A 66,818-nucleotide genomic window follows, 5' to 3' on the forward strand; every position below is an offset into this window, starting at 1 on the left:
TGCGATTCCGCCCCTGCACATTCCTGCCCGGAGGTTCTCGCCACCTTGCCGCCCGCCCACCTTGGTCTTTCCGAACAGCCATTAGAATACCCAGACCGTACCCTGTTCCGTGGATGGGAGTTCTGTCTTAACCCCCGATGGCCGCTGGCAGGCAGCCTACGCTGTCGTAACAGCAACCCAGACGGTCGAAACCAGGCCCTTGCCTTTAGGCACCACCTCCCAGAAGGCTGAACTCACTGCCCTTACTTGTGCCCTACTCCTCTCTGAAGGGCAGAGGGTTAATATCTACACAGACTCTAAATATGCCTACCTTATTGCACATACCCACTCCCTTCTCTGGCAAGAGCGTGGGTTCCTTACCACCAAAGGGACGCTAGTAGTCAATGGACCACTTATAAAGAGGCTGCTTGATGCTCTCCAGGCCCCCAAGGAGGTAGCCATCATCCACTGTAAAAGCCACCAGCATTCTAAGGACCCTGTGTCACAGGGTAACAACCTAGATGATTCCACCGCACAGGCCACCGCCCTCACTTCTTCCCCTACCCCAGCGCCTTTACTCTTTCTTTCCCCCACATATTCCCCCAACTACTCTCCCCAGGAACTTCAAACCCTGATGGCCCACCCCAGTGCTACCCAGAGCGAGGATGGGTGGGTGTTCATTGACAGCTGAGTAGCGCTCCCTCAGACTCAGGCAGTGCATATATTGACCGACATACACCGCTCTCTCCACATAGGGCCTAAGGCTATGTATAACTTCCTGGAACCCATCCTTCACCTCCCCTCACTGCATGCCCAAATTAGGAAGGTACATCAGCAATGTGCCACCTGTTCGGCCGTTAACCCTCAAGGTAGGCTCAGGCACCCAGGGCCCACTCATCAGCTAAGGGGCCACCAGCCAGGGGAAGATTGGCAACTTGATTTTACCCACATGCCCCGCCATAAAAAATCCCGCTACCTGCTGACCCTGGTTGACACCTTCTCAGGATGGATCGAGGCTTTCCCAACCACCTGAGAAACTGCAGAGGTCGTGGCAACCACTCTCCTAGAGCACATCATCCCCAGGTTTGGTCTCCCCCGAACCATCCAATCAGACAATGGTCCGGCCTTCATTTCTAAACTCACCCAGCAGGTGGTGGTTGCACTCCAGATTACCTGGAAGCTCCACATTCCCTACCATCCACAGTCGTCTGGAAAGGTAGAACACGCAAACGGCCTCCTTAAACTGCATCTAACCAAGCTCACTCTAGAAACCTGCCTCTCGTGGGTGACTCTCCTTCCCTTGGCTCTCACTCGTCTTAGGGCAGCTCTGCGGGCCCCCACAGGGCTCAGCCCTTTTGAGCTGCTGTACGGATGCCCATTCCTCTTCCAGGAGCTGCCAGCCCTCTCCCCTCCCTTAGGCTCCTACCTCCCTTACTTAACCCTCCTTCGCGAGCTTCTGAGAAAACACGTGGACTGGTGTCTCCCTGCACCCGCTTTCCCAACCCTTCAGAATCCCGCCGTCATAGCACCTGGAGACCTGCTCCTGGTCAAGCAGCTGCAACCCCGAGCCTTATCTCCATGGTGGGAAGGACCATACACCGTAATCCTCACCACTCCCACTGCTGCCAAGCTCCTTGGTCTTCCCTCCTGGTATCACCTGTCCCAGCTGAAAAAGGCACCCACCCAACATGATTCCAATTGGACCACTCAGGTTGTTACCCCTACCAAGTTACAACTCATGCACGCAGGTAACGACCCTCTGCCTAACCTTCCTCGGCCACCTAGTCCTCCCGAGTCTAGGTGAGACTTCTGCCCAAACTCCCCCCACTAATCCATTCTGGTGGAGGTTCTACCTTTCCGAGACCTGGACCCAGGGAAATCACATGAGCTCCTTCACCATAGCCACAGTAGACTGCCAACCCCTGGGGTGCCAAAGCCAAGTAACCTTTAATTTCTCCTCCTTCAACAGTGTGCCCCGTACGTGGCGGCATCTGGCCATTTGTTTCACATATGATCAGACATACGATGCCTGTCAATCTACTTGGGTTGAAACCAATGGAGGCTGCCCTTACTACTAATGCAACATTCACTTGGCCATACAGGACACCAAAGAAACCCTCTGGCAGCAGCCCACTTCCTCCATGTGGCTGACTACGAACCTCAAGTCTACCTTTTTCCTCATCATCCCTGACCCTTGGGACTCGAGGTGGGCATCGGGTTGAGGCCTGCCTTTACCGAGGGCACGGTGAGTCTTATCCCATGGCCCGACTCAGGATCTTTAAGGCCTACATCAGGGTCGTAAGCAGCCTTGTCAGTCTGGCTTCTGACATCAGACAACAGGAGGAAGCCATCTCAGCTCTAGCTGATCCAGACAGCAAGCCCCAGGACAGCAGCAACCCTTTTTCCTGGCTAACCTTAGTCAGAGAAGGGGCTCAAGTGGTACACATGGCCGGGGTACACAACATTTCTCGCTGTTTCCTGTGTGCAGCCTTGAATAAGCCCCCACTGGTTGCGGTACCCTTACCCAGCCCTTTTAACTCTAATCTAACCCTCTCCTCCCCTCTCCACGGCCGGACCCCAGGAGAAGTCCCCTTGTTTCAAGACCCGCTTAGGCAACAATTCCCCTTTTGCTACTCCACACCCAATGCTTCCTGGTGCAACCAGACAGGATCTGCACCTCTAAATCTAACCACCCCTCCAGGTGGGTATTTTTGGTGCAATTCCACCCTGTCAAAAACCCTCCACGCCCCCAACACTGCCCTACGCGTTCCCATCTCCCTAGTCCCCAGCCTCACCCTGTACAGTGAGGCAGAGCTAACCTCCCTCCTGCCCTCTGCCCTCCCCCACCAGGCAAGGGCAGTATTCCTTCCATTGATGATCGGGGTCTCTTTAGCCTCATCCCTTATAGCCTCCGGCCTAGGAACTGGAGCCCTAACTCATTCTGTCCAGGCCTCTCAGGACCTTTCAGCCCGATTACAGGTAGCAATCAAAGTTTCTGCAGAGTCCTTGGCTTCCCTCCAATGGCAGATCACCTCAGTCGCTCAGGTGGCAGCCCAGAACCGTCAGGCACTTGACCTCTTTACAGCCGATAAGGGCGGCACCTGCATGTTCTCAATGAAGAATGTTGCTACTACATCAATGAATCAGGACTAGTAGAAACCAATCTCCTCACTCTAGAAAAGATTCGGGAAGGGCTCCACCAGAGAAACCTCAGATTGGGGCCCTCATTTGGGTGGTGGCAGTTGTCGATAGCCGTTTGCGTCCTACTCTTTCTTTCTTTTTTTTTTTTTTTTTTGAGACGGAGTCTTGCTCTGTCGCCCAGGCTGGAGTGCAGTGGCCGGATCTCAGCTCACTGCAAGCTCCGCCTCCCGGGTTTACGCCAGAGTAGCTGGGACCACAGGCGCCCGCCACCTCGCCCCGCTAGTTTTTTGTATTTTTAGTAGAGATGGGGTGTCACCATGTTAGCCAGGATGGTCTCGATCTCCTGACCTCGTGATCCGCCCGTCTCGGCCTCCCAAAGTGCTGGGATTACAGGCTTGAGCCACCACGCCCGGCCTGGTCCTATCCTTTCTAAGCCCCTTACTAATCATTGGCTTCTTGCTACTCATAGCTCCCTGTATCCTCCGCTTTGTCCAGGACCGCATAAAGGAAGTCTCCCGGGTCACTGTCAATCAGATGCTACTCCACCCCTATACCTGAGTTCCGACCCCCGAAGAACCCCACAATGACCTATACCAGCAGGAAGCAGCCAGATAAACACGTCGCCCCTTTTTCTTATTAGAAAGAGGTCGGAATGTTAGGTAGGGACCTAGACCCAACATGGTGGTACCACCTGATGTGGCGGGCCCCTTGTCGGGACTTTACCTGCTCGGACTTCTTGCTAGGACTTTTCAGCGCGCGAAAAGCACCCTGAGCCCGCCAAAACTCCCCGCTCTGCGCAAACTCCTGGACACCTCATTCCTCAGAAACCGAAACCTACAGACCCCGCCTACCTCGCCCTATAAAAGGCTCCGATACCTGCCCTGCGCGCGATTTCCTCAGCCCTCCTCCTAGGGGACCAGTGAACCTCGCCCGCGAGCCAATAAAGGCTACCTCTGTTCTCATCTGCCTAGTATCTTCTTGCTTGGCTCCCCATTACATTACACTATATAGAATGGTTTTATGTCCCCAGTTCACTGACATCAGGTTTGGCTATGTGGCTTGCTTTAGATCATGAACTTTGAGTGGAAATGACATGTGCCACTTCCACCAGGAAGCTTTAAGAGCTGTCATGGGGTCTGCTACCTTTCCTCTCTTCTGTGTCTGGAGATGAAAAGTTTCAGCTTGAGGCTTTACCTTCAGACTGGGCTCTGGAATGAACATAGCATAGAACAGAGCGGTCCCATGGAGGACATGGATGTGAGTGAGAAATCAACGTGGTGTTGTGAGTCCCTGAGAGGTGGAGGTTGCTGTTACTGCAGCCTAACTGGATCCCAGCTGATAGATGCAGCCTCCCTGTGGGTTGCGGATGCTCCTCTGTTCAGGTATCCTTTCCCATCACCATGACAACTGACACACCATAATGAGCTATGCTGATGTTAGGAAGTCTCCGCCTTTGCCCCTCTTCAGAGTTCTTCACCCTCAGGTCCTAACCAGTGAGCCTATTTTTTTTTTGAGGTGGAGTCTTGTTCTGTCGCCAGGCTGGAGGGCAGTAGTACGATCTCGGCTCACTGCAACCTCTGCCTCCTGGGTTTAAGCAAATATCATGCTTCAGCCTCCTGAGAAGGTCTCGAACTCCTCACCTCTGGCCATCCTCCTGCTTTGGCCTCCTAAAGTGCTGGGATTACAGGCATGAACCACCACACCCAGCGAAGCTGAGTCTTCTTGATTCTTGCTGGCATTTGGCAACTAGTAGCAGCTGCTCACAGGAATTGTAAAAACATCTGGTGGCGCCCAGACCTTCTAGCATCAACATGGTGCCTAGTAAATATCAGTCTCACATGCATCCTGAGATGCATTAAAAAGAAGCTGTCAAGGCAGGGCGTGGTGGCTCACGCCTGTAATCCCAGCACTTTGGGAGGCCAAGGGGGCAGATCACCTGAGGTTAGGAGTTTGAGACCAGCCTAGTCAACATGGTGGAACCCCATCTCTACTTAAAAAAAAAAAAAAAAGGCCAGGCACGGTGGCTCACGCCTGTAATCCCAGCACTTTGGGAGGCTGAGGCGGGAGAATCACAAGGTCAGGAGATCGAGACCATCCTGGCTAACATGGTGAAACCCCATCTCTACTAAAAAATACAAAAAATTAGTCGAGTGCGGTGGTGGGTGCCTGTAGTCCCAGCTACCCAGGAGGCTGAGGCAGGAGAATGGTGTGAACCCGGGAGGTGGAGCTTGCTGTGAGCCGAGATCACGCCACTGCACTCCAGCCTGGGCCGCAGAGCCAGACTCCATCTCAAAAAAAAAAAAAAAAAAAATTAGCCAGGAGTGACGGTGTACGCCTGAAATCCCAGCTACTTGGGAGGCTGAGGCAAGAGAATTGCTTGAACCCTGGAAGCAGAGGTTGCAGTGAACTGAGATCATGTCACTGCACTCCAGCCTGGGCGACAAGGGTGAAACTCCATCTCAAACACAAAACAAAACAAAAAGAATCATAATAGTAAGTGAAAATTCTAAATTAGTTTGTGTATGTGTATTGCTGCATATAACAGAGACCCAAATTAACTGTGACTTAAATAGAAATATATATTTTTTGAGATGGAGTCTCGCTCTATCACCCAGGCTGGAGTGCAGTGGTGTGATCTTGGTTCATCGCAAGCTCCGCCTCCCGGGTTCATGCCATTCTCCTGCCTCAGCCTCCTGAGTAGCTGGGACCACAGGTGCCTGCCATCATGCCCGACTAGTTTTTTTATATTTTTAGTAGAGATGGGGTTTCACCGTGTTAGCCAGGATGGTCTCCATCTCCTGACCTCGTGATCCACTCGCCTGGGCCTCCCAAAGTGCTGGATTATAAGTGTGAGCCACCACACCTGGCCTGAAGACATATTTTCTATAAGGAAATGGGTAGATTTTAATGAACAATACCCCTTTTGTGGGCAGATTCCTAAGTCCCAGGCTCTCACAAGGGGTCAGTGGGCCTGGAGATGCCAGCTCCTGACTGCCAGAGGCACTGCTCCTCCAGGGCCACCTCAGCCCACTTTTGATCACTAAGAATCCCAAGAAGGGCACAGGGAATTTCCTTTCTTACTGCCCATGGAACCTGTTGTCACTAGACATCCTGAAACATACTTTGGGAAACTGTGTCCAAAGACCCTTCTAGTTTCAAATCTGTGGATCCAGGGGTCTCCGCTGAACCTTATCTGATGCCCAAACTCCCACCCATTCACTCCTAACCAGAACACAGAAGACGACCTGGTGCCAAAATGAAAGCTTTAATGAGTGTTACTCCTAGACAGTCACGTCTCAGCTGCTGCCAGCCTCCATTGTCCCAGCTCTCTTAGCTGGGCGACAAGTTAGCTAGTTGCTGAGGGGTAGGGATCTGGAGTCTAAAGAGCAGAGCCAGGCAAAAGGAGGTACAGGAAGCCCTCGATGGGGGCTGGGCTCCCGGAGTGTGGTGCTGGGGGTCAAGGGTTTCAGGCCGGCCCCTCTTCAGGTATTCCTAGCAAAGCCGCCAGGGGCTCCAGGGGTGTGGGGGTCCCCATGGGCACAGGGTGGGTACGTTCGTGCTTGCGCAGGTCGCTGGCACTCAAGAAGGCCTTGGGACAATGGGGGCAGGTGTAAGGGCGCACTGAGCTATGAGTGCGGCTGTGTTTCCGCAGCCCAGCTCGGTCAGAGAAGCTCTTGCCGCACTGGGTGCAGGGGAAGGGCCGGAGCTCCGGGTGTGAGCGCTCGTGCCGACGCAGCAGTGTCATTGTGGAAAAGGTCTCCTTGCACTCTCGGCACACAAACTGGGGGGGCTTCTCATCAGCCTCCTCACCCCCCACCTCGCCTGCCCCTTCCAGGGGACCAGGAGCCTCCCGGACGCCGGCATCTTGGCATTCTACATGCTCCACCGTCATGCCCACCACCTGCCACTGTGTGGCCATCACACCACCTGACTCCGGGGGCAGCCCTAGCAGCCCTGCTGGAGGGTCCCCTAGCCCCGCCCCTGCTGCTGGGGTGGCTGAACCCTCGCCTGCCACACCCACAGGCAGCGCCAACCCCACCACCAGCTCCTGTGCAGGGGGCGCCCCCGCGGCCTCATTGCTTCGATGGGTCCGCTCGTGCTTCCTCAGGCTCGATGACACCACAAAGGACTTTCCGCACGCGTTACAGTGGAAGGGGCGCTCCCCCGAGTGCACCCGGCTGTGCTTCGTGAGGCTGGCACGCTCGGCAAAGGCTCGCCCGCACTCCTCGCAGCGGAAGGGCCGCTGGCCAGAGTGCACCAGCGCGTGCCGCTTGAGATCCCAGGACGCCACGAACGTCTTGTCACACTGCAGGCACTTGAATGGCCGGTCGCCCGTGTGCACGCGCCGGTGCATGGCCAGGTCAGCCGGCTGCCGGAAGTCCTTGCCGCACTTCTCGCAGTGGTATGGCTTCACCCCCTCATGCGCGCGCTGGTGGCGCCGGAAGCTCGAGGGGTCGGAGAACATGCGGCCGCAGCGCGGGCACAGGAAGGGCTTCTCCCCCGAGTGTGTGCGCTCATGGCTCTGGTAGGAACTGAGCTGCGTGAAGCCCTTGCCGCAGGCCGGGCAGCGGTAGGGCTTCTGTGCTGCATGGATGCGCTGGTGGCACGTGAGAGAGGATGAGCGGGAGAAGCTCTTCCCGCACTCAGAGCAGAGGAAGGGGCGCTCGCCGGTGTGGGACCTGCAAGTGGAGAACTTGGCATGAAGGCGACAGACCCCATAACCTGACCCCACTGCCTGTCTGGGCTGTACTTTAGGGGTTCCCCAACCATCCGTGGGGGCCTAGGCTTAATCCCCTAAGAGCCACATTGCTGCACCCCAGAGAAAGAAGCCTTCAGGCTGGCTGGGTGTCTATTCCAAAGACCCGTCTCTGCACATTAAAGACCAAGATATGGGCCGGGCACGGTGGCTCATGCCTGTAATTCCAGCACTTTGGGAGGCTGAGGCCGGCGGATCACGAGGTCAGGAGATCGAGACCATCCTGGCTAACATGGTGAAATCCAGTCTCTACTAAAAATACAAAAAATTAGTCGGCCGTGGTGGCGGGAGCCTGTAGTCCCAGTTACTCGAGAGGCTGAGGCAGGAGAATGGCGTGAACCCGGAAGGCGGAGCTTGCAGTGAACCAAGATCCTGCTACTACACTCCAGCCTGGACCGCAGAGCAAGACTCCGTCTCAAGAAAAAAAAAAAAAAAAGACCAAGATAATGGCCAGGTGCGGTGGCTCACGCCCCTAATCCCAGCACTGTGGGAGGCCGAGACAGGCGGATCACCTGAGGTCGGGAGTTCAAGACCAGCCTGACCAACATGGAGAAACCCCATCTTTACTAAAAATACAAAATTAGCCGGGCATGGTGGCGCATGCCGGTAATTCCAGCTACTCTGGAGGCCGAGGCAGGAGAATCGCTTGAATCCGTGAGGCAGAGGTTGCGTTGCGCCAAGATCACACCATTGCACTCCAGCCTGGGCAACAAGAGCGAGACTCCGTCTCAAAAAACAAACAAACAAAGAAAACCCCTCAAAAACCAAGATATGCGTCCCCTGCCGTTTTTTTTTTTTTTTCTTCCTGTTCCCCAGGCTGGAATAGAGTGGCCTGATCATGGCTCACTGCAGCCTCGACCTCCTGGGCTCAGGCCATCGTCCCACCTTAGCCTCCCAAGTACCCGGGACTAGAAGTGTACATCCCCACGCTCGGGTAATTTTTTTTATTTTTATAGAGACAAGGCTTGCTATGTTGCCCAGGCTGGTCTTGAACTCTTAGGCTCAAGCGATCCTCCTGCCTCAGCCTCCCAAAGGGTTGGAATTATAGGCGTGAGCTATTGTACCCAGCCAAGAAACGTGTCATTAATGTAGAGGCTGAGAAAAAAAAAAATGACCTAGACAAACCCAGCCCCACTCACACCTCCTGGTCTCCACCAAAGACCCTCAGAACTGCCCAACTCCAAACCCCACCCTTTCCAGCTGGCCTGGAACGGAGGCCAATCTGACCCAATCCCATTATCAGGGCTCCACCTCAAGGCGGTCGCCACCTCTGCCCAATCAAGGGCATCAATTTCTCCCACATGCCTAGCCCCTCCCCTTGGATCTGCCCCACCCACCTTCCCATTGGCTCACTTTACCCTGAGACTCAACCCCAGGCCCCATTGGCTGCAGCAACGCTGTCGCCCCGCCCTGGAAGGCACCCTCACCGCTCATGGTTGCGGAGGTCTTTTAGCTCAGCGTAGGCTTTGCCGCAACGCTCACAGCTGTAGGGCCGCAGGCCAGCGTGAGTACGCCGGTGCTTGCGGAACACTGAAGGGTCAGCAAAGCTCTTGCCGCAGTCAGCGCAGGCATAGGGCCGCTCGCCCGTGTGGCCACGCTGGTGGATCTTGAGCTTGGAGAGTGCGCCATAGGCCTTGGGGCAGTGCGCACAGCGGAAGGGCAGTTCGCCAGCGTGGGAGGCCAGGTGCACACGCAGGCACACAGGCTGCATGAAGCGGCGGCCGCACTCGGGGCACGGAAAGGGCTTCTCTCCCGTGTGGCTGCGCCCGTGGCTGCGCAGCTCGGGTGCCGTCTTGTAGGCCTTGGGGCACAGCGGACACGCATAGGGCCTAGGCTTAGCCGCAGAGCCTGCCACCTTGTCCCCACTGGCTTCCTCTGCCTTAGCTTCTGTCTCCGGCTTTGGCTTCAGCTCAGCCACCTCCTCAGAGCAGTCTGCTGGCCCGTGTGTGGCAGCGTGGCGCGCTGCCCTGGGTGCATTTGGAAATGTCTTGGTACAGGACAGGCACTTATAGCGGCGGCCAGAGCGCTTGTAGCCGGGGGCTGGGGACCGGGCCTCTGCAGCCTCCACTTCCATGGCCTTGGTGAATGGAGTTTCCCTGCAAGAGAAGCAAAGTTAGACCAAAGCCACATACCCTCGCCACTCTTCAAGGCCTCAGAGAGAACCCTATCTCATCTGCATTTCTCACCTCGGAACCCCCACATCCTTCCTGCCCAGCATTCCTGGCTCTGACACCCTGTGTTCCTTTCCTCCCTGAACTGCTCATTGAAGAAAGGAGTTGGACCAAGTGACCGTAGAGCCACTAAGAAAGGAGGCTGGGGGTCACAAAAGATTCACCTATACTTCCCTCCTCAACCTCCAGGCTTTTCCAAACACTGTGGCATTCCCAGAGGTCCAGGTTCCATCCGTCTCACCATCTTCCTTCTTCAGATCAGTGTCCAAGAACTATGCCAGGATGAAGAGTGTACCCAGACGTGGGCCTGGCCTGAAGGTCTCCAAGCGCCCAGAAAAGACAGACCTGGGACCAGAAAAGCCAATGGGCTAAATCTAGTAGCTGGCACTGTCTGGAAGTGACAGGTCCCCAGCATCTGTGTTTTCTTTCCTCCTCTGAATGGTTAGCCCCACAGAGACAGCAACTGTTCACACAGAATGCTGCCCTTGCACAGCTGTATGGGCCTCCGCCCCAGACTGGAATCTGTCCACCCTCTGCTCTGGAATCCCTGTTGGCCTGTTCCCACAACTCTGGTAATGGAGAATCACTCTCAAGGCAGCCTGAGCCATTGCTAGCAGCTAGAAGCCTGTTTCTGAGTCATAACTGATGTACCTGATCTAACGTGGCCTCCGGGCATACCAGCTCTAGCTGAGATCCCTACTTTCTGGTCCAGAACCCAGACGCCCTCCACCCAGCTGCTCCTGGGGATCATGGCTGGGAGGAAACAGGATTAACGGCTGTATTAGTCTTAACACCAGCTCATCCTCCCTGGGGGATGAAGGGAAGAGGATTAGGGCAGATCCACTTAAGGAGTGCTCAGCAGCTGCTGCTGGGGGAAGGGGTCTGAGGAGTGGGGGCTGCAGGGAGCCAGGTGTGCCCAGAGGCTAGGAGGCCTACGTTCTACTTCCAGCCCTGTGGATTACTATGAGACCTCAGTGAAATGAGTGTTGTTTATAGGCCTATTTCCTCATCTGGACACCTTAGAGGTTGGTGGCTTCTAAGTTATGACACTGGGGTTGAGGAGGAGGAGGAAACTGAGCTGAGCCACGAGGGTGCTAGGGGAAATACAGAGACTCAGGGCCCCTTATGGCAGGAAAAGGTGGGAGAAACAGCTTACCTGGTTGACCCAGGGAGGACACAGGAGCCCCTGAGGCATGGCAAGGGCCACATCCTTAGAGTCAGTACCCTTCTGCCTGAAGTCCCGGCCTCAGGCCTGCACGCTGCCCTCCCTCCCCAACCCCATGTAGCCGGTCTTCTCCCAGAAGTACTGTATGATGTTTCCTGTTCCCTGCTCAAGAACTTTCCATGGCTTCCACCATACCATGCAAATCCCCAGGTCCTTCCTGCTTGTTCCAAATCTGACAAGTCCTTCACTGGAGCCCCCTTCCACCAGGAGGCTCCTCAAGCATCTCCCCTTTGGGTTTGGCCCCAATCCCACAAAACTCTGTTCTATTCTCACTTGGTTATTTCACTTTTCCCGCTAAATCCTGGGGCTTAGCCAGGTGTGGTGGCATGCGCCTGAAGTCCCAGCTACATGGGAGGCTGAGGCAGGAGGATCCCTTGAGCCCAGGAGTTCGAGGCTGCAGTGAACTATGATCGTACCACTGCACGCTAGCCTGGGCAACCTGGCGAGACCCCATCTCTACTAAAAATAAAAATTAGCCAGGTGCGGTGGCATGCGCCTATAGTCCTGCCTACTTGAGAGGCTGGGGTGGGAGGACTGCTTGAGCCCAGAAGTTCAAGACTGCACCACTACACTCCAGCCTAGGAGACGGGGCAAGACACTGAATCAATCAATCAATTAATCAATCAATCAATCAATCCTGGGGCTTGAAGATGAGTTAAAGGGATTGAATTCTAACCTTCCTGATGACTTGAATTCTTCCTACAGTTTCCAAAGGATCCCTCCCTATTTCTGGATGAGGTACTCACTACCTCTCTTCCAGATGGTTTCTGGAGAGTCTGCCTGATAAAGTTCCTCCTTAATAAAAATGATAGCTCGGGCCAGGTTCAGTGGCTCACACCTGTAATCCTAGCACTTTGGGAGACCAAGGCGGGTGGATTGCTTGAGCCCAGGAGTTCAAGACAACGCAGGTGGATCCCTTGAGCCCAGGAGTTCAAGACCAGCCTGGGCGATATAGCAAAATCCCATTTCTACAAAAAATACAAAAATTAGCCAGGCATGGTGGTGCATGCCTGTACTCCCAGCTACTCAGAAGGCTAAGGTAGGAGGAATGCTTGAGCCCAAACAGATAGAGGTTGCAGTAAGCCAAGATCGTGCCACTGCACTCCAGCCTGGCAACAGAGTGAGACTCCATCTCAAAAAATAAAAATAAAAAAATAAAAAAATAAAAAAGATAGCGCACATTTACTGAGCACTTGCCAAATACCAGGCAGTATCCTAAACTCCTTATGTGTATTAGCTCGCTTACCCTTCATGGCAACCCCATGAGGAAAGTTCTATTACTCCATTTTCACAGATAAGGGAACCGAGGTCCAAAGAAATGGTTCAGTATATTGTTAAGTGCCCAGTCCCTGAAGCCAAACTGTCTGGCTTCAAATACTGCCTCCATCACTTCCCAGCTGATGTGACCTTGTGTAATGTACTGCATGTCTCAGAACCTCAGTTTTCTAATCTGAAAAATGGAGGTAATGATAGTACTTACCTGACAGGGTTGCGTGAGGAATGAATGAGTCAAGAATAATTACTGTCCTCAATTATCAGAGAGTCTTCTCAGAGCCAGACACATTGCTGGGTGTGCTAGTTTATTTAATTTAATGTCTTATAGCTTCCTGAGATAGGAATTTTTGTCCCTACTTTACAGAGGAATAAATTGAGGTTCCAAGCGTTAAGTGACTTGCCCATGGTCCCTCAATGGGTAACCTAAGCAGCTGGGACTTCAGTCCAGGTGTTTAATTTGCCTTAAGTTGCTGGGGTCTTGCTCAGTGGTCTGGGGCCTCTTAGGCTTGTCTGCTGCCTTGGCCAGCCCCACAGTGACCAGAACCCTGGGCTCAGGTCATACCTGTGTCTTCTCTCATCCTTGCAGAACTGCCTTGAGACCCTGTCCGGCACCCTTTATGTCTCTGCTTCCCTCTCAGAGGGCTTGACCCAGTAGTTCTGAGCTCTGGCCCTTCTACTGCCTCTTGCCAGCTCTGGGTCTCAGCCTCCCTATCTGTGAGTCAGACACCAGGTAGTTGGAGGGGCAAATCCCTTCTGCCACAGCACTTCCCAGGGGAAAAGGTAGGGGAGTGCCAGGTTGGTCTCAGCATGTGCCCAGCTACACAAAGAGGCCAGGTAGGTTTCTGTCTAACATCCCACCATTGAACATATGTGTGTGTGTGTGTGTGTGTATCTATCTATCTATCTATTTTTAAAGAGCTTGAGGTAGGCCTCAGGAATCTGTATTTTAAATACACTCTGGATCATTCCAGCCAATACTTTCGTTTGTTTGGTTTTGAAACATGGTCTCACTCTGTCGCTCAGGCTGGAGTGCAGTAGTGCAATCATGGCTCACTGCAGCCTTGACTTCCCAGACTCAAGCAATCCTCCCATTTCAGCCTCCCAAGTAGCTGGGACTACAGGCATGCACCACCATGCCTGGCTAATTTTTATTTTATTTTTAGTAGAGATGAAGTCTTGCTATGTTGCCTGGGCTGGTCTAGAACTCCTGGGTTCAAGTGATCCTCCCACCTCAGCCTCCCAAAGCGCTGGGATTATAGGTGTGAGCCACCGTGCCTGGCCCAACCAATACTTAAGAACCAAACACACATCCTTAGGTCTCCACAAGCTCTTAGGAGAGGAGCATTTTAAATGTTCACTACACCTCTTTTTCAGATATTGAGATTAAGGCCCCCACAAAGGAAAAAACATACACAAGGACATACAGCTGGTCAAGGAGCCAGACTCAAACCCAAGTCTCCAGGTTCCTGGGCAGGACTCTCAACCACTCTCCATTCTCTCCCCCAGGTTGAATCATGAGACTTCCCACTGCTCCCAGGAAAAAGACCAGTATCTTTTCCATGGCCAGCATAGCCCCAAACCATCTAAATCCTGCCTACCCGGGCAGATCACTTGAGGCCAGGAGTTTGAGATCAGCCTGGCCAACATGGCGAAACCCCATCTCTACTAAAAATACACACACACACACACAAAACCCTGCCTACCTCACCTCCCACTCCTCTCCCTGGCCCACTGGGCTCTACCCACAGAGGCCCCCTTTCTTCTCCTCAAAGAGCTAAATTCCTTCCCACCTCAGGGCCGTGGTGCTAGCAGTTCCCTCTGTCTGAGCCACTCTTCTCCCAGGATCTTTGTGTAGCTGTCTTTTTGGTTTTATTTGGATCTCAGCTCCCAGTCACCTCCTCAAAAAGAGCTTTCTTGACCACCTTTCCTTCCCCCCCCTTTAATATTTCTAATTTTTTCCTTTTTTAACCAACCAAGGAGCATTGAATGACTACCTTTCCCAATGCTATCTTTACCCTGATAATCGCCTTCTGTCTACTCCTCTTTTTTTTTTTTGACAGAATTTCACGATTATCTATCAAGCAATTCTCCTGCCTCAGCCTCCTAAGTAGCTGGGACTACAGGTGTCCACCACCACGCCTGGCTAATTCTTGTATTTTTAGTAGAGATGGAGTTTCACCATGTTGGCCAGGATGGTCTTGATCGATTGACCTCATGATCCGCCTACCTTGGCCTCCCAGAATGCTGGGATTACAGGTGTGAGCCACCGCGCCTGGCCCTTTTTTTTTTTTGAGATGGAGTCTCACTCTGTCACCCAGGCTTGAGCGCAATGGTGCAATATCTGCTTACTGCGACCTCTGCCTCCTGGGTTCAAACGATTCTCCTGCCTCAGCCTCCCGAGTAGCTGGGATTTATAGGCACCTGCCACTACATCTGGCTCATTTTTGTATTTTTAGTAGAGACAGGATTTCACCATGTTGGCCAGGCTGGTCTTGAACTCCTGACCTCAAGTGATCCACCCACCTTGGCCTCCCAAAGTGCTGGGATTACAGGCATGAGCCACCGCGCCCGGCCCTCTTTCCTTTTTAAAAATTGTTATTTTAATTAATTAATTTATTTATTTTTGAGACAGAGTTTCGCTCTTGTTGCCGAGGCTGGAGTGCAATGGCACGATCTCTGCTCACTGCAACCTCTGCCTCCCTGGTTCACAAGATTCTCCTGCCTCGGCCTCCCGAGTAGCTGGAATTACAGGCGTCCACCACCATGCCCAGCTAATTTTTTGTATTTTTAGTAGAGATGGGGTTTCACCATGTTGGCCAGGCTGGTCTCGAACTCCTGACCTCCACTGATCCACGGCCTTCGCTTCCCACAGTGCTGGGATTACAGGCATGAGTCACTGTACCTGGCTTATTTTTATTTATTTTATTTTATTATTTATTATTATTATTTTTTGAGACAGAGTCTCACTCTGTTGCCCAGGCTGAAGTGCAATGGCACCATGTCGGCTCACTGCAACCTCTGCCTCCCGGGTTCAAGCAATTCTCCTGCCTCAGTCTTCCAAGTATTTGGGATTACAGGCGCCCGCCACCTAAGTCAGCTAATTTTTTGTATTTTTAGTAGAGATGGGGTTTCGCCATGTTGGCCAGGCTGGTCTGGAACTCCTGACCCCAGGTGATTCACCCGCCTTGGCCTCCCAAAAAGATGGGATTACAGGTTTGAGCCACCATGCCCCACCTATTTATTTTAATTTATTTATTTTCTTTGAGAGAAAGTCTTTGTTACCTAGGCTGGAATGCAGTGGCTGGATCTCAGTTCACTGCAACCTCCACCTCCTGGATTCAAGTGATTCTCCAGCCTCAGCTGCCCGAGTAGCTGGGATTACGGGCGAAAGCCATCACACCTGGCAAACTTGTGTATTTTTAGTAGAGACAGGGTGTCACCATGTTGGCCAGGCTGGTCTCGAACTCCTGGCCTCAAGTGATCTGCCCGCCTTGGCCTCCCAAAGTGCTGGGATTACAGGTGTGAGACACCATCCTGGTCTTTATTTTTATTTAGAGATCAGGTCTCACTCTGTCACCCTGGAGTGCAGTGGCTCAATCATAGCTCACTTCAGCCTGGAACTCCTGCACTCAAGCAATCCTCCTGAGTAGCTAGGACTATAGGCACCCACCACCACACCTGGCTAATTTATTAAAAATTCTTTGTATGTAGAGATAGAGGTCTCACTATGCCGCCTACACTGGTCTCAAGAACTCCTGGCTTCAGGTGCTCCTCCACTTCGGCTTCCTAAAGTGCTGTGATTACAGGCATGAGCCACAGCGACCAGCCCCCTCCTCTCTAATTTCCTTTATGGTGTCATCTGGACAATACTCCTTGCAAGCTTACCATGGACAAGGTATCATTCTAAGCAGTTTGTGCATAATACTCAACTACTCAAGCCAATTCCACAGCTGCCTAGAAGTTCGTTAGGAGTGAATGTTTGTGTTCCCTGTCCGTTCATATATTCAAATTCTAACTCTCATTGTGATTGTATTTGGAGATAAGGCCTTTATGGAATTAAAGTGGAATGACATCATAAGGGTGTGACCCTGGTCCAACAGGATTAGTGTTCTTATGAGAAGTGACACCACAAAGAAACAAGCTAACTAGTCACGGTCCCAGCCAGTGTTCAAATCCCAGACACCTGCTCTGTGAGCCCTGACTATTGCTTTGCTAGCATTACACATCTTATGGTTTGGCTGTTAATTCTCCATTCCCAGCACCAGAGTCCAGGCTGGCAAAGAGCTAGGAAACTGATTATCTGCATCGTCTACACCCAGAACCGTGTGTGGTGACCCAAAACAAATGGAAGGAATCAACCTCAGATGAAATTTGAACCCAGGTCTGTAGCCTCTGCCTCCTGCACAGTAGGAGTTTGTGAGAATGTCCACCAATAACTGTTTATTAACTGAATTCTTCCACCTTTCCAAGTCCACAAGGCCCAACTATTGCCCCAATATCCCACAGTGGGCTCCCTGTCGTGGCGATGAAGCCTTGCTTTGCCTCACTACTGGCTTAGGAACCGGATGAAGTTCTATTGTCTCACTAGGCAAGCAGAGATTCAATTTCCAAAAATCCTAGGCTAGGACCCTGGGGCAGGGATGAGGAGAAAAAGGAGGTACCTCAATCCTCCCATCTCTAAACAAGCAGTCACCACACAGGCCTCACGGCCAGGAGTGATCTAGTGAGCAGATGAACCCTGCAGAAATGAGCGCTAATCATCTCCTAGGCCGCCAACCCGGCCAGTTCACAACCTGATCCCAACCTACTTTTCCAGCCTCAGCTCCAGCGACAGAGTCCTCCTCCCGGCAGCGACCGAACCTCCAGCCACAATTCTCAACCCTCCGCCTCTAGATGCAGTTTTCTGGGCTTGGGAGCCCTTGCCTGCCTTCTCCAACGGGAAAGCCCCTTTACATTCTTCAAGAACCCCCTTCCCCAGTGCCCTCAGGAATACTTAATGGCAGTAGAGAGATAAGGGCCCCACGCCGCTCTGGGCCTCAGTTTCCTCATCAGTAAAATGGGGTCCCTGATGTTTGTGGGAGTTTGAAGGGCGGTGGGGCCTACGAAGCGCGCCGAGGAGCCGAGAGTTGCAGAAACCCGGAGCTCCTCGCTCCTCGCAACCGCCTGTACGCGGCGCCCCCGCCAGCCAGGCAGTCCCTGGAGGGCAGGACCCTGGGTTGACTTGTGTCGTTTTGAGCCTCGGAAAACGTGGCCTCGGAGGACGTGGCAACCAGGACTGCACGAAGGATGAGGGGATGAACAAATGAATGGACGGAGGGCCGAATGCGGGACAAAGGCTTGCAAGATGGCGTTCTCTAGGACCGCGAGAGTGGTGGCCCGGCCTCGGCCAGGGAGGGGGCCGCCGGCGCCGGGGATCTTGCAGCGCGGGCCGCGCGGCCGGGACAAAAGCCCGCAACATGGCGGGCTCTAGGACCCCCGGGCCCGCACCGCGCCGGGACGACAGCTGCGCGGGCCGAGCCTGGGTGTCCGCAGCCCAGAACCGCGGAGACAGTCGGCGGGTTCTAGGACCTGCTGGGCCCGCAATGCGCCCAGGGCCGCTCACCGCCCGCCCCGCCCGCGCTGCTCGCGCTGGACCAACCCAGCCCGCCCTCGGCGCCCGCAGGGAAACTGAGGCCAGCTCGGATTGCGGCCGCGTGGGGTCTGCCCGGGGCCCTCGCGGCTTCCTGCCGGCGTTTCCTACCTGATGAGACTTGGGCTGACTCCGTGCTGTCGGCGTCGGCTCCTCGCACTGACGGAGCCCGGATCCTGCCAAAGAGGGGCCGGCGCTAGGACCCAGCGGGGGGCGGGGAGGCGGGACCGGTGGCCCGGCGAGCGGAAGTGAGGGACCTTCCTCAGCTAGGAAGGAAGGGAAAGTTCCCGGGGAACCTCCAGCCTATGGCGGCAGAGAAGCATCTTGCAAGAGGTCTCTGTGGGTGCTGAGGCAAGGGGACGCAGGGTAGGCTGACGGTATACGCCGGCCTCGTGTTAGTCTGGGGCCAGGTCACCGGCAATGTCTTCAAGAACCAGAAGGTGGGAGGACAAAAAGGCCATGCTCAAGCTCTGCAGAACCTAAGTCCGCTTATATTCCACAACATTTCCTTTAATAGCAACCAGTGGATTTCACGAAGTTTTCTCCATCTGCCTTAGGAAAAGTCTTCCAGGGAGCCCCACGAAAAGTGTCACCAAAGTACTGTGGCCAGGGCTGCAGAATCTTTTTCTCTCTCTTCTGCGCCTATTCAATATGCACCGGAACGATTCTAGCTGCTCTTGCCGGAAGTGTGGCTAGCGTAGCGCGCAAAGAAGCCTCGTTGTGACCTACGTGGGCGGAGTCAGTCGTGCAGAGCGAGAACCTAGCGCCGGAAGTGTGTCTGCGTAAAACGGAGGCTTGGAGGCGGGACAGGCAGTGCTCCCGAAGCGGAAGTTTCGCGGGGAAGCTTTTGCACCTAAGGACACTTCCTGTTTCCTAGTAACAATAGGAAGTGTCCGCAGAGCTGGGGGTAGACTCCTGGCTCATGCTAGCTGCGCCCTCTTTTCTCTACCTCCTTCCTTTCTCCCCTTCTCCTTTCCCTCTTTCCCTCTCCTCCCACCTCCCGGGAACCCTGGCTGAGTGTGCGTGTGTGGGAGCGCGAGAGTCCCCCGACAGCCACCCCTTGGGGCGCGCGGCTGCAGTTAGGGTAAGGGTCCCAGTGCGCAGGCGCGCTCCCGTTCGCGGTCCCCAACTGACGCGCCCGCGGCGGGAAGGAGAGGGGGCCGCCGGTGCGAGGTAGGCGTCCTGAAAGGAAATTGGCAGAGGAGATGAGTGAGGTCAGAGGACTCACTGGTGGTTGACTAGGGGAGGGGACTTTTGATCAAAGGGGCTTTGTGAGGTGAGAATTCCGGGGGCAGGTTCAGTGAAGGCGTTTACGGTCGGAGACAGTTGTATTGGGGTCCCATGGGAAGAAGAGTTGGAGAAGGACGAGAGGATGTACGAGGCATGAGCGAGCAAGGGCTGTGGGATGAAGACCGCCTCAGTCAGTGGGTTTACTCTTACGTGAACTAGGGTAACAGGCATTGCCGTGTGTTCTGAAGATTGAGTGACACAATGAATATAGTTAGCACAGTGCCCGGCACATGGTAATATAATACTCTTCATGAATTGCTGTCATCATCAGTATTAAGAGAGGAGGCAGAAGAAAAAAATGAGAAGGGCTGGTGAGGCATGGGATCAGGAGGCATGGGAGTGAAAAGGTAGGCGATGAAGTGACATTACAACCTGATATTGATGTTATTCCCAAGATGGAAGATAGTTTGGGTTCAAGGGAAGTAGATAAAGGAAGTCGCTAAGAGAGTCTTTTGGGGTTTTGTTTGTTTTTGAGATGGAGTCTCGCTCTGTCACCCAGAGTGACAAGAGTGCTGTGGTGGGATCTCAGCTCACTGCAACCCCCACCTCGCAGGTTCAAGCAGTTCTTCAGCTTCAACCTCCCAAGTAGCTAGAATTACAGGCACCTGCCACCACGCCCAGCTAATTTTTGTATTTTTAGTAGAGACAGGGTTTCACCATGTTGTCCAGGCTGGTCTTGAACTCCTGAACTCAGGTGATCCGCCAGCCTCACCCTCCCAAAGTGCTGGGATTACAGGCGTGAGCCACCACGCCTGGCCCAGTTAAGAGTCTTAACTCTCTTGTCACAAGGAAAAGAGACCTTGTGACACTGAAAGGACTCGGGGAAAGCAGGGGAACAAGCCAGCCCTTTCCCTGAAGGAGGCCTCTCACCTGTCCTCCCAGGTTCTCAGCTATTAGCTGGAGGAAACAGCTGCTTTTTCAGTGCTTCTCAGCTACTCTATTTAGCTGAGAGATGAAGGAGGAAGGTTTGGACTTCTCTTATTGAAAGGCCTAGAAAAGGTTCTGGTGTCCTTTTAAGATGTCACAGAAAATTTTTGTTTCAGGATTGTAGGGAACAGAGTCCTACTGTCCTTAAAGGACAGTAATGTCTTTTGAGTCTGGTCTGAAGAACATGATAACAAGTCTGTGATCAGAAGTAGGTTGCATCTCTCTCGACTTTAATTTCCTTAGCTATACCTGTAGGGATGACGTAAGCCTAGGGGAGCTCCTATATTTGGGGAGCTTGTGCACAGGGAGGCCTTAAATGATGGTGCCTGCAGATTAGATCTAGTAGAAAGCAGGTCCCTGGGCACAGATGCTCGGGGAACTTCTCAGTGACCTCAGATGAACTTGTTACTCGTATAGCCAAGAGGCGGTTAATTCAGGCCTTCCTTTTGATCACTGCCCCCTCTTCCTAGGCCTCGGCCCCTCCACCAGAGGAAGGTACTGCCACATGTCTACTCCTTCTGAACCTCCAGGTTTCTGCTACGTTGCCCCATGGAGGACGCACCCCCCTCACTCAGCTGTTCTGACTGTCAGCGCCACTTTCCCAGCCTCCCAGAGCTGTCTCGGCACCGAGAACTGCTCCATCCATTTCCCAACAAGGACAGTGAGGAGGCTGACAGCATCCCTCGGCCTTACCGTTGTCAGCAGTGTGGGCGGGGCTACCGTCACCCCGGGAGCCTGGTCAACCATCGTCGGACCCACGAGACTGGCCTTTTCCCCTGTACCACCTGTGGAAAGGACTTCTCCAATCCCATGGCTCTCAAGAGCCACATGAGGACTCATGCTCCTGAGGGCCGCCGCAGGCACAGGCCCCCACGCCCCAAGGAAGCCACTCCACGCCTCCAGGGTGAGACGGTGTCCACTGACTCCTGGGGCCAAAGGCTTAGCTCTGGTGAAGGCTGGGAAAACCAGACAAAACATACGGAAGAGACACCTGACTGTGGATCTGTACCGGACTCCAGGGCAGCTTCGGGTACGTGGGAAGATCTGCCCACCAGACAAAGAGAAGGCTTGGCAAGCCAGCCAGGTTCTGAGGATGGTGCAGACGGCTGGGGACCCTCCACCAACTCTGCCAGAGCCCCTCTCCCCACCCCAGCCAGCAGCCTCCTTAGCAACTTGGAACAGTATCTGGCTGAATCAGTAGTGAACTTCACAGCGGGCCAGGAGCCCACTCAGTCCCCTCCTGCCGAGGAGGAGCGGCGGTACAAATGTAGTCAGTGTGGCAAAACCTACAAGCACGCCGGGAGCCTCACTAACCACCGCCAGAGCCACACGCTGGGCATCTACCCCTGTGCCATCTGCTTCAAGGAGTTCTCTAACCTCATGGCTCTGAAGAACCACTCTCGACTGCATGCCCAGTATCGGCCTTACCACTGTCCCCACTGCCCCCGTGCCTTCCGGCTCCCCCGGGAGCTGCTGGAACACCAGCAGTCCCATGAGGGTGAAAGGCAGGAGCCACCCTGGGAGGAGAAAGGGATGTCCACCACCAATGGGCACACAGACGAGAGCAGCCGGGACCAGCTCCCCAGTGCACAGATGCTGAATGGCTCTGCAGAGCTTAGCACCTCTGGGGAGCTGGAGGACAGTGGCCCGGAGGAATACCGGCCTTTCCGCTGTGGGGACTGTGGCCGTACTTACCGCCATGCTGGGAGCCTCATCAACCATCGAAAGAGCCACCAGACAGGTGTCTACCCCTGCTCACTCTGTTCTAAGCAGCTGTTCAATGCGGCTGCTCTCAAAAACCATGTGCGGGCTCATCACAGGCCCAGGCAAGGAGTTGGGGAAAATGGGCAGCCATCAGTGCCACCAGCTCCCCTGCTGCTGACTGAGACCACCCACAAAGAGGAAGAGGACCCCACCACCACCCTGGACCATCGGCCCTATAAGTGCAGTGAGTGTGGTCGTGCTTACCGCCACCGGGGGAGCCTGGTGAACCATCGCCACAGTCATCGGACTGGAGAGTACCAGTGCTCACTGTGTCCCCGCAAGTACCCCAATCTCATGGCCCTGCGCAACCACGTGCGGGTACATTGCAAGGCTGCTCGCCGAAGTGCAGACATCGGGGCCGAGGGTGCCCCCAGCCACCTCAAGGTAGAACTCCCGCCTGACCCAGTAGAGGCAGAGGCAGCCCCGCACACAGATCAGGACCATGTGTGCAAACATGAAGAAGAGGCCACAGACATCACGCCAGCAGCAGACAGGTCAGCAGCACATATCTGTAGCATCTGTGGGCTGCTCTTTGAAGACCCTGAGAGCCTTGAACGTCATGGCCTGACTCATGGGGCAGGGGAAAAGGAAAATAGCAGGACGGAGACCACAGCGTCACCTCCTCGGGCCTTCGCCTGCCGAGACTGTGGAAAGAGCTATCGTCACTCCGGCAGCCTTATCAACCACAGGCAGACCCACCAGACAGGAGACTTCAGTTGCGGGGCCTGTGCCAAGCACTTCCACACCATGGCTGCCATGAAGAACCACTTGCGCCGGCACAGTCGGCGGCGGAGCAGGCGGCATCGGAAGCGGGCTGGTGGTGCCAGTGGTGGGGGAGAAGCCAAACTCCTGGCAGCGGGGAGCTGGACCCGGGAGCTAGAAGACAATGAAGGCCTGGACTCTCCCCAAGACACTTCAGGGGAAAGTCCTCATGGGGCAGAAGGCAACCTGGAAAGTGATGGGGGCTGTTTGCAGGCTGAATCTGAAGGGGACAAATGTGGGCTTGAGAGGGATAAGACCCATTTCCAGGGTGATAAAGAGAGTGGAGGCCCTGGGGAAGGACTGGAAAGGAAGGATGCCAGTTTACTTGACAATTTGGACATCCCAGGAGGTGAGGAAGGTGGTGGGACTCATTTCTGCGATGGCCTCACTGGCATGGATGAAGACCAGAAGCCAGCCACTGGCCAACCCAACTCCTCTTCCCCCTCTGCCAACACTGTCACTGGCTGGCAGGCTGGGGCCGCTCACACATGCTCTGACTGTGGGCATTCTTTCCCCCATGCCACTGGCCTGCTGAGCCACAGGCCCTGCCACCCACCAGGCATCTATCAGTGCTCCCTCTGCCCGAAGGAGTTTGACTCTCTGCCTGCCCTCCGCAGCCACTTCCAGAACCATAGGCCCGGGGAGGCGACCTCAGCACAGCCTTTCCTCTGCTGCCTCTGCGGCATGATCTTCCCCGGGCGGGCTGGCTACAGGCTTCACCAGCGCCAGGCCCACAGCTCCCCTGGCATGACTGAGGGCTCAGAGGAGGAGGGGGAAGAGGAAGGAGCGGCAGAGGCAGCCCCTGCCCGCAGCCCGCCACTGCAGCTCTCGGAAGCAGAGCTGCTGAATCAGCTGCAGCGGGAGGTGGAAGCACTGGACAGTGCAGGGTATGGGCACATCTGTGGCTGCTGCGGGCAGACCTACGATGACCTGGGAAGCCTGGAGCGCCACCACCAAAGTCAAAGTTCTGGGACTGCTGCAGACAAGGCTCCCAGCCCCTTGGGAGTGGCAGGTGATGCCACGGAGATAGTCGTGGGCAGCGTCTTGGAGGACATAGTGACTTCTGTCTCTGGAGAGGGTGGAGATGCCAAATCTCAAGAGGGAGCAGGCACCCCCTTGGGAGACGGCCTCTGCATGCAGGGTGGGGAAAGTGTGCTGGAGGCTCAGCCCCGCCCCTTCCGCTGCAACCAGTGTGGCAAGACCTATCGCCATGGGGGCAGCCTGGTGAACCACCGCAAGATCCACCAGACTGGAGACTTTCTCTGCCCTGTCTGCTCCCGCTGCTACCCCAACCTGGCTGCCTACCGTAATCATCTGCGGAACCACCCTCGCTGCAAAGGCTCTGAGCCCCAGGTTGGGCCCATCCCGGAGGCAGGAGGTAGCAGTGAGCTGCAGGTTGGGCCCACCCCAGAAGGAGGCAGCAGCAAGCCCCAGCACGTGGCAGAGGAGGGACTGGGGCAGGCAGAAGTCGAGAAGCTCCAGGAAAAACTTAAAGTGGAGCCCCTGGAGGAAGTGGCCAGGGTGAAAGAAGAGGTGTGGGAGGAGACCACTGTGAAAGGGGAGGAGACAGAGCCCAGGCTGGAGACTGCCGAGAAGGGCTGCCAGACTGAAGCCAGCTCTGAGCGGCCCTTCAGCTGTGAGGTGTGTGGCCGATCCTACAAGCATGCGGGCAGCCTCATCAACCACCGGCAGAGCCACCAGACTGGCCACTTCGGCTGTCAGGCCTGCTCCAAGGGCTTCTCAAACCTCATGTCCCTCAAGAACCACCGGAGAATCCATGCAGATCCCCGACGTTTCCGCTGCAGCGAGTGTGGGAAGGCCTTCCGCCTGCGGAAACAGCTGGCCAGCCACCAGCGGGTCCACATGGAGCGACGTGGGGGTGGGGGCACCCGAAAGCCGACTCGGGAAGATCGGCCCTTCCGCTGTGGGCAGTGTGGGCGGACCTATCGCCATGCTGGCAGCCTCCTGAACCACCGGCGCAGCCACGAGACGGGCCAGTACAGCTGCCCCACCTGCCCCAAGACCTACTCCAACCGCATGGCCCTGAAGGACCACCAGAGGCTGCACTCGGAGAATCGGCGGCGACGGGCTGGACGGTCCAGGCGCTCAGCTGTGCGTTGCGCCCTCTGTGGCCGCGGCTTCCCTGGCCGGGGATCTCTGGAACGGCACCTGCGGGAGCATGAGGAGGAGACAGAAAGGGAGCCAGCCAATGGCCAGGGAGGCCTGGATGGCACAGCAGCCAGTGAGGCGAACCTGGCTGGTAGCCAGGGACTAGAGGCCCAGTTGGGTGGTGCTGAGCCAGTACCCCAGCTGGAGGATGGAGTCCTGAGACCAGGGGAGCGCAGTCAGAGCCCCATCAGGGCAGCAAGCTCAGAAGCCCCAGAGCCACTGTCGTGGGACGCAGGGAAGGCAGGTGGGTGGCCAGTAGGTGGGGGACTGGGGAATCACAGTGGAGGCTGGGTTCCTCAGTTCCTGACCAGGTCAGAGGAGCCAGAGGACAGTGTCCACAGGAGTCCTTGCCACTCTGGTGACTGCCAGCTCAATGGACCTACTCTGAGTCACATGGATAGCTGGGACAACAGAGACAATAGCTCTCAGCTGCAGCCAGGGAGCCACTCCTTCTCTTGCAGCCAGTGCGGCAAGACTTACTGCCAATCGGGCAGCCTCTTGAACCACAGTACCCACAAGACAGACCGACACTATTGCCTGCTCTGCTCCAAGGAGTTCTTGAATCCTGTGGCCACAAAGAGCCACAACCACATAGATGCCCAGACCTTTGCCTGTCCTGACTGTGGCAAGGCCTTTGAGTCCCACCAGGAACTGGCCAGCCACCTGCAGGCTCATGCCCTCGGCCACAGCCAGGTGCCAGCCCAGATGGAGGAGGCCAGAGATCCCAAAGCTGGAACTGGGGAGGATGAGGTGGTTCTCCCTGGTCAAGGGAAAGCCCGGGAGGCCCCATCAGAAACCCTCGGAAGCTCAGGCGAGAGTGTGGAGAGAGCCGGGGGAGGACAAGTGGTGACGTCCATGGCAGCTGAGGACAAGGAGCGGCCCTTCTGCTGCGCCCAGTGCGGGCGCTCCTACCGCCACGCTGGCAGCCTGCTGAACCACCAGAAGGCCCACACCACAGGGTTGTACCCCTGCTCCCTCTGTCCCAAACTTCTCCCTAACCTGCTGTCTCTTAAGAACCACAGCAGGATCCACACGGACCCCAAGCGCCACTGCTGCAGCATCTGTGGCAAGGCCTTCCGGACAGCTGCCCGGCTGGAGGGTCACGGGCGGGTCCACGCACCCCGGGAGGGGCCTTTCACCTGCCCCCATTGTCCCCGGCACTTCCGCCGTCGAATCAGCTTTGTGCAGCACCAGCAGCAGCACCAGGAGGAGTGGACAGTGGCCGGCTCTGGTACGGGGGCATGAAGGGTCCCAGGAGGAGGTGGGCACACGGTGGAGGGTGAAGCCCGGCCCCAAAGTGGGTGGGGGAGCAAGGAGTGAGAGGAGAGAGTCCCGGGGATTCTAAGAGGTGGGTGGGGGCTTGGCTGTGGGGTGAGAGAACTAGTTTGAGGATGTGCTGAGCTGAGTACCCCCAGGTCAGGTATAACAAATAGCAGGGTGGGTTGGGCAGCACGTGGGGGCCTGGTCAAGGTGGGGGCATGGTCAGGCTGAGGCTGCTGCCTGGGCTCCTCCATTACACTAGCCAGGGTGGAATGGTCTTTCTGTTCGGGGGAAGGTCGCTGGATACCCGCTGGCTGCTGTGTCTGGAAACCCTCCTGAGTCAGCCAGTAATGTAGTGACTTCCAGAGGAATAGAGGAAGCCATTGGTTTGGTCTAGGTTCCATTCTTCCCTAGAGCAGGCTGGGTGCCAGGGAACAAGGGATGGGGCATGGGCTCCACAGCTCCCTTGCTGACTTGGCCACGGAAACCGGGTTACTGGTTGGCACTCTACTCCCTGTCCCTCTTTCCCTGCACGTTGTCTCTGCTGCCCCTCTCCTTGTGAACTAGACCTCTGGTCCTTCCCTGTCAGTGTTGCTCCCATCTCTCTCTAAACTTAATTCAGCCCCTTCTCCCTCTGCTGCCAACGGCCTTTTTAGGATCCAGCCAAACCACCCTTTCCACCTGCACACCCCGCCACCCTCTGCACACCTTTAACTGGAGGACTGAGTCACAGATAATTGTTTCCTTGAAGTCCAGGCCCAGTTGCAGCAACAACAGTCATTAGCCCGTGTCACATCCCTGATCAGAGGGCATCTCTGTGGGCAATCGCCTCCACCCAGCACTGCTGGAGGCCGTGGCTGCCGGGGAGTGGGGCGGCCAGTTCCCTCACCAGGACCTGGGCTGGCCTCTCTACCTCCTTTAGTAGAGGTGGGCCCATTCCATCTAGTGGTCCCCAAGGGTGGGTGGCCCTGAGATGGTGGGCCCTTGACAGGTCTTGTCAGAGCAAAGGGTGGGTGGGAGTCACCTGAGAGCTGATGGAATGGCTTAAGGATAGAAGATTTCTCATGACCTCAAGGGATGTGATCGAGGAGCCAGTTTGCAAGGGCTGGGAAAAGAATTAGGAGGCCTAGAATTCCTGTTCTCATCTGGGCCTCCGGGGCCAGGGACGGGGGAATGGTCTGCAGGGCTGGGACGGGGTACACGCTGTGCGGGATCTGCCCCTCAGTTGGTGACCTCCTCTCTCTCTCCCCAGGAGCCCCAGTGGCACCAGCGACGGGCAGAGGGGACTTGTCATTGCCCCCTCCACCCACCCCCACGACCCCACTCCTGGATCCTTCACCCCAGTGGCCTGCAGACCTCAGCTTCTCCCTCTGAACTTCAAGTCTCCAAAGATCAGAATCTGGGGGAGGGAGCGCGTACAGGGAGGGGCTTGATCTCCACATTTTCTCAGGAGTAGTTCAGGCATCCCCATATCTTCTCCTCTCCCCTTGTGAAGAGGACCCAGATCTGGCTTCTTTCCCAAGGAGGGGTGGGGTGTTCCTCGTGTCCCTGTCCTTAAAGGACCTCCTTCCACCAGCCTCGTCACCGTGCTCTTCCCAGTGCCAGCCTCTGCCGAGATGCCGTGCCACCCTCAGCAGCCAGATTGTAACACCAGGGAGAGTTGGATGAAGAGCCCTACAGGTGGGAAAGTTGCCTGTGGAAGGGAGCCTTTTGCTACAATTTGTAACTTATTTTCTAAAGTCTATTTTGTAACAATTTATTTAAGTTTAAAAAAAGGAAAACTGCTGCCCCCCAAAAAAAGAAATTTTCAAAACACGTGGCTGGCGTGATTGTATCTGAAAGGGTAAAGGAGGAGGAAAGCTGGGACGCCTGTGTGGGAGCAGAGCTGGGTGTGGGAGTGTCCACAGACACCGCTGTCCTGCAGGGTGGGGAGTGGGCACCTGTGGCCCCAGGCAGGTTCCTTCCCACAGCTGCTGGGCTTCTGGGCCTGCCCTGGTGCCTGGAATCACACATGGCAAGGTGGGGAGGGCAGGGGCAGTAATGCTGTTTGCCCGTCTGCATTCTCTTGTCCTGAGAATGGCCAGGTCCCCTGTCAGCAGCTGGCTGGTTGGCCTGTGAGGAAGGAAGGAGTGTGGAGTTGTCCTCACCCTCATGGCTTTGGTCCCTCCCTCCCTCTCTTCCATTCCTCAAAGGAACAGGGTCTGTCTTGGCTGCCATGACAGATTAGAATACTGAGGCTCAAAGCGATTGAGCGGCCTGCTCCAAGTCACACGGTAACAAAGAACCAGAATCTGAATCAAATGGGTCTGCCTATTGCTCCACACTACCCAGGGCAGCTGGAGTGGGTTAGAACGACGCACCCCCTCACAGGAGAGAGAAGGGTCCTGGAGAGGCAGGGTTTGGCAGGAGGTCCCAGGGCCACATACTCATGTTGGCCAGGCAGCTTCCAGGCTCGGCCTCGGGCTCTGGCTCCTCGGCGAAGTAGACTTGCCAGTCCAAACTGCTGACCCAGTCCTCGTAGGCAGGGAGCGCGGTGAAGACCGCCGGCCTGGCGGGGCCTTGGCAAGCATCTCCGAAGCTGTGCAGCCCGGCCAGGAACCACGTGCCCCTCACCTCATGCACCAGTGGTGCCCCAGACAGGCCCTGTCAGGGGTCAAGTGACACTGGGTGACTTTACAGGCAGCTGTGCAGAATGGCAGAGTGGGCTAGGGAGGCTCTGGCTGTTTGGGAGCTAACTGGCAAAAAGGCCTAGTTTCAGGTGGGAGGTGGGTCCAGAGGCCAAGCCTGGAAGGTTCGTTCTTGAGCTATTGGGTGAGGGGATGCCAGGGGCCTATAAGGTAAGGCGTGGGGGCCTTTGGCTCACCTCACAGCTGGGCAGCTCACCCACAGCACTGGTACACACCATCCCCGGCAGAATAGTGCTGCCGTCACCCCCAGGAGCTGTATGCAGCCGGCTGCAGGCCCTAGGCCCCAGGAGGGTCACAGGCACTGTCTGAGGGGAGCTGATGCCTGTGGAGCAAGGGAAGCTGGCTGCTCCGGCCTGCAGGCTGGATGAACAGTGGCCCTGGCCCCGTGCCCACCTACCTGCTCCTGGGCGGGCCCGTCCCAGGACCCAGCCGCGCTCCCCGTCAGGCAGGTGGTGGTCAGCATAGGGCAGGCAGAGGGGCCGCAGGCTGGCACCCAGTGTCACAGGCTGGGCCAGCAGCAGGAGGGCCACGTCGTAGCCCCCCTCGGGGTGGGTGTAGGCCCCATGCAGGATGAGCTGCTTCAGGCCCCACTCCTCCGGTCTGGTCCCCAGCCCTACGCTCCATTCCTCTGGGGCCTGGCGCCTATGCAGAGGCAGTGTGGACGGCACCAGGTGACAGGGCTGCCAGCAGGGGCAGGGGGCACAGCGGAGAGGGATCCAAGACTCACCCGATGAAGCAGTGGGCAGCAGTCAGCACCGCCTCCTCTGACACCAGGGCTCCGCCACAGGCCAGCTGCCCCTGGTGCATCAGTCTGGCATCCCAGGGCCATGGGGAGGGTGCTCCTGCCTGGGGACCTGCTGTACTCAAGGATCCACAGGCTAAAACAGATGAGTGCCTCATCTGACTTCTTGCTAAGTGTTTCCCACTTCCCGTCAAATTCTCACAATATCTTTTGAAATTGAATTTTGTTCCCCTCATTACTGAAGGTAACCAAAGTTCCAGAGAGGTTAAATGACTTCCTTGCTCTGTACTACAGGCAAGTGGCAGACTTGGGATTCACAAGCCAGGGCCTGAGCTTTTAGCCCTGTTGATCTGATGGGACCTCGGTCCCAGCCTCGTGGGAATGCCCCTACTCGTCACTCCCCTGCCCCACCCATCTGCACCCTCCAGGCTGGGCCTGCCTCCCATATTCCTGGCTCATTAGTGCATCTCTTACCATCAAGACATAATATCCGTCCCAGGAATTATTTTGCATTCAATTTGCATGCCAGTCACTTAATGCCGGAATTCTGACTGGGAGCCCTACCCTGTGCAGGCTCGCTGGGGTCCCTGCTGGAAGCTTGCCGCTTCCCCAGAAACCCAATTCAGGCCTCAGAGATTCCTCTTCTCACCTAAACTCCAAACCTGTAGAGTTCCAAAGTGCCTGCGCCTGTCAGCCCTAATGGGGCTGTTCCCATCCCAGGGGGTGAAAGAGCCCCCTAATTAGGCTCGGCGGTGTGGATGCCTGTGCCAGTTCTCTAGTCCTAACTGAGGTTTGCTTCACAGTGGCTTCTACCCACTGCCAGCATGCCCCGCTCATACCTACACAGCTGTCCTCGTCACTCATCTCTGGGGTCTCTGGTTTCTGGGCCAGGAAAGCCGCCCCCTGAACTTGAGCCTGCAACCAGGAACTGTGAGCAGCCGTGTTGGTCAGCAGCACAGGAGCGTCCTCCCGGGCACAGCTTGATGCAAAGCTGACGATGCCAGCCTGAACCCAGTGTCCATCGGGCTCAAGGCACAGCACAGGGCCCCCAGAATCTCCCTGGAGCCAGGCAACAATGCCAAGGACAGATGCCTGAGCCTAGCTATGGCAGATACCCTCTGCAGCCCTTTCCCCCAGTCCTGTGAGTCCAACCCCCAGCCCAGGGCTAGGCCCCTCCCCTTCTGCTTCTTCTCTCCTCCCCATCAGACCTGACAGGGCCCCTGCACCCCAGGCTGGGGGCCCCCACATAGCATCCCAGGCCGGGCCGGGTTGGACAGGTGTCGCTGGTGCAGCTGGTTATAGATGCAGTTACATGTGGGGCGACTGATGAGACGCAGGCGCAGATTCCGTAGGGTCCCAGGAGCTAGTGAAAGAGACGGGGCTCGGGCTGGAGTCTGGGATCTGAGAAGCAAGGGAGACTGGAAGCCAGGACAGCTGGGAGCTGAGACAGTGACCTTGGGCAAGCAGAGTGCCTCTCCGAGCTTCAGTCTGGGCCAGCACTTACCATCACTGGTGTCCTGATCCCAGCCAGTAGCCCAGCAGGAGGCTCCAAAGGGGAAGCGATGGGCAGGCTGGGGCAGGCAGAGGGGTGTGTGGGTCATGGGGTGGGTGAGCTGCAGCAGGGCCAGGTCTGAGCCCTGGCTATAGTGGTTATAGGCCCTGGGCAACTGCAGGGCAGCCACCCCCACCTCTTCGGCCCCAGGGCTGAGTCCCTCACGCTGCAGAGAACCCAGGACCACTGACCAGGAGTTCAGTTCTATCGCTGCTGCCCTGGAAGGGGAAGGACAAGGTCCAGGCTGCTGAGTACAAGGGGAGACAGTGACACCATGGGAGATCCCACAGGTAGGTGGAAGATAGCAGAGAGCACTCCACGGCTTTTTCTTTTTGAGGTAGGGTCTCGTGCTGTTGCCCAGGCTGCAGTGCAGTGGCATCACCACGACTCACTGCAAGCCTTGACCTCCCAGGCTCAAGCGATCCTCCCACCTCAGCCTCGTGAGTAGCTGGGACTACAGATGTGCACCACCATGCCTGGCTACTTTTATATTTTTTGTAGAGACATGGTCTTGCTATGTTGCCCAGGCTAGTCTTGAACTCTTGGGCTCAAGCGATCCTCCCTCCTTGGCCTCCCAAAGTGCTGGGATTATAGGCGTGAGCTACTGTGCCTGGCCTCCGTCTGTGACTTTAAGCAAGGTCATTCCCTTGCAACCTGTTTTCTCATTTGTAAATCTTCTACCTAAACTCCAAACCTGTAGAGTTCCAATGTGCCTGCGCCTCTCAGCCCTAATGGGGCTGTTCCCATCCCAGGGGGTGAAAGAGCCCCCTAATTAGGCTCGGCAGTGTGGATGCCCGTGCCAGTTCTCTAGTCCTAAGGTTGAAAGGTGGTTGTTACAATTAACTTGACAATATGTACCCAGTACATGGCAGATTCTCAGTAAGTGGTACTTTATTATTACTCTAGAGGTAGGGACTAGCCTTGTGGGGCTTGAGACAAATCATCCACCCTCCAGAGCCAGAGACCCTGCCTGACCCCAGCCATGACTTACTTTTCAAAGCAGTGGGCAGCGGTGAGGACCCAGGTGTCCGCCACCAGGGAGCCGCTGCAGATGTGGGCTCCCTGCCTCCTCACACTGGCCTGCCAGGGCCACTCGCCGGGGACTGTGTTGCCCTCCTGAGGCTTGGGGGGACCGGGGCCACGCTGTCCACAGGCTGTGGAGAGGGTTGGGTCACAATGACAGCAGATCCCTGTCCTAACCTCACCCCAGTCCCGACCCAGACCCAAGTAAAGGCCCAGGCCCCGCATCCCCAGACCTTACCACGCTGAGCGGCTTGAAGACCTGGGAAGAGAGAGACACGGGTGAGACTCCAGGCCTGCCTAGCTTTGGGGAGGAGAGGGAATGGGCTGGGGGTCGGGCCCAGGGTCCTTGCTTGTGACTCTGATTACCTCACCAGCCCCTCCCAGAATGAAAATATTTATATGAGGTCGAGACAGCTTTTATTGGAACCTATTCAGCATTCACACTCAGTAATTAATTCTCCTTCAGCTGTGCTCAGCACTCCGGGGCTTGAGGTTCAGCTTGGGAGTAGGCCAACCCTCCTCCAGGCTTCAGAACCCCCAGCTCCTGCCCCCGCCACTGAGTCAGGGAGGCGGCCTCTGTGTGTGGAGATTAGCTTAATTGTCCTCTCAGCAGCAGAGGCCTAAAAGAAGGATTAGAGGCCTGCGTCATTTCCAAGTGGGGAGGGCCCCAAGAAATGGAGACTTACCTCACCCTGGTCTAGAGACTCAGTCTTTCCCACCTTCCCAGAAACTGCCTGAGAGCTCGCCAGAGAGAGGGCCCCTGCCCTCCACCCCTCACAGGCACACAGGCACCCCCATGAGACAGCTGAGCCAGGCTGCCCAGAGGATGGATGGAAAGAAAGGGAAACTGAGGCCAGAGGAGCCCCGAGTTTGCCTGAGGTTATTGTGGAAGTCGAGGGGGAGGCGGGTATAGGACACACACAGGCAGCACCACACACACAAAGACCACAGGCCCCGCCAACGCAAAATGCAGCTGGCCCGAGAAAATCTCATCCATGTTGACGCAGGTGGCCACATATACCGCCCCACAGAGTCCCAAGGAGTTACATCCCCACTGGTGGACTGTCACCCACAGGCAGTCCCCCCACCAAGGAGCAGGGACTGCTGGGGCAGAAATGGCCCCTGAGCCCCCACCAGGCCACCCCCATACCCCCACGCACAGCGGCTTACCCTCCATGAGGACCGTGGCACCCGCGAAGAGCAGCACTGGGCCCCAGCTCCACTTCATGCTGCCCCGGGCCACTCTGCCGCCTGTGCTCCGCTCTTAGAGAGGCCACCTGGGTCTCCCTGGCTCCACCTCTGCTCCACCCCCAGTTGGCTAGGAGTTAGCTTTCTGCTTGCCCTAGCCAGCAGTTCCTAGCTCTGGGACTGTGGCTGTGTGACCCTGGGCTTGTCACCACCCCTCTTTGGGCCTCAGCTGCGGAGCCAAACTGTCAGGGTTTAAATCTATTTCCTTACTACTTGAGTGGCCTGGGAGAGCTAACCTGCCTGCACCTTGTCTGAGAAACAGTTGTTGAATGGAAAATGCCTCGATGACAGCCTGGCACAGGGCAAGCTCACTCCCAGCATGAAAGCGCCATCCTGGAACTGTGGAGGGGCAAGTGAGCAGCTCCTCCCGGTCCCTACTTTTCATTTCCACTCCCCCACTTCTCTTCCAGCCATGGCCAGGTGGGTTTCACATGCCCTCTCCCAGATCTGCTCAGAGACAGTGTGTGCCAGGCTGGGTGTCGAGGGGCCAGCACCCACTGCTGCTTGCTCACTGTGAGCCTTTGGCAAATCTCAGTATCTCCCTGGGCCTGCTGGCTTCCCGGGAAACAGGGTGACAGCAGTGCCTACCTTCCTCACAGGCGCTGGAGGACTCGGTCAGGCAGGAAGAACACTTGGGCGCATGCCTCCTCTTCCTCTTCCCACTCCTAACTCAGGCTGGCCCAGACTGTTCAAGAACCCTGACCCCATAGGCAGTTGCGGGTAGGGTTTAGCATATAGATGCTGGCCAGGCACGGTGGCTCACGCCTGTAATCCCAGCACTTTGGGAGGCCAAGGCAGGCGGATCACCTGAGGTGGGGAGTTTGAGACCAGCCTGACCAACATGGAGAAACCCTGTCTCTACCGAAAATACAAAATTAGCCTGGTGTGGTGGTGGGTGCCTGTAATCCCAGCTACTCAGGAGGCTGAGGCAGGAGAATCGCTTGAACCCGGGAGGAGGAGGTTGTGGTGAGCCGAAATTGTGCCACTGCACTCCAGCCTGGGCAACAAGAGCAAAACTCCGTCTCAAAAACAAACCAACAAAAAAAAGCATATAGATGCTGGAGCCAGAGGGACCAGGTGGATTCAAATCCTGAGAGCCTCCTGCAGTAGCTGTGTGATCTCAGGCATACTACTTAGCCTCTCTGACCCTATCATCAAGATAGGGGTAATAACAGTATGCACCTCATACATCACTGTAAAGATTAAATGAGTTTAACATGTTAACACAAGTTGCTGTTTTTTTTTTTTTTTTTGAGACGGTCTTGCTCTGTTGCTCAGGTTGGAGTGCAGTGATCATGGCTCACTGCAGCCGCAACCTTCTGGGCTCAAACGATCTTCCTACCAGCTTCCCGATTAGTTGGGACTACAGGTGCATACCACCATGCCTGGCTAATTTTTTTTTTTTTTTTTGTAGAGGCAGGGGTCTCACTATTTTGCTCAGCTGGTATGGAACTCACGACCTCAAGTGATCCTCCTGCCTTGGCCTCCCAAAGTGCAGGGATTACAGGTGTGAGCCACTGCACCCAGCCAACACAAGTTCTTAAACAGTGCTTGGCATGTAGGTAAGTGGTCAGGGCATAATAGGCAAAATAAAAACCTTCACAACCTGGCCCTGGCCCACCTGGGCTACCAATACTGGCTTGGGATGGTCAATAAGGCAATTGGAGGGGTTAAAGTTAAACTCAAGGAAAAACTTCCCAGCAAGCATTTACAGAACCAGAAGGGCAGCCTGCCCTTGCAGGTGTGTGCTCAGCCTTCCCAGGAGAGGAGGCCTGGCTCCTGTGGGCAGCAGGAGCGAGCTGCCAGCCTGTTTCCTGGGGGTGGGGGCCGATGGCGCGCCAGGCCTTGCTGACTCCACATGCTGGAGATGAGACTACACATAACCACCCTTCCCAGCAGGCCCTCCACTCTCCCTCTGACTCACCCTTCCCAGCTCCAGAGAAGGCAACACTGAGGGAGGCCCAGCACCACAGTCCGTGGCAGACACATGGTTCAGACTTGGCTGATTGATCTAAGAAACTTTATTGCTCAGAACCTTCCCTCCCTGGGCAATGGCAAGAGCTTTGGAGACCAGCCCTTGGGGACAGAGTCAGAGGCACTGGGTGGAAAAAAGAGCAAGTGTGTGGCACATCTGGTCCATTGTCGTGTGCAGGTATGGCAGAAGGAGGGGGGACTCTAGAAGGCCCCGCATCTAGGGCCTTCTAGGGACCCAGATATGCCCGCTTGGGCAAGGCTCACATGCCAAAGCAAAGCAGACGAGGCCAGCCTGGCTTGGGGTGAGGGCTCAGTGCCTCTTAGCCTTGCCCTGGGGTTCTTGGACCTTCCGGAAACTGAGCCACATCAGGCCCACATTGATGGCATAGGTGGTGATGCAAACGATGCAGAAATCATAGAGCACGAAGAACAGGATCCAGGCCAGGTAGACAGAACCAGCGAGAGACACCAGGGAGCTCAGCAGCAGCAGGACAGAGGCCCAGCGCGTCCGCAGGCAACCTGCAAGGCAGAAGAGGGTCCAGTGTGGGCTTTAGGGACTGGCCACCTCCTGAACACTCCATGATGTCACCACACCACCTAGATGCCAGGAGCTGCTGGGAAGTGTCTCTAAAACAAGAGGCTCCAGGGCAGGTGTGATGGCTTACACCTGTAATCCCAACACTCTGGGAGGCCAAGGTGGGAAGGCTGCTTTAGGCTAGGAGTTCAAAACCAGCTTGGGCAACATAGAAAGACCCAATCTGTATCAAAAATTTAGAAATTCAGCTGGGCACAGTGGCTCATGCCTGTAATCCCAGCACTTTGGGAGGCTGAGGGTGGTGGATCACCTGAGGTCAGGAGTTCGAGAGCAGCCTGGCCAACATGGCAAAACCCCATCTCTACTAAAAATACAAAAATTAGCCAGGCGTGGTGATGGGCACCTGTAATCCCAACTGCTGGGGAGGCTAAGGCAGGAGAATAGCTTGAATCTAGGAGGCAGAGGTTGCAGTGAGCCGAGATCACACCACTGCACTCCAGCTTGGGCAACAAGAGCGAGACTTCGTTTCAAAAAAAAAAAAAAAAAAGGCCCGGTGAGGTTGGCTCATGCCTGTAATCCTAGCACTTTGGGAGGCCGAGACCATCCTGGCCAACAGGGTGAAACCCTCTCTACTAAAAATACAAAAATTAGCGGGGCGTGGTGGCACGTGCCTGTAGTCCCAGCTACTCGAGAGGCTGAGGCAGAATTGTTTGAACCGGGGAGGCAGAGGTTACAGTGAGCCAAGATCACGCGACTGCACTCCAGCCTGGCGACAGAGCAAGATTATGTCTCAAAAAATAAAAAATAAAATAAAAATTAGCTGGGTGCAGTGGCATGTGCCTCTAGTCCCAGCTATTCGGAGGATCACTTGAGACAGGAGTTCCAGATTACAGTGAGCTATGATTGTGCCACTGCACTTCAGCCTGGCAACAGAGCAAGATGATTTCTTTAAAAAAAAAAAAAAAGGCTTTGACAGGTTCCCTCCAAGGAACTTGCCATTGCCCAGGGAGGGAAAGTTCAGAGCAATAAAATTTGCTAAATAAATCGGCCAAGTCTGAACCATGTGTCAGCCAGGGGCCGTGGTGCTGGGCCTCCCTCGGTGATGCCTTCTCTGGAGCTGGGAAGGGTGACTCAAAGGGAGTGTGGGGGCCTGTTGGGAAGGGTGGTAATGGGTAGTCTCATCTCCAGGGTATGGTATCAGCAAGGCCTGGGGTGCCATCGTCTCCCACTCTCTTGGTTCCCCCATCTGTTCAATAATTCCTGGGACCAGATACAAATTTTCCTGCGGAGCACTAAATGAGATAAAAGATAGCTCATGTTCAGCTTCTCCTTAAAAAGGAATTTCGGCATCTTTTCCACAAAACTGGGGTGCTGGTGGGGCATGGAAGCTCATGCCTGTAATCCCCCCAGCACCTTGGGAGGCTGAGGCAGACAGATTGCTTAATATCAGCCTGGGCAACATGGCGAGACACTGTCTCTACCAAAAAAAATACAAAAATTAGCTGGGTATAGTGGTGCACGCCTGTGATTATAGCTACTTGGGAGGCTAAGGTGGGAGGATCACTTGGGCAGGGAGGCAGAGGTTGCCATGAGCTGAGATCGTGCCAGTGCACGCTAAGGGCATCCTAGACCTCAGTTTGGGCAACAGAGCCAGACCCTGTCTCAAAACAACAACAAACAAAAAACCTGGGGACCTAGGATGTCTTTAAGGGCCCTTTAGCCTCTAACAGTACTTAAACCAATTAAAAGACTCCTGTTAGTTACCTCCCCACCTCTCCACCTGCAGGATGCTCCATGATGAGCAGCTAGCTGGCTATCAGCTGTGGATCACCAAGATTGCATGGAGTGGGGCTGAGCTGACCAAGGGGGATGAGGGCCGGGGCCTGCAGGGAGGGGGCAGAGCCACTCACCTAACAATAGCTGTAGTGTGTAGAAGATGCAACCGAATATGCTGTTGGATTGATTGAGGATGCTGTCCGGTCCCAGCACATGCTCCACCAGCCCGAAGCCCTTGCCCCACCTGGCAGAGGGGTGGTGTGGGGTGGGGGGTGGAACCAGGTTAGGAATGTCAACCTAGTGCCTTGGACCCTACCCCGGAAAGGTGATTTCCAAGAAGCCACCTGGGTTATCCTCTGTTCCCCACCTCCTATCCTAGTCCAAGGGTCGATGACCTCCAGTCAGCGGACACCTTTGGCCACGTCAGGATTCCATGTCACTGACCCTATCCTCCTCTCTCCCCACACCAGGCCCGGACGTGGCTACTCCATAGGCCCTGCTTTTCATCTAGACCTTAAGTAATTCTTTTTTTTTTTTTTTTTTTGAGACAGAGTCTCGCTCTGTGGCCCATGCTGGAGTGCAGTGGCGCGATCTCGGCTCACTGAAACCTCTGCCTCTCGGGTTCAAGCGATTCTCCTGCCTTAGACCCCCAAGTAGCTGGGATTACAGGAGCCTCCCATAGCGCAGGGCTAATTTTTCTATTTTTGGTAGAGACAGGCTTTCACCATGTTGGCCAGGCTGGTAAACTGACTTCAAGTGATCCAGCCGCCTCTGCCTCCCAAAGTGCTGGGATTACAGGAGTGAGCCACCGCGCCCGGCCCTTAAGTAATTCTTAAAATGGCAAGGCTGGTATAACGGTTCACTCGCTTTTGCATCAGAGACTGGGAGTCGACGGCAGATTATCTTTGCCCTGGACCCCAGAATCTCCAGCTCCCTGGCCACTCACTCGCCTCCTCGGTATTCCGTCATTACGCTAACGCCTGGCCATCACGCACAGCTAGACTAGGCCACCTTGTTCCCGGGCGCAGCCATCGCCAACCCCCCTTCACCTGCGCGCCGTCCTTGAGACCATCGTCAATCTCTGCCGCCATCCTGCCTCCCCGCCTTTCCCGGTCACCGTTATTCCTTGGCATCCAACTCACGTGCGAGTCCCCAGAATAATCCCAGTCCCCAGCACTGTCTGGTCCCTTGCCTCGCACTCTTATTTCGAACACCAGTATCTCTGGGTAGCTCAGCCCCCGTGCAACGACCCCGCGAGCAGTCCAGCCCCTTGTCGGTTCCCTGGGCACACTGATCCCAGACTCCAGAATAATCATCTGGCAATCTGGCCGCCCTGCTCCGAGGCCCCATGCCTCCCACTCCCTTGCACACCTGGAGGAGAAGACGCGGGAACAGCTGATGGCGGTGCCCACGTCGCAGAGCGCGCGGTAATCCCTGTCCCGGGCGCGCGCCGCCTTCACGTGCAGCGCGTAGAGCGAAAGCACTAGACCCGCCAAGCAAAGAGCGAGCCGCACCCAGCCAGGTCTCCCCCAGGTGCTGCCCATTATCTCCAGGTCCCGCCGGAGGCGCCAGCAGAGAAAACCAGCCACAGAGCAGGGGCGGGGCGAGGAATGGCCACGCCCCTCCTGCCCCTCTGACTTGGCGATTGGCCGGCCGGGTTCGCACTCCGCGACCCAGACGCCTGTTCCCGGGATCTAGTCAGGCGAGAGAGTTAGGAAAACAGCTAAGAATGCCCCGACCGGTGAGGCGGGTAAGAGACGTGCGGAATCGCGGCCCCAGCGGCTGCCAGGCATGATGGGAGTTGTAGTCGAGGCGGCTGCAAGGCGTCAAGGGAAATGACGTCTCCAGAGATTTAAAAACTGTTTTGGGGCCGGGCGCGGTGGCTCAAGCCTGTAATCCCAGCACTTTGGGAGGCCGAGACGGGCGGATCACGAGGTCAGGAGGTCGAGACCATCCTGGCTAACACGGTGAAACCCCGTCTCTACTAAAAATACAAAAAACTAGCCGGGCGAGGTGGCGGGCGCCTGTAGTCCCAGCTACTCGGGAGGCTGAGGCAGGAGAATAGCGGGAACCCGGGAGGCGGAGCTTGCAGTGAGCTGAGATCCGGCCACTGCACTCCAGCCTGGGTGGCAGAGCGAGACTCCGTCTCAAAAAAAAAAAAAAAAAAAAAAACTGTTTTGGTCGGGCGCGGTGACTCACGCCTGTAATCCCAACACTTTGGGAGGTCGAGGCTGGCGGATTATCCGAGGTCAGGAGTTCGAGACCAGCCTCGCCAACATGGTGAAACCCCGTCTCTACTAAAAATACAAAAATTAGCCGGGCATGGTGGCACATGCCTGTAATCCCAGCTACTCCGGAGGCTGAGGCAGGAGAATTGCTTGAGCCGGGGAGACGGAAGTTGCAGTGAGCTGAGATCATGCCACTGCACTTCAGCCTGGCCGACAGAGTGAGACTCTGTCTCAAAAAAAAAAAAAAAAAAAAATTGTGTTAATGTGGCTAACAGCATTTGCACCTACCCTATGCCAAGTCCTGTTGTAAGAACTGGAGCATCCAGGACCTACAGACCGGCGGATCAGGGGGTCCAGCAAATACGGCGATCCGATTCGGGAACCAAGCATTTCCCCTGAAACCATTTCAGGCACCATTCGGGCTGCAGCCTCCCCTCCTCCCAGGTCCTGCCTCACCAGTGCTTCTTGCTGGTCGGTCTCTCTTTCCCTTACATTCACAGAACCACTCCTTTGGCCACACACACCCTTGACAAGTATCCTAACCTCTCTACTATCATGGCACCTGCCTGGCAACACCTGAGCTTGGATCAACTCAATAGTCAGTCTCTCCTTTCCAAGCTGTGGGCCTGCTGAGGTCTCTCCTTCACAGATGTCCCATCTGATGGCGACCCATCTCTCCTACACCTTCAGCCTCTCCATCTTCCCCATCTACATTGCAACTTGTTTCTCTTTCCCATCTCAGAAACATCAACAAGTCTCCCTTCACTAAGAGGTCCTTCACCAGCCTCCCCTCCCCGCATTATCCCATCTACTCCTCCACAGTCAAGTTTTTGGAAAGATTCTACACTCCCAGTCTCTACTTCCTCACTTGTTCCTTGCTGCCCACGCCATAAACTAGCTGCTGCCTCCAGCACTGCCCTGACACCTAGTGGCTGGTGTCACCAAGACGCTAGACCCAGTGGTTATTTATTTATTAATTTACTTATTTTGAGACGGAGTCTCACTTTGTCACCCAGGCTGGAGTGCAGCGGTGCCATCTCGGCTCACGCAACCTCTACCTCCAGGGTTCAAGTTTTTCTCCTGCCTCAGCCTCTCGAGTAGTTCAGACTACAGGTGCCTGCCACCACGCCCAGCTAATTTTTGTATTTTTAGTAGAGACGGGGTTTCACCATATTGGCCAGGCTCATCTCAAACTCCTGACCTCAAGTGAGCCACCCACCTCGGTCTCCCAAAATGCTAGGATTACAGATGTGAGCCACTGTGCCCGGCCAATGGTTGTTTTTCAGGTCTTCTCTTGCTTGACTTCCCAGAGGGATCCCTTACTGTTGCACACACCTTCCTGGGAACTCTCTCTTCCTCTGGCGTCTGTGATATTTCCCTCTCCTGCTGGCTCCTCCCTCTCCGGATGCTCTTTCTCACATCTACTCTCTTCTAGAGAGTGTGGTAGACAGAATAATGGTCTCCAAAGATGTCCCTGCATGAATCCCTGGAACTTGTGAATATGATAGGTTAAATGGCAAAAAGGAAATTAAGGTTGCAGATGGAATTAAGCTGACCAATCTCTTGATTTGATTTGATTTGATTTATTGAATTTATTTTGTTTTTGAGGCGGAGTTTCACTCTTGTTGCCCAACTGGAGTGCAATAGCATGATCTCTGCTCACTGCAACCTCCACCTCCCAAGTTCGAGCGATTCGCCTGCCTTAGCCTCCCGAGTAGCTGGGATTACAGGCACCCGCCACCACACCTGGCTAATTTTTTTAAGTTTTAGTAGAGATGGGGGTTTCACTATATTGGCCAGGCTGGTCTCAAACTCCTGACCTCAGGTGATCCGCCCACCTCAGCCTCCCAAAGTGCTGGGATTACAGGTGTGAGTCACCATGCCCGGCCTATTTATTTATTTATTTATTTTTGAGATGGAGTTTTGCTCTTGTTGCCCAGGCTAAAATGCAATGGTGCTATCTCGGCTCACCGCAACCTCCACCTCCTGGGTTAAAGTGATTCTCCTGCTTTAGCCTCCTGAGTAGCTGGGATTATAGGCATGCACCACCACGCCCAGCTAATTTTTTGTATTTTTAGTAGAGATGGGGTTTCTCCATATTGGTCAGGCTGGTCTCAAACTCCTGACCTCAGGTGATCCACCCGCCTGGGTCTCCCAAAGTGCTGGGATTATAGGCGTGAGGCACCGCACCAGGCTCTATTGATTTATTTTTATTTTTATTTTTGAGACGGAGTCTCGCTCTGTTGCCTAGACTGGAGTACAGTGGCACAATCTTGGCTCACTGTAACTTCCACCCCCCGGGTTCAAGCCATTCTCCTGCCTCAGCCTCCCCAGTAGTTGGGACTACAGGCACATGCAATCATGCCTGGCTAATTTTTGTATTTTTAGTAGAGACAGGGTTTCACTATTTTGGCCAGGCTGGTCTTGAACTCCTGACCTCAAGTGATCCACCTGCCTCAGCCTCTCAAAGTGCTGGGATTACAGGCATGAACCACCGTGCCTGGCCCACAAGGGTCCTTAAAAAATGAAGGAGGATGACAGAAGAGAGTCAGAGGGAGATGTGAGTAAAGAAAAAAGACACAGAGAGCTGCAATGTTGCTGGTTTGAAGATGGAGAAAGGGGGTTGTGAGCTAATAAATACGAGTGGCCTCTAAAGGCAAGAAAGGATAAAGAACTGGATTCTCACCCTAGAGTCACCAGTAAGGAACTATCAATATCTTGATTTCAGCCCAGTGAGACTCTGTCAGACTTCTAAGCTACAGAACTATAAATTTTTGTTGTTTTAAGTCATTAAATGTGTAGTAACTTGTTACAGCATCAATTAGAAATGAATACAGAGGACTGGGCATTAGGCCTGTATCTCAGCTTTCTCTGGTTTCCTGGTGTGTTCCTGTTATTTATTGTTGGCTTCCCCCCAGAATGAGTGATCTAAGAGGAAGCAAAATAGAAGCTGCAATCTCTTTATGACTTAGCCTCAGAAGACACACACTGGGGCCGGGTGCAGTGACTTATGCCTATAATCCCAGTACTTTGGGTAGCTGAGGCAGGAGGACAACTTGAGCCCAGGAGTTTGAGACACCATGGACAACACAGTGAAACCCTGACTCTACAAAAAATAAACAAAATTAGCCGGGTGTGGTGGTGTGCACCTGTAGTCCCTTTGGGGAGGTGTGCACCTGTAGTCACTTTGGGAGGCTCAGACAGGACAATAACTTGAGCCCAGGAGTTTTGAGACAGGTCTGGGCAATGTGGCAAGACTCTGTCTTTATAAATATTTTTAAAATTAGGTGGGGCATGGTGGCTCATGCTACCTGTAATCCCAGCACTTTGGGAGGCTGAGGTGGGTGGATCACCTGAAGTCAGGAGTTTAAGACAAGCCCGGCCAACATGGCGAAACCCCATCTCTACTAAAAATACAAAAATTAGCTGGGCATGGTGGCGGGCACCTGTAATCCCAGCTACTCAGGAGGCTGAGGCAGGAGAATCATTTGAACCTGGGAGGCGGAAGTTGTAGTGAGCCGAGATTGCCTTCCTCACTTCAAGAGTTATAAAATATTTTGACCATATTTTCTTTTCTTTATTTCTTTATTTTTTTATTTTTTGAGACAGGATCACGGAGTCTCGCTCTGTCGCCATTCTGCTGCCTCAGTCTCCCGAGTAGCTGGGACTACAGGCGCCCACCACCACGCCCAGCTGATTTTTTCTATTTTTTAGTAGAGATGGTGTTTCACCGTGTTAGCCAGGATGGTCTCGATCTCCTGACCCTGTGATCCACCCGCCTCGGCCTCCCAAAATGCTGGGATTACAGGCGTGAGCCACCGTGCCAGGCCTTTTTTTTTGAGACAGAGTTTCACTTTTGCTGCCCAGGCTGGAGTGCAATGGCACAATTTCAGCTCACCACAACCTCTGCCTCCCAGGTTCAAGTGATTCTCCTGCCTCAGCCTCCCTAGTAGCTGGGATTATAGGCATGTGCCACCACACCCGGCTAATTTTGTATTTTTAGTAGAGACAGGGTTTCTCCATGTTGGTCAGGCTGGTCTTGAACTCCCGACCTCAGGTGATCCGCCTGCTCTGGCCTCCCAAAGTGATGGGATTACAGGCGTGAGCCACCACACCCCGACCGACTATATTTTCTTCTAGCATTTTATTTATTTATTTATTTATTTATTTATTTATTTAAGATCGTCCTGCTCTGTCGCCCAGGCTGGAATGCAGTGGTGCAATCTTGGCTCACTGCACTCTCCGCCTCCCGGATTTAAGCTATTCTCCTGCCTTAGCCTCCTGAGTAGCTGTGATTACAGGTGCCAGCCACTATGCCCGGCTGATTTTTGCATTTTCAGTAGAGACGGGGTTTCACCATATTGGCCAGGCTGGTCTTGAACTCCTGATCTCATGATCCACCCTCCTTGGACTGTAATCTCAGTGCTGGGATTACAGGCATGAGCCACGGTGCCTGGCTCTTTTTTTTTTTCTTTCTTTTTTTTTCCTGTTAGAGACAAGGTGTTGTTATGTTGCCTCTAACTCCTGGGCTCAAGCAATTCTCCCACCTTGGCTTCCCAAAGTGCTGCTGGGATTACAGGAGTGAGCCACTGCCCCCAGCCTCTGACAGTTTTTGTGCACTAGAAATTTGGGAAGACAATATTACCTGGCTATTTCTGGCTCATACAATTGCAGGCAGATGGTGGCTAAAGCTGGAACAATGAGCAGCTAAAGCAACTGAAAGATAACCTAGCATCTCCCTCTCTCTCAGTAGTCTCCGGGCCTATCCATGTCGTCCTCTGCATGGGCTAGCTTGGGCTTCCTCACAGCATGGCAGCCTCAAGGCTTTGATAGTCAGCTTCCAAAATGGTCCTCAATGATTCCTGCTTCCTGGTATTGATACCATGTGCAGTCTCTTCTTACATTGAAAGGGGCTGAACTGGCCCATTGGGATAATGCAGAAATGACAATGTGTGACTTTAGAGGCTAAATCATGAAGATATTGTGGCTTCCATTTTGCTCCTTTGTAGATCACTCATTCTAGACAAAGCCAGCTACCATGATACGAAGGCACTCAAGTAACCCTAGGGAGAGGTCTCCTTAGTGAGGAACTGAAGCCCTATAAGGAACATGGGTGTGCTGCAGTCAAGTGGGCATAGGCCAAAGTAAACATCCAGAGTGACTCAGTGAGTTTAGAGTGCAGGCATATAGCTCCACTTGTTATCACAGCCGTGTAGCCATAACATGGGAAGGCTTATCACTTGGCTCTGAGCCACTGTTGTCTGTAAAAGGTATAATTGCCCTGCTGACACTGTGCACGGGGCTCGGCCCAACATGGCTTAACATGGGACATGGCTCTTGTGCAGGTGCTTGTGTCCAGAGAAAGAGAGAAAGCCAGAGCTGTCCATCTCAGGGAAGCCAAGACACAGCTCAGCTTGCTGGTGCCAAGAGGGAGAAATAGTGAAGCTGCAGGGCGTGGTGGCTCATGCCTGTAATCTCAGTACTTTGGGAGGCCAAGGTGGGTGGATCACGAGGTCAGGAGTTTGAGACCAGCCCGCTCAACATGGTGAAACCTGATCTCAACTAAAAATACAAAAATTAGCCGGCCATGGTGGTGCATGCCTGTAATCCCAGCTACTCAGGAGGCTGAGGCAGGAGAATTGCTTGAACCCAGGAGGCAGAGATTGCAGTGAGCTGAGATCACACCACTGCACTGCAGCCTGGGCAATAGCACGAGACTCCATCTCAGAAAAAAAAAAAAGAAGAAAGAAAAGAAAAGAAAGAGTGAAGCTGCTGACCCTGAAGGGAGAGCTGGCCACACAGCTGTGTGTGTGTGGGAGCCAGCCGCCGAAGTAAGCAGCAGACAGTTTGAGAGTAAGATGCTGATGATGAGAGACCTGCTGAATAAAACCATGTCTTATTTACCTGCTGTCTCTTGAGCGTTCTTCTCGCTCCGTGCCTCACGTCCACCCATTCCTCTCGCACCTCAGCTGGGGCTGGACCCCAACCCTGAGAATGACAGGCCTCCTGCCAACAACCAGCATTAACCTGCTGGGCATACAAGGGAGTTACCTTGGAATCAGATTCTGTAAAACAGTCACGCCTTCAGATAACAGTAGCATTGGCCAACATTTTTTTTTTTTTTTTGAGACGAAGTCTCGCTTTGTTGCCCAGGCTAGAGTACAGTGGCACAATCTTGGCTCACTGCAAGCTCCACCTCCCGGGTTCAAGCAATTCTCCTGCCTCAGCCTCCCGAGTAGCTGGGACTACAGGCGTGTGCCACCATGCCTGGCTAATATTTTGTATTTTTAGTAGAGATGGGGTTTCACCGTATTAGCCAGGAATAGTCTTGATCTCCTGACCTCGTGATCCGCCTGCCTCGGCCTCCCAAAGTGCTGGCATTACAGGCGTGAGCCACCACACCCGGCATGGCCAACATTTTGACTGCACTTCATGAGAGACCCTGAGCCAGAACCCCCTGGCTAAGCTGCTTCCAGATTCCTGACCCAAGGAAACTGTGTGAGAATAAGTTTTATTGTTTTTTGTTTGTTTGTTTGTTTGTTTTGAGGTCTCACACTGTTGCCCAGGCTGGAGCACAGTGGCACGATCTTGGCTCACTGCAAACTCCACCTCCCGGGGTCATGCCATTCTCCTGCTTCAGCCTCCTGAGTAGCTGGGACTACAGGCGCCTGCCACCACACCCAGCTAAGTGTTTTGTATTTTCAGTAGAGACAGGGTTTCACCGTGTTAGCCAGGATAGTCTCGATCTCCTGACCTCATGATCTGCCCACCTTGGCCTCCCAAAATACTGGGATTACAAGTGTGAGCCACCACGCCTGGCCAGTGTTTATTGTTTTAAGATATTGGTGGGGCACAGTGGCTCACACCTGTAATCCCAGCACTTTGGAAGGCCGAGGTGGGAGGATCACTTGAGCTCAGGAGTCCAAGTTCAAGAACAGCCTGGGCAACATAGTGAGACCTTGTCTCTATTAAAAAAATTTTTTTTAAAGATGTTATGTTTGAGCAGAATATGGTGGCTCATGCCTGTAATCCCAGCACTTTGGGAAGCTGAGGTGGGTGGATCACCTGAGGTCAGGAGATGGAGACCAGCCTGGCCAACATAGTGAAACCCTGTCTCTACTAAAAATACAAAAAATTAGCTGGGCATGGTGGTGGGCACCTGTAATCCCAGCTACTAGGGAGGCTGAAGCAGGAGAATCGCTTGAACCCGGGAGGCAGAAGTTGCAGTGAGCTGAGATGGTGCCATTGCACTCCAGCATGGTGCTATGTTTTGGGGGTAATTTGTTACACAGCAATAAATAATTCATACAGGGCACCAGCCTGGCCAACATGGAGAAACCCTTCTCTACTAAAAATTATCCAGGTGTGGTGGTGTATGCCTGTAATCCCAGCTACTTGGGAGGCTGAAGCAGGAGAATCCTTTGAACCCGGGAGGTGAAGGCTGCAGTGAGCCAAGATCGCGCCACTGCACTTCAGCCTGGGCTACGGAGCGAGACTGTGTCTCAAAAAAAAAAAAAAAAAAAGAAGAAGAAGAAGAAGTTAGTTGTGGCTCACGCCTGTAATCCCACCACTTTGGGAAGCTGAGATGGGAGTATCGCTTGAGGCCAGAAAGTCCATCAATATCAGCCTGAGCAACATAAGGAGATCCCGTCCCTACAAAAATTTTTTAAAAATCAGCTGGGTGTGGTGGCAGGCACCTGTGGTCACAGCCACTCGAGAGGCGAGAGGCTGCGGTAGGAGGATCGCTTGAGTCAGGGATGTTTTGGCTGCCCTAAGCCATGAACATGCCATTGCATTCTAGCCTGGGTAACAGAGTGAGACACTGTTTCAGAAAAAATAAAATAAAATAAAATAAAATAAAATAATGTTGTAGGCCAGGCGTGGGGCTCATGCCTGTAATTCTAGTGCTTTGGGAGACTGAGGCAGGAGGATTGCTTGAGAACAGGAGTTCGAGGCTGTAGTGAGCTGTGATCGCACCACTGCACTCCAGCCTTGGCGACATGCACGATATCTTGTCTCCATAAATAAATACATACAGTTCTCTTTTACATCGAGTATATGTATATTTTTAAAAACACATCGAAAGCGCTTAGAAAGCTGCCTGACCTGTATACAGTATTCTGAAAAGGGGGTCGCAGGGTGCATGACCAACCTCCGCCGCCGGGGGCAGCAGCGACTCCGGGCCGAGCAGTGGCCGAGCGCGCCGGGTCAAATGGGGTGAAGCCTGTGCCAGACGCCTCCGCGGCAGCCGCAGCCTCCTCCGCCTGCGGCTCCTGTCCACGCCGCGGCCACGTGAGCGCCGGATTCTGGCGCACAGAGCACTGCCAGTCCTTTGCTGCTTTGCGCAGCCCGGCCTCCCCGCCAGGGGCACCCTTACCGCTCCCGTCTCCCATGGGCTCCAGCCGTGCCTGCCTCGGGGCTGCCGCCGCCTGGCTGTACTCCAGAACGTTGGGAAATAACGGGTGGGAACGGTGTGGGTGGGGGGCAAAGAGGAAACCCAGAGACACAGGACGCCCCTTTCCTGTGGTCGGCCCCCAGTTGCTCAGGCAGGCCAGCCACGGTGAGGAGTCTTCCCTCCAAGTTTATATTTATTATTATTTATTTTTTCACCTCCAAGTTTATTATTATTTATTATTATTATTATCATTATTATTATTATTTTGAGACGGAGTCTCGCTCTGTAGCCCAGGCTGGAGTGCAGTGGCGCCATCTCGGCTCACTGCAAGCTCCGCCTCCCGGGTGCACGCCATTCTCCTGCCTTAGCCTCCTGAGTAGCTGGGACTACAGGCGCCCACCACCACCCCCTGCTAATTTTTTCTATTTTTCAGTAGAGACGGGATTTCACCGTGTTAGCCAGGATGGTCTCGACCTCCTGACCTCGTGATCCACCCGCCTCGGCCTCCCAAAGTACTGGGATCACAGGCGTGAGCCACCGCGCCCGGCCTATTTATTTATTTTTGAGACAGAGTCTCACTCTGTCGCCCAGGCTGGAGTGCAGTGGCGCGATCTTGGCTCACTGCAACCTCCGCCTCCCAGGTTCAAGCAATTCTTCTGCCTCAGCCTCCAGAGTAGCAGGGATTACAGGCGCGTGCCACTGCATCTGGCTAATTTTTGTAGTTGTAGTAAAGACAGGGTTTCACCATGTTGGCCAGGCTGGTCTCGAACTCCTGACCTCAGGTGATCCGCCCGCCTCAGCCTCTCAAAGTGCTAGGATTACAAGCGTGAGCCACCGCACCTGTCTGACCTCCAAGTTTAAAGACAGCCTCCAGGCCCAGTGGCTCACTCCTGTAACCCCAACTACTCAGGAGGCTGAGGCCAGGAATTTGAGGCCAGCCTGGGCAACATGGCAAGACCCCAGCTCTAACAAAAAATAGGCCAGGCACAGTGGCTTACATCTGTAATCCCAGCACTTTGGAAGGCCGTGGCAAAAGGATTGCTTGAGGGGGGGAAAAATTACCCCGGGGTAGTGTGCACACTTACAGTCTCAGCTACTTGAGGCTGAGGTGGGAGGATCACTTAAGTTGGAGGCTGCAGTGAGCTAGGATGGAGCCACTGTATTCCAGCTTGAGCAACAGAGCAAGACCCCATCTCCATATAAATAAATTAAAAAGGACAGCCTCCAAAAATGTCACTTGCTTCACTTAGCACTTTTAATTGAACATGTTTAGGAAATATATAGCCATGGTAAAGAAAATTCCAGTTAGTACAGATACACACTACACACCTATGCACGTGCACACACTGAAATGTGTCCCTTCCAGCACCTCCTCCCTGGATAATTTTCTTTTCTTTTTTTTTTTTTTTGCGACAGAGTTTTGCTCTTGTTGCCCAGGCGGGAGAGCAGTGGTGAGATATCAGCTCACTGCAACCTCCACCTCCCAGGTTTGAGCGACTCTCCTGTCTCAGCCTCCCGAGTAGCTGGGATTACAGGCACTCCCCCCCCACCAAAAAAAAACATCCGACTGATTTTTGTATCTTTAGTAGAGATGGGGTTTACGCCATGTTGGCTAGGCTGAGTCTCGAACATCCATGAGATCCGCCCACCTTGTCTTCCCAAAGTGCTGGGATTACAGACGTGAGCCACCGCGCCCAACCTAAAGTAATTGCCTTCTTTCTGGTTTCTCTGCCTTTGTTCTCACCAAATGCCCCACTCTAAATCACTGCAGACAGGGGGCTCTGTCTAAGGAGAGCTCACCAGTTAAAACCCTTCAGTGGTTCCTAACTACCCTAGGACAAATGTAGACTTGTCCTTCGCTCTCTGCCGCCGCCCTTCTTCCCAGATCACATATGGCTCCAGCCATATCCTCAGACCATCTGGGCTGTTGTCTATCCTGCCACACACCCTTCCCACCCTGCTCCCTTGCAAGTCCTGCTCAGGCTGCACCTACACAGCTGTCTCAGTTCCTGAGGCTCCCGCAGCCTCCTCCGAAAGTGCTCATCACAGCAAATGATAACTGAAACTGTTTTCTTGTGCAGGGCACGGAAAGATCTATTCAACTCACTGCCCAATCTCCTCTCCTGGTGCAGAAAAGACACCCAGTCAGCGACTTGCATTCTCTGCAGACATGAGTGAATAATAATAATAATGCCTAACCCTTATATAGTGCTAATTCCACGCCTGGCACTGTTTTAGGCAGTCATATAAATTCATGTAATCCACACAACCTCAAGACTGATGATACTTCTTAATCTTACCAAGCTCTGAGCAGTTAAATAACTTGCTCCAGATATTAAGGAGCTGGGGTTTGAACCAGCCAGCCTGGTTTCCCATAAATGAACCAAGAACTGGAAGGAGGACAAGACCTCCGAGAAAGAGTCAGGTAGGACGTGATTTGTGCGCTTTACATCTAAGATCTTCCAGCTCCCAGGAAGCCCGTTTCATGGAGCGGAAGATAGAGGCCGGGAGGGACACGGAGAGCCTCGGAAGCCGTGTGGAGGAAACGGTGCTGTTTGGGGTCCCGGAGCAGGGGCGTGGCCTGGATGCGGGGGCGCCCGGGGCTACACGTCCTCAGACCAAACTACAACTCCCAGGACACACCAGGCGCTGCCGCCCACGCGACGTCACGGCGACAGAGGCGCAGGCGGCTGGGCTCCCGGCGGGTGGAGTGTTCGAGCCCTTCCGCTGGGACCCGGGCCCTGGCTCCGGCCCCGCGGTAAGTGGGGCGACTCCGGCTTACCGAGCCCGCGGAGGCCCCGCGGCGTACGTCCGCAGCCTCCATCACAGCGCGGGCGCGCAGACGGGGTGGCATCTACCATATGGGGGGCATCCGGGCCGAACCAAGTGACCGGCGTGGGGGCCCCCGCTGGGGACTCCGGGCCGCACCCTCCCGAGCTGGCCCCGGGGGCCCAGCGCTGGTGTCGCATGTCCGCTGGCCGCGCTCCCGGGGCCCGAGTTTGAAGGCGCTGGGCAGGCAGGGGCAGTCCCGCCCCCTGAGGAGGGTGCCCGGGACCCCAGGGCGCCGCGGCGAGGTTTTCGGGCTGGAAGGGTCTGAGGGGCTCCTCCCCCGTTAGCCCTCCCACCACCAGTAGAGCCTCAGGTTGGGGAATAGAAGCTCCAGGAGGCTAGGTCTTTTGGGCGCAGCCTGTGTGCGTCTGGGGATGCTGTGGGAGGGGTGGGGAGAGGTCGCCCGGGTCTGGGTAGAGTGATGCACAGGTGGAGATACGGTGCAGGCTGTGTGGATTCAGATCCTTACAACTTCCTCTTCCCGGCCGGGTAGATGGGAGCGCCCTCCGAGGGCTGAGCCTGTCAGCATCCTCTTTGCACCCTGGTCCCTGAAGTCGGAGAAGAGCCCCTACCCACCCACACCCCCTTGCGCCATTTCGGGTCACCTGGGTCCTCAGCCCTAGCGGGTCCTCAGCCCTAGCGGCCACCAGATCTGAAAGGAGCAGGACGATGATCCTGGCGTCGGTACTGGGGAGCGGCCCCCGAGGCAGGCCTCCGCTCCGGCCCCTCCTGGGGCCCGCACTGGCGCTCCGTGCCCGCTCGACGTCAGCCACCGACACACACCACGTGGAGATGGCTCGGGAGCGCTCCAAGACCGTAACCTCCTTTTACAACCAGTCTGCCATCGACGCGGCAGCGGAGAAGGTGTGCAAGGGGGCGGCGAGCCCGGGGTCAGGGATGTGGCCGCGAGGGAGAGTGTTGGGGGTTCTCTGCTCAAGGCCCCCTCCCTCCCTAGCCCTCAGTCCGCCTCACGCCCACCATGATGCTCTACTCCGGCCGCTCTCAGGACGGCAGCCACCTTCTGGTAAGATTCAGGCCCTCTATTTTCCTCGTGGATCCTGGAGCTCTCCGGGACACTCAGGCTCCAGCCCCGCCTTCCCTTCTCTTTTTCTTCTAGAAAAGTGCTCGGTACCTGCAACAAGAACTTCCAGTGAGGATTGCTCACCGCATCAAGGGCTTCCGCTGCCTTCCTTTCATCATTGGCTGCAACCCCACCATACTGCACGTGGTAAGGTAGAGAGGACCTTCAGTCAGCAGGCCACCCTGCCCAGGGGGCAAGTGGGGAGTCTGGGGCCCAGAGTAGCAGACGATTGCTTGCCTAAAGGTGTCAGGGCCACACAGGATTCAACCCCAGGCCCTCAGAAGCCAAAGGTGTGTATTCATGGAGCCTGGAAAGGTGGCAGTAGGGGTTTGATCACGTGGTCGACCAGTTGGGTGGTGATCCCCATGGGTAGGTGGGGGTGGCCGTTCTCTGCTCAGTGCCCATGCAGCTCTGTGAATTCCCACACCTCTTCGTTGCAGCACGAGCTATACATCCGTGCCTTCCAGAAACTGACAGACTTCCCTCCAGTGAGTGCTGGGCCACAGCAGGGTGAGGAGCTGAGAGGTTGGTCTTGGACCACCCTTCCTCATGACTCTGTGACCTGCAGATTAAGGACCAGGCGGACGACACCCGGTACTGCCAGCTGGTACGACAGCTGCTGGATGACCACAAGGATGTGGTGACCCTCTTGGCAGAGGGCCTGCGTGAGAGCCGGAAGCACATAGAGGTTGGGGCAGTGAAGGAGGGGTTGGGCCTGCTGGGGGCTGGGAAGGGCATGGGATTCTGAGACCTCACTCTTTACAGGATGAAAAGCTCGTCCGCTACTTCTTGGACAAGACGCTGACTTCGAGGCTTGGAATCCGCATGTTGGCCACGCATCACCTGGCGCTGCATGAGGACAAGGTGGGGCTCTGGGACCTGAGACCTGCCTGGGAACGTTAAGTGAGACAGAGGAGACTGGGCTGGGGATCCGTGTCAGGGGCCTGGGGGTTGAGGCTGTGGAGCTGGTGCTTTGGGGCAGTTCCGAAGTTGCCAGCATCTGGGGGTGGGGCTAGGGGTGTGGGTAGTCCTGACCTCCTTTCTCCGGCCAGCCTGACTTTGTCGGCATCATCTGTACTCGTCTCTCACCAAAGAAGATTATTGAGAAGTGGGTGGACTTTGCCAGGTGAGGCAAGAATGGCTCAGTGGGTGGTCAGACGTCTGGGGCAGGGAAGGATTGGGTCTGAGCCCTTGCCCGGGGCATGGTCTGTGGGGAGCAGGGTTTCTCAATGATGGCACTATTGACATTTCCAGCCAGGTAATTCTTTGTCACAGGGGCTGCCCTGTGCATGTTAGAAAGTTCAGCAGCATCCCTGGCGCCAGCAGTATTGCCTAGTTGTGACAAAAATGTCTCTGTACATTGCCATATATTACTTAGGGGGGCAGAATTGTCTCCAGTTGCAAACCACTGGTGGAGGGGCCCCTGACTGAACCATCGCTCCTGTCCACAGACGCCTGTGTGAGCACAAGTATGGCAATGCGCCCCGTGTCCGCATCAATGGCCACGTGGCCGCCCGGTTTCCCTTCATCCCTATGCCACTGGACTACATCCTGCCGGAGCTGCTCAAGAATGCTATGAGGTGGGATGGCTGGATGTGCTGGGTGGGAGGCAGACAGGAACCAGGTGCTTCTACTTACTGGTCTTTCCCCTCTGCATAGAGCCACAATGGAGAGTCACCTAGACACTCCCTACAATGTCCCAGATGTGGTCATCACCATCGCCAACAATGATGTCGATCTGATCATCAGGTTTGCCCCGAGTGGGAGTTCGGCTGAGGTGGATGGGATGGGGGTCCAGGCACTGTTTCTGACTTGATCTAGGACCTTGAGCCCCTTCCTGCCCCATTCTGGGACTTGGTCCCTGACCAGATAAACTATTCTCTGGATCCTGAGATGGCCATGAGCTGCTTATTAATGGATCTGGGGCCAGCCACAGGCCTAGGTATCCTGCCTCTGTCAGCAGCTGAGGAGCTTGAAATCGAGCAGTCAGGAGTTGGTCTAGGATGCTGGGCCGAGGATAAATGTCACATCCTGTGAGAAGGTATAAGCAGTCAGTGGCCCTGGCAGAGGTGAGGATGATACAAACAAGGCCCAAGAGTCTAGGTGGACCACATTCCAGCTCTGGGTGGAAGGGACAGGAAGGCAAACTTTGCACTGTCTGCTTGTTGGGTGGTGAGTCCCCCATCAAAGCTGAGCCAAGCCCATTATTGTTGCCATCTTGCTAGGATCTCAGACCGTGGTGGAGGAATCGCTCACAAAGATCTGGACCGGGTCATGGACTACCACTTCACTACCGCTGAGGCCAGCACACAGGACCCCCGGATCAGCCCCCTCTTTGGCCACCTGGACATGCACAGTGGCGCCCAGTCAGGACCCATGCACGGGTGAGACCCTGCCAGGCCAGGATGGAGGGGTGGGGGACCCCAGGAGACTCAAGCCTCTGAAGCCTCCTGTCCTGTCCCCCTACCCACCACTAGCTTTGGCTTCGGGTTGCCCACATCACGGGCCTACGCGGAGTACCTCGGTGGGTCTCTGCAGCTGCAGTCCCTGCAGGGCATTGGCACGGATGTCTACCTGCGGCTCCGCCACATCGATGGCCGAGAGGAAAGCTTCCGGATCTGACCCCACAGCCTTTGGCCTGCTCGCCTGACCAGCCTGGGCCGCATTCCCTGCGGGACCTCCCGGGTCAGGCAGGGTGGCCTCCTGCTCCACACGCTGCTGCATCTTGGGTCTTAGGGTCCCAGACAGATGGACTTACATGGAGCTGGGCACCGCCCCGCCTCAATAGGGTCCATTGTCTCCTCACCTCCAGACCTTGGAGAGGGGAAGTGGGCACCCTGAGGCCTCCAGCAACAGCGCCGTCATTCTCGTTCCTGGGGAACCCCCACTCTGACCTGTTGTTTGTTATTAAAGTTCACATTTTGAAAGCCCTCACGGGCCCTGTGTGTGGGGAGGGCAGGTGAGCTTTTGTTTCTGTCCCCATTCAGGTTCACTGAGCCCTTGGGTTGAACTGGTTCGTGTCCCAGTCTCTTACCTGCCCTGAGAGCCTGGTGGGCCAGGAGTAGAATGGGTCCCAAGTCTGTTGCATGTTTGATTTGGTGGGAGTGGGATGACTGCAGCACCTTACACAAAGAGCTTTCATTCATCTCGTTGAACAAATGTTTCCGGGTCCCAGATAATATCGAAGGCCCAGATTGACCCAGCTTCAGGCCTCAGTTCTAACTCTTCCTTTCCTGGCAGTCACAGTTTCTAGAGGTGAAGGTCACCAGACTGGGCAACCTCCTGAGCCAACTGATTCCTGAGCCTGAGTAAGGTTAAAAATACTGTGTCTGCTGCTGCCAAGGAAAAGAACATACAAGGTTGTGTCCTGGCAGGCCCCAGCAGGGACTGGGTGCCCCACTGCAAGGAAAGGTGGGGTCCTGATAGGGAGGAGCAAGGATTTGGACAAAGATATCAGGTAGGCTCAAGGTTAGACTTGAATCAGAACTCCAGATGACGTCTTAGGTGGGAACACCCTACCCACCTTGCCAGGGAAGAAGAAAGGCCTAAGGGTGGCCTGGTGGGGCTGGGAGGAGAACTGGAAAGTTCTCTTACCTTCACATCTGAGCTCCCACAGCACACTTCCTAAGGCTGACTCTAGGCCTGTACCATCTCCTACCCTTCAGGGGGATGGAGGGTAAGTTGTGTCTGGAAGTCAAATGGAGGGGGCTACGAAACCACAGTGACTTGCTAGATGGAAAAATCCTGCCAGCTGCAGGGCAGGACAGTGAGGCTGGAGAAGCAGGCAGCAGTCAGAGGCCAGGGCCCTGAAACATGGGATTTATCTTGAGGCAGTGGGGACCCACGGGTATTTATTTAGAAATGGGGTCTTGCTCTGTTGCCCAGGCTGGAATATGGTGGCTGCAGAGTTCACTGCAGCCTTGAACTCCTGGGCTCAAGAGATTCTCCCACCTCAGCCTTCTGAGTAGCTGGGACCATCATGCCAGGCTAAATTTTAAAATTTTTTGTAGAAACAGGGTTTCTACAAAACCCTATGTTGCCCTGGGCTGGACTTGAACTCTTGGGCTCAAATGATCCTTCCACCCCAGCCTCCCAAAGCGGTGGGATTACAGGCATGAGCCACTGCACCTGGCCCATGGGTGAGTTTTGAGCTAGGAAGGGATGGTTCTGGTTAGAGTCCCTGAGAGGATTCGTGTCCACGTGATTTGTTAAGAAAGTGCTCCCAAAACGGAGAAGGGGAGGAAGCCAAGCAAGGACGTGACCTCAGGCAAAAGCCCAGAACCAGTCAATTATGCCTTAGGGCGGAAGGTGAGAGAGCTAAGCCTCAGAGTCACTGATTAATTTCTCCACTTGGCAGTCACTGGTTAAAATCTGTCGGTAAAGCAAGCAGCTCTGTTAAGGATGGAGTTTTAAGAAGAGTCTCAGGTGCTGGTGTGGGCCTTTGAAAGCACATCAAAGGTAATCTGGGCCACACAGAAACAGCAAGAACTCCCAGAGGATCTGGGTGGAGCACCTACATGGTTTTTTAAATTTGTTTTGGTTTTTGAGACAGAGTCTCAATTTGTTGCCCAGGCTGGAGTGCAGTGGCACGATCACTCACTGCAATCTCTGCCCCACGCCCCCCAACCCTGGGTTCAAGCGATTCTCCTGCCTCAGACTCCCGAGTAGCTGGGATTTACAGGCACATACCACCACACCCAGCTAATTTTTGTATTTCTTGTAGAGATGGGGTTTCGCCATGTTGGCCAGGCTGGTCTTGAACTCCTGACCTCAGGTGATCCGCCTGCCTCGGCCTCCCAAAGTGCTGGGATTACAGCTGTGAGCCACCATGCCAAGCCGTTTTTGTTTTTGTTTTTGAGATCGAGTCTTGCTTTGTCACTCAGGCTGGAGTGCAGTGGCCAGATCTCAGCTCACTGCAAGCTCCGCCTCCCGAGTTTTTGCCATTCTCCTGCCTCAGCCTCCCGAGTAGCTGGGACTAGAGGCGCCCGCCACCTCGTGCGGCTAGTTTTTTGTATTTTTTAGTAGAGACGGGGTTTCACCGTGTTAGCCAGGATGGTCTCGATCTCCTGACCTCGTGATTCTCACGTCTCGGCCTCCCAAAGTGCTGGGATTACAGGCTTGAGCCACTGTGCCCGGCTGCCGTTTTTTTGTTTGTTTGTTTTTTGACACAGTCTCACTCTGTTGCCTAGGCTGGAGTGCAGTGGCAAGATCTCAGCTCACTGCATCATCCGCCTCCTGGGTTCAAGCAATTTTTCTGCCTCAGCCACCCGAGTAGCTGAGATTACAGGAGCCCGCCATCACGCCCAGCTAATTTTTGCATTTTTAGTATAGATGGGGTTTCACCATGTTAGCCAGGCTAGTGTCAAACCCCTGACCTCAAGAGATCTGCTGGCCTCAGCCTCTCAAAGTGCTGAGATTACAGGTATGATCCACCGTGCCTGGCCCAGCCTTACTGTTCTTGGAGAAACAGATTTGCAAACATGCAACAAGATTCTTCTAACAAGAATCATTGGTGGCCAGTGGATTGGAGGGAGAAAAGTACGGAGGGTGATGCAGTAGCCCTGATCAGGGATTTCTAAGGCCTAGGCTAATCCTTAACTAGAAAGGACAGTATCAGTAACTGACGATATCAGGTAAAGTAAAAAGTGAGGCGCCAGAACCCTGGGTAGGTGGAATAACAACCTTGAAGACAGAGTGGTTGTAGTGGGAGAAGGCATTCGAATTTCAATTCTTTTCTTGCTTGATTTTTTTTTTAGAAGCTGGGATTACAAACACCTGCCACCACACCCAGCTAATTTTTGTATTTTTAGTAGAGACGGGGCTTTACCATGTTGGCCACGCTGGTCTCGAACTCCTGACTTCAGGTGATCCGTCCGCCTTGGCCTCTCAAAGTGCTGGGACATATGTGAGCCACCGTGCTTGGCCGCTTGACTTTTATTTCTTATTTCTTATGCTGCCAGGCACCTGGCATTCACTGCCCCTTTCAGTTCTCCAGTGGCAAGTTAACAGCCCCTCCTACTGCCATTCTAACACAAATATTTCTTTTTTTTTTTTGAGATAGAGTCTCACTGTTGCTCAGATTGGAGTGCAATGGCGTGATCTCGGCTCACTGCAACCTCTGCCTCCCGGGTTCAAGTAATTCTCCTGCCTCAGCCTCCTGAGTAGCTGAGATTACAGGCGTGCGCCACCATGCCCGGCTAATTTTTCTATTTTTTTTTTTTGAGACGGAGTCTCGCTCTGTCACCCAGGCTGGAGTGCGGTGGCGCGATCTCCACTCACTGCAAGCTCCGCCTCCCGGGTTCACGCCATTCTCCTGCCTCAGCCTCCTGTGTAGCTGGGACTACAGGCACCCGCCACCACGCCCGGCTAATTTTTGTATTTTTAGTAGAGACAGGGTTTCACCGTGTTAGTCACGATGGTCTCGATCTCCTGACCTCGTGATCCGCCCATCTCGGCCTCCCAAAGTGCTGGGATTACAGGCGTGAGCCACCGCGCCCGGCCAATTTTTCTATTTTTTGTAGAGATGGGGCTTCACCATATTGGCCAGGCTGGTCTCGAACTCCCAACCTCATGATCCACCCACCTCAGCCTCCCAAAGTGCTAGGATTACAGGCATGAGCCACCATGCCTGTCAGATGTTTCTTGATTTGTAACCTCTGAGAGACCCATCCTCAGGCCCTGAGCATTCCACTCCTCTCAGAATTGTTTCCAAGCCCAATAACCACATTATAAATCAAACAAGATTCAGAGAATGGCCAAAGGGAATGTTTACTGAGTACCTACCCTGTCTGGTACTCTGCAATACACTCGTATATAGATAAGACGGATAGTTCAACCATTACATAGTTATATGATTGATAGTTATACATGGGTTAACTGCTGAGGATTGGTTCCAGCACCACCTGTGAATACCGAAATCTGCAGATGCTCAAGTCCTACAGTTGGCCCTGCCAAACAGCAGATATGAAGTCAGCTCTTCAGATCTGTGGGTTCTGCATCCTTACAATATTTCCTTTCCTTTTCCTCCCTTCCTCCCTCTCTTTCTTTCCTTTTTTTTGGGGTGGGGGGGAGATGGAGTCTTGCTGTGTCAGCCAGGCTGGAGTGCAGTGGTGTGATCTCAGTTCACTGCAACCTCCACCTCCTGGGTTCAAGCAGTTCTCCTGCCTCAGCCTCCAAGTAGCTGGGATTACAGGCACACGTTACCACGGCCGGCTGTTTTGTATTTTTTTTTTTTTTTTTTTGAGACGGAGTCTCGCTCTGTCGCCCAGTCTGGAGTGCAGTGGCGCAATGTCAGCTCACTGCAAGCTCCGCCTCCCGGGTTTACGCCATTCTCCTGCCTCAGCCTCCCGAGTAGCTGGGACTACAGGCGCCCGCCATCTCGCCCGGCTAATTTTTTGTATTTTTTAGTAGAGACGGGGTTTCACTGTGTTAGCCAGGATGGTCTCGATCTCCTGACCTCATGATCCACCCGTCTCGGCCTCCCAAAGTGCTGGGATTACAGGCTTGAGCCACCGCGCCCGGCCTGTTTTGTAGTTTTAGTAGAGATCCGGTGTTTCACAACGTGGGCCAAGCTGGTTTTGAACTCCTGACCTCATGTATCCGCTTGCCTCGGCCTCCCAAAGTGCTGCGATTACAGGCGTGAGCCGCCGCGCCCAGCCTTTTTTTTTTTTTTTTTTTCTGAGGCAGAGTTTCACTCTTGTTGCCCTGGCTGGAGTGCAATGGCACGATCTCAGCTCACCACAACCTCTGCCTCCCAGGTTCAAGCGATTCTGTCTCAGCCTCCTGAGTAGCTGGGATTACAAGCATGCACCACCACGCCTGGATAATTTTGTATTTTTAGTAGAGATGGGGTTTCTCCATGTTGGTCAGGCTGGTCTCAAACTCCCGACCTCAGGTGATCTGCCTGCCTCGGCCTCCCAAAGTGGTGGGATTACAGGAGTAAGCCACCGCGCCCAGCCTCCTTCTTTTCTTCCCCCCCTTTTTTTTGAGACAGGGTCTCACTCTGTCACCCAAGCTGGAGTGCAGTGGAGGGATTATAGCTCACTCAGCCTCGACCTCCTGGGTTTAAGTGATCCCTCTGCTTCACCCTCCCGAGTAGGTGGGACTACAGGCGCGGGCCCCCAGGCCCAGCTAATTTTTTTTTTTCCCCAAATTTTTAGTAGAAAGGAGGTCTCTATGCTGCCCAGGCTGGTCTTGAACTCCTGGCCAGAAGTGATCCTCCTGCTTGGATTCCAAAAGTGCAAGATTACAGGTGTGAGCCACCATGACTAAGCACTGTATTTTCAACCTGCTCTTTGTTGAATCTTCAAAGGTGGGACACGCAGATATGGAGGGCCGATTATATATGGTTGGACCATACATATATAAATGGCTTAACTTTTACTGACTCTCATAGAATCCTCACACTTGTACACCTTACCCAGTGGAAGGTCAGAACTCAAGATTCATTTTTCACTGCCCAAGGTATTCTTCACTGTATCCACTGCCTTTGGCCAGTTTCCGTCCAGGAGACCTGTGGTTTTGGGGCTCGTTCTTTCTCTCTCTTTTCTTTTTTTTATTTTTGAGTTGGAGTCTTGCTCTGTCGCCTAGGCTGGAGGGCAGTGGCGTGATCTCGGCTCACTGAAAGTTCTGCCTCCCGGGTTCACGTCATTCTCCTGCCTCAGCCTCCCCAGTAGCTGGAATTACAGGCGCCCGCCACCACACCCAGCTAATTGTTTTCTTTTTTTGTTTTTTTTTTAGTAGAGACAGGGTTTCACCATGTTAGCCAGGATGGTCTCGATCTCCTGACCTCATGATCCACCCGCCTCAGCCTCCCAAAGTGCTGGGATTACAGGCGTGAACCACTGCGCTAGGCTTTTTTTTTTTTTTTTGAGATGGAGTCTTGCTTTTAGTCCCCAGGCTGGGGTGCAATGGCAGGATCTCGGCTCACTAAAACCTCTGCCTCCCGGGTTCAAGCGATTCTCCTGCTTCAGCTTCCTGAGTAGCTGGGACTACAGGTGCGCGCCACCACGCTTGGCTAATTTTTCTATTTTTAGTAGAGATGGGGTTTCACCATGTTGGGCAGGCTGGTCTTGAACTCCTGACCTTAGGTGATCTGCCTGCCTCGGCCTCCCAAAGTGCTGGGATTACAGGTGTGTGCCACAGCTCTGGCCAACTTGTCCTTTTTTTTTTTTTTTTTTAAATTGAGACGGAGTCTCGCCTGTCGCCTAGGATGGAGTGCAGTGGCACAATCTCGGCTCACTGCAACCTCCGCCTCCCGGGTTCAAGCGATTCTCCTGCCTCGGCCTCCCGAGTAGCTGGGACTACAGGCGCGTGCCACCACGCCCGGCTAATTTTTTGTAGTTTTAGTAGAGACGGGGTTTCACTGTGTTAACCAGGATGGTCTTCATCTCCTGACCTGATGATCCGCCCACCTCGGCGTCTCAAAGTACTGAGATTCGGCCTCTCAAAGAACTAAGATTACAGGCGTGAGCCACCACGCCCGGCCCAACTCGTCCTTTCTTTAGACTATCCTGTAAGGATGATTTATGGGCTGTCCCTGAACACACCCGTTCTGCTTTCCCTGCCCCAACTGTATCCCAAATAGGGGAAGTAGTTTCTTCAACCTTCAAAATCGGGGCACTGGCTGGGAACGGTGGCTCACGCCTGTACTCCGAGCCCCCTGTAATCCTAGTGCTTTGGGAGGCCGAGGTGGGCGGATCACCTGAGGTCCGGAGTCAGAGACCAGCCTGGCCAACAGGGTGAAGCCCTGTCTCTACTAAAAATACAAAAATTTGCCGTGCGTGGTGGCGCGCACTTGTGATCCCAGCTACTCGGGAGGCTGAGGCAGGAGAATCGCTTGAACCCGGGAGGCGGAGGTGGCAGTGAGCCGAGATCACGTCACTGCACTCCAGACTCGGCAACAGAGCGAGACTCCATCTCAAAAAAAAAAAAAAAAAAAAGGTGAGCGACATTAGGCCAGCTCTAGTGCGCGGCTCCAGGCCACCAGGGCGGACGCTCTGACTCCGCCCTGTTAAAACGTGGGCAGCTCCCGCTGAAAATTGGCACATCTTGGCTTCCTCAAGCACCAGGGCCTTTAAAATGGTTCAGCTGGCCGGACGCGGTGGCTCACGCCTGTAAATCCCAGCACTTTGGGAGGTGGAGGCTGGCGGATCACGAGGTCAAGAGATTGGGACCATCCTGGAAAACAAGGTGAAACCCCGTCTCTACTAAAAATATAAAAATTAGGTGGGCGTGGTGGCGCGCCCCTGTAGTCCCAGCTACTCGGGAGGCTGAGGCAGAAGAATCGCTTGAACCCGGAGGCGGAGGTTGCAGTGAGCCGAGATCGCGCCACTGCACTCCAGCCTGGGCGACAGAGCATGACTCCGTCTCTAAATAAATAAATAAATAAAAGGTTGAGTTGAGTCATCGCAGGAGGTAAGTCTGTCTCCTCTCCTCAACCATACGCTGCAGCCACAGGTCCGCACGGAAAACCAGGAGCTCCAAGACTGCCGCACACTCAACATCCAGCTCGTCGCGGGGCCGCGAGGGACGGCCGCAGAAGCCAATCGGGTCCTGCTACGTCACAGACCCCACCCTCAAAACTTGAGGAGCCCGCCCCACACACTGCTGACCCGGAGCCAAAAGAGCTGCGTGGCGTCCGACTCTGGCGTCACTTCCCCTCCCGCGATGGCGGCACAGGGAGCTGCTGCGGCGGTTGCAGCGGCGACTTCAGGGGTCGCGGAGGAGGGCGAGCCAGGGCCCGGGGAGAATGCGGCCGCCGAGGGGACCGCCCCATCCCCGGGCCGCGTCTCTCCGCCGACCCCGGCGCGCGGCGAGCCGGAAGTCACGGTGGAGATCGGAGAAACGTACCTGTGCCGGCGGCCGGATAGCACCTGGCGTGAGGGCGGGGCCCAAGGCCGGGGGCTGGGCGGAGCTCAGTGCCAGGGGGCGGGGCGGGGCCAGAGGACGGGCTCTCCGTGAGGGCGAGATCCGGGGGCTGGGAGTGGAGAGGAGGAGGGGCGGGGTTTGAGGAAAGAACGCCGCGATCCGGGCGCTGAGAAACCAGCCGGGTTTTGGGAGGCTGTCGACCTTTGATTATGTGGAGCGACGCCTACAAACCCACCACTCAGGCTTTCATTGGGATTGTTCCCATTCCACTTCCTTGCCCAGTCTTAGACTTCATTCCTTTTTCTTGCTAACGCTGCTTCCTCACCCGTCTCTTGTCTCTGCGTCTTCTTTTTCCATTTGTCCCTGGCAGTCACCCGCAGAGAGAAGATCGTCCAGAAACAACAGGCTTCCCTTTCCTAATGTTCTGCTGCCTTCTCTCATTTTCAAAATTAACTCCAAACTCCTTAGAGTGGCATTCATTTTTGTGACCCCTCCAGTTTGTAGCCAACCCTAGCAAAGGGCATTGCCAGGCCAGAACACACTGTGTCCTCTGAAGACCACACGCCCTTTACCACCTGTGCCCTCTGGTTGGAATGCGTTTTCTTCCCTTTCTCCTTGTTCGCCTGCCTAGCTCCTACTCATCCTCTTAACTTCATATCCTTTGTGATGTCATCCTTGATTCCCCTTCAGGCGAAGTGAGTGGTTCCCTTCTCTGTGTTCCTGCAACATTTTTTTCATACCTCAGTCATAGTTTTTGTAACATTATGTTGTAATTTTCTCTCTCTGTCTTCCTCCATCATACTGGGAACTTCTGGAGGGCAGGACTTCTTGTGATTCATCACTGTGTCTTCTGTACCCAGCAACAACGCAGCATAGGGCCAGACACGTAGTGGGTGCCTTACTCACTTATTGAATGCTCTGCTAATTGTCAGGTGCTCTGCTAAAAATTTTGGAGGCATTAACTCACCTTCTAAGGTTGGCACTATTATCCCTTTTTTTTTTTTTTTTTTTTGAGACAGGATCTTGCTCTGTCACCCAGGTGGGAGTGCCATGGCGCTGTGACAGCTCACTGAAGCCTAGACCTTCTAGGCTCAAGTGATCCTCCCACCTCAACCTCTCAAGAGTGTTGGGATTACTGGCATGAGCCACTGTGCCCAGGTGTTATCCCTTTTCACAGATGAAGAGACTGAGGCTCAGAAAGATGGAATAACTGGCTCAGTTACACATAACTAGGAAGTAGGGAGCTGGAATTTTATATATTTTGTTTGTTTTGTTTTGTTTGTTTGAGATGGAATCGCACTCTGTTGCCAGGCTGGAGTGCAGTGGTGCCATCTTGGCTCACTGCAATCTCTGCCTCCCGGGTTCAAGCCATTCTGCCTCAGCCTCCTGAGTAGCTGGAACTACAGGTGTGCGGTGCCACGCCCAGCTAGTTTTTGTATTTTTAGTAGAGACGAAGTTTCACCATGTCGGCCAAGGTGGTCTTGACCTCTTGACCTCGTGATCCACCTGCCTCGGCCTCCCAAAGTGATAGGATTACAGGCGTGAGCCATGGTGCCCAGACCTGGAATTATATATTAATGTAGGCTATCTTAATCCAGAGTCAGCACTCATGATCCCTGAACAAATGAGCAACTGAGGGTATATGGTAAAATAAGCATTGAATTTAGAGTCAGACTTAAATTCAGTTAAGTATCAGCTCTTATCACTTTTCAAATCTGTGACCCTGGGTAAGCCTCAGTTTTGTTTTGTTTTGTTTTTTGGGGTTCTTTTTTTTTTTTTTTGAGACAGAGTCTTGTTCGTGTCACCCAGGCCACAGTGCAGTGGTATAATCTCAGCTCACTGCAACCTGTGCCTCCCAGGTTCAAGCAATTCTCCTGCCTCAGCCTCCCGAGTAGCTGGGATTACAGGTGTGTGCCACCACGCCTGACTCTTTTTTTTTTCTTTTGTATTTTTAGTAGAGATGGAGTTTTGCCATGTTGACCAGGCTGGTCTCCAACTCCTGGCCTCAAGTGATCTGCCCATCTCGGCCTCTGGAACTACTGGGATTACAGGTGTGAGCCACACACCCAGCCAGTTAATTTCCCCTCTTTTTTTTTTTGAGGCAGAGTTTCACTCTTGTTGCCCAGGCTGGAGTGCAATGGCGCGATCTCGGGTCACCGCAACCTCCGCCTCCCGGGTTCAAGTGATTCTCCTGCCTCAGCTTCCCCAGTAGCTGGGATTACCGACATGCGCCACCACGCCTAGCTAATTTTGACGGAGTTTCTCCATGTTGGTCGGGCTGGTCTCGAACTCCCGACCTCAGGTGATCCGCCCGCCTCGGCCTCCCAAAGTGCTGGGATTATAGATGTGAGCCACCGCACCCAGCCCCAGTTATTTTCTCATTCATAAAATAGTGATAACAGCCCCGACCTGGTCCACCTCACAGTTGTGGCAGTGATTGAGTAGAATGGGAGAGGTGGACTAGTGAGGTTAGCTGATGTGTGGCCCTGGATTCTGGAAACTGCTCCTCATTGTGCAGGATTCCTTTTGTTCCAGCCTTACCTTCCTGATGACCCTAGCCTTTTTCCATCACAGATTCTGCTGAAGTGATCCAGTCTCGAGTGAACGACCAGGAGGGCCGAGAGGAATTCTATGTACACTATGTGGGCTGTGAGTGGCTTGGTACATCTGGGCCTGGGTGCGGGGAGTTGGGTGCCCTGGTAGCACTCTCATGGCCCATCCTTACAGTTAACCGGCGACTGGACGAGTGGGTAGACAAGAACCGGCTGGCACTGACCAAGACAGTGAAGGATGCTGTGCAAAAGAACTCAGAGAAGTACCTGAGCGAGCTCACAGAGCAGCCTGAGCGCAAGATCACTCGCAACCAAAAGCGCAAGCATGATGAGATCAACCATGTGCAGAAGGTCCGGATCCCTTCCCATCCACAGGCCCGGGAGGCCTAGCTGTCTCTGCCAGCTCCCTTGAGTCTCTCGGGCCCCAGTGCCAAAACCATAGCAAATCCCATTTCTTAAGCTCCTGTAGTGCGTCAGGGACTTTACCTACTTCCTCTTACTTATTTTTCATAGCTAAGGAAACAGCTTGGAGAGGGTAAGGGCTTCTCTGCAGTCTCACAGCAAGGAAATGGCACAGCTGGGACTAGAACTCAGGCCTCCTGCACCAGTAGCCTCTTTTGTCTCCTAGTGGCTGTGCCTTAGTAGAAAAAGGACTTGAAGTTCAGTGGGAAAGACGAGAATGTTATTGGGCAGTTGCTATAGCCAGGTACCCTGCCAAGTCCTGTTTGTGTATAAGCTCCTCAAATTCTTCCCAACAGTTCAACACACAGGAATAGTTACTTTTTGGTAGGTGAGGAAGTAGGCTCAGAGAGATTAAGTAACATGCCCAAGGTCACACAGCCAGTAAAACGGTGGGCTGGAATTAGAATAATAATGCCAAACACTTGTTAGCCAGTGAGCCAAAGTATTAAGCTAAATGCTGGCTTTTTATTTTTATTTTTTTATTTTTTGAGATGGAGTCTTGCTCTGTCACCCAGGC

At 54.5% G+C, this 66,818-nt stretch overlaps 6 protein-coding genes across 20 annotated transcripts in view; 3 read left to right on the plus strand and 3 right to left on the minus strand.

Moving 5' to 3' along the window:
- Positions 1-6,369: 6,369 nt before the first annotated feature.
- Positions 6,370-18,870, minus strand: ZNF668 (zinc finger protein 668). 5 transcript variants are annotated; one of them, XM_033218192.1, is made up of 4 exons: positions 18,288-18,425; positions 10,289-10,392; positions 9,304-9,972; positions 6,370-7,799 (listed from the first exon to the last, which is right to left on the minus strand). In XM_033218192.1, the coding sequence occupies exons 3-4, from the start codon at positions 9,948-9,950 to the stop codon at positions 6,587-6,589; spliced, it is 1,860 nt and encodes a 619-aa protein (XP_033074083.1). In that variant the 5' UTR covers positions 9,951-9,972; positions 10,289-10,392; positions 18,288-18,425; the 3' UTR covers positions 6,370-6,586. The 5 variants fall into 5 exon arrangements, with proteins under 5 accessions (XP_033074083.1, XP_033074084.1, XP_033074082.1 ...); XM_033218193.1 differs by having other exon boundaries at positions 10,212-10,392; XM_033218191.1 differs by lacking the exon at positions 10,289-10,392 and having other exon boundaries at positions 18,288-18,870.
- Positions 18,871-18,943: 73 nt separating this feature from the next.
- On the plus strand, positions 18,944-28,315 carry ZNF646 (zinc finger protein 646). 7 transcript variants are annotated; one of them, XR_004438885.1, is made up of 4 exons: positions 19,209-19,349; positions 20,864-26,319; positions 27,005-27,275; positions 27,601-27,739. XR_004438885.1 is itself a non-coding variant. In XM_033218186.1 (4 exons), the coding sequence occupies exons 3-4, from the start codon at positions 20,943-20,945 to the stop codon at positions 27,130-27,132; spliced, it is 5,505 nt and encodes a 1,834-aa protein (XP_033074077.1). In that variant the 5' UTR covers positions 19,467-19,596; positions 20,428-20,431; positions 20,864-20,942; the 3' UTR covers positions 27,133-27,576. The 7 variants fall into 7 exon arrangements, 6 of the variants coding, with proteins under 6 accessions (XP_033074081.1, XP_033074079.1, XP_033074080.1 ...); XM_033218186.1 differs by lacking the exons at positions 19,209-19,349; positions 27,601-27,739 and adding exons at positions 19,467-19,596; positions 20,428-20,431 and having other exon boundaries at positions 27,005-27,576; XM_033218190.1 differs by lacking the exon at positions 27,005-27,275 and having other exon boundaries at positions 18,944-19,260; positions 27,601-28,315.
- On the minus strand, positions 28,084-33,840 carry PRSS53 (serine protease 53). Of its 4 annotated transcripts, none has more exons than XM_033218198.1 (11): positions 33,523-33,840; positions 32,591-32,611; positions 32,321-32,483; positions 31,282-31,547; positions 30,986-31,140; positions 30,617-30,836; positions 29,763-29,913; positions 29,433-29,677; positions 29,212-29,357; positions 28,775-28,991; positions 28,084-28,460 (listed from the first exon to the last, which is right to left on the minus strand). In XM_033218198.1, the coding sequence occupies exons 1-11, from the start codon at positions 33,578-33,580 to the stop codon at positions 28,441-28,443; spliced, it is 1,662 nt and encodes a 553-aa protein (XP_033074089.1). In that variant the 5' UTR covers positions 33,581-33,840; the 3' UTR covers positions 28,084-28,440. The 4 variants fall into 4 exon arrangements, with proteins under 4 accessions (XP_033074089.1, XP_033074088.1, XP_033074087.1 ...); XM_033218197.1 differs by having other exon boundaries at positions 28,089-28,460; positions 28,709-28,991; XM_033218196.1 differs by having other exon boundaries at positions 28,089-28,460; positions 28,709-28,991; positions 29,212-29,677.
- Positions 33,841-35,603: 1,763 nt separating this feature from the next.
- VKORC1 (vitamin K epoxide reductase complex subunit 1) lies at positions 35,604-39,690 on the minus strand. Of its 2 annotated transcripts, XM_033218203.1 has the most exons (3): positions 39,257-39,655; positions 38,020-38,129; positions 35,604-36,093 (listed from the first exon to the last, which is right to left on the minus strand). In XM_033218203.1, exons 1-3 carry the CDS (start codon positions 39,427-39,429, stop codon positions 35,885-35,887), a joined length of 492 nt encoding a protein of 163 aa, XP_033074094.1. In that variant the 5' UTR covers positions 39,430-39,655; the 3' UTR covers positions 35,604-35,884. The 2 variants fall into 2 exon arrangements, with proteins under 2 accessions (XP_033074094.1, XP_033074095.1); XM_033218204.1 differs by lacking the exon at positions 38,020-38,129 and having other exon boundaries at positions 39,257-39,690.
- An 11,396-nt stretch (positions 39,691-51,086) lies between these two features.
- Positions 51,087-55,349, plus strand: BCKDK (branched chain keto acid dehydrogenase kinase). The gene is made up of 12 exons (XM_033218200.1): positions 51,087-51,266; positions 51,831-52,201; positions 52,293-52,361; positions 52,455-52,565; positions 52,859-52,906; positions 52,987-53,106; positions 53,184-53,282; positions 53,471-53,544; positions 53,870-53,998; positions 54,078-54,167; positions 54,644-54,802; positions 54,896-55,349. The coding sequence occupies exons 2-12, from the start codon at positions 52,007-52,009 to the stop codon at positions 55,038-55,040; spliced, it is 1,239 nt and encodes a 412-aa protein (XP_033074091.1). The 5' UTR covers positions 51,087-51,266; positions 51,831-52,006; the 3' UTR covers positions 55,041-55,349.
- Positions 55,350-63,050: 7,701 nt separating this feature from the next.
- The window catches only part of KAT8 (lysine acetyltransferase 8), a 14,822-nt gene continuing 11,054 nt past the window's right edge, over positions 63,051-66,818 (plus strand). The window contains exons 1-3 of the mRNA XM_033218214.1: positions 63,051-63,297; positions 65,862-65,936; positions 66,015-66,190. Of these exons, the coding sequence (XP_033074105.1) occupies positions 63,087-63,297; positions 65,862-65,936; positions 66,015-66,190 (462 nt within the window). The 5' untranslated portion in view covers positions 63,051-63,086. The remainder of the gene's footprint in view (positions 63,298-65,861; positions 65,937-66,014; positions 66,191-66,818) is intronic.

This window comes from Trachypithecus francoisi, unplaced genomic scaffold, assembly GCF_009764315.1.
Source record: "Trachypithecus francoisi isolate TF-2019V2 unplaced genomic scaffold, Tfra_2.0 Lachesis_group10, whole genome shotgun sequence".
NCBI lineage: Eukaryota > Metazoa > Chordata > Mammalia > Primates > Cercopithecidae > Trachypithecus > Trachypithecus francoisi.

Bases quoted from the DNA above. Each gene is read 5' to 3' on its own strand.
- ZNF668 (XM_033218191.1), bottom strand. From the start codon at position 9,950: ATGGAAGTGGAGGCTGCAGAGGCCCGGTCCCCAGCCCCCGGCTACAAG. The intron at 7,800-9,303 runs GTGAGGGTGCCT...CTCCACTTGCAG, and splicing joins GACCTCCGCAACCATGAGCG to GTCCCACACCGGCGAGCGCC.
- ZNF646 (XM_033218188.1), top strand. From the start codon at position 20,943: ATGGAGGACGCACCCCCCTCACTCAGCTGTTCTGACTGTCAGCGCCAC. The intron at 26,320-27,004 runs GTACGGGGGCAT...CGGCCTTTTTAG, and splicing joins GTGGACAGTGGCCGGCTCTG to GATCCAGCCAAACCACCCTT.
- PRSS53 (XM_033218196.1), bottom strand. From the start codon at position 33,580: ATGAAGTGGAGCTGGGGCCCAGTGCTGCTCTTCGCGGGTGCCACGGTC. The intron at 32,612-33,522 runs GTAAGCCGCTGT...CTCTCTTCCCAG, and splicing joins TGCCACGGTCCTCATGGAGG to GTCTTCAAGCCGCTCAGCGT. The intron at 31,548-32,320 runs GTAAGTCATGGC...TTCCCCTTCCAG, and splicing joins GCTGCCCACTGCTTTGAAAA to GGCAGCAGCGATAGAACTGA.
- VKORC1 (XM_033218203.1), bottom strand. From the start codon at position 39,429: ATGGGCAGCACCTGGGGGAGACCTGGCTGGGTGCGGCTCGCTCTTTGC. The intron at 38,130-39,256 runs GTGTGCAAGGGA...CCCCTCTGCCAG, and splicing joins TCCCGCGTCTTCTCCTCCAG to GTGGGGCAAGGGCTTCGGGC. The intron at 36,094-38,019 runs GTGAGTGGCTCT...TCTGCCTTGCAG, and splicing joins CACACTACAGCTATTGTTAG to GTTGCCTGCGGACGCGCTGG.
- BCKDK (XM_033218200.1), top strand. From the start codon at position 52,007: ATGATCCTGGCGTCGGTACTGGGGAGCGGCCCCCGAGGCAGGCCTCCG. The intron at 53,545-53,869 runs GTGAGGCAAGAA...TCCTGTCCACAG, and splicing joins AAGTGGGTGGACTTTGCCAG to ACGCCTGTGTGAGCACAAGT. The intron at 53,999-54,077 runs GTGGGATGGCTG...CCCTCTGCATAG, and splicing joins CTGCTCAAGAATGCTATGAG to AGCCACAATGGAGAGTCACC.